This window comes from Leuresthes tenuis, unplaced genomic scaffold (genome assembly GCF_036924035.1).
Source record: "Leuresthes tenuis unplaced genomic scaffold, fLeuTen1.0.hap1 SCAF_6, whole genome shotgun sequence".
NCBI lineage: Eukaryota > Metazoa > Chordata > Actinopteri > Atheriniformes > Atherinopsidae > Leuresthes > Leuresthes tenuis.
Genome location: NW_027325360.1, coordinates 34,556,461 through 34,617,408, shown reverse-complemented (window position 1 = coordinate 34,617,408; position 60,948 = coordinate 34,556,461). Strand labels below are relative to the sequence as shown.

At 40.2% G+C, this 60,948-nt stretch overlaps 1 protein-coding gene across 2 annotated transcripts; it reads left to right on the top strand.

Moving 5' to 3' along the window:
* The first annotated feature begins 2,648 nt into the window (after nucleotides 1-2,648).
* Nucleotides 2,649-37,230, top strand: npdc1b (neural proliferation, differentiation and control, 1b). 2 transcript variants are annotated; one of them, XM_072388589.1, is made up of 9 exons: nucleotides 2,649-2,989; nucleotides 15,038-15,205; nucleotides 32,047-32,136; nucleotides 32,221-32,409; nucleotides 33,256-33,322; nucleotides 34,341-34,422; nucleotides 34,780-34,859; nucleotides 35,028-35,127; nucleotides 35,684-37,230. In XM_072388589.1, exons 1-9 carry the CDS (start codon nucleotides 2,920-2,922, stop codon nucleotides 35,753-35,755), a joined length of 918 nt encoding a protein of 305 aa, XP_072244690.1. In that variant the 5' UTR covers nucleotides 2,649-2,919; the 3' UTR covers nucleotides 35,756-37,230. The 2 variants fall into 2 exon arrangements, with proteins under 2 accessions (XP_072244690.1, XP_072244691.1); XM_072388590.1 differs by lacking the exon at nucleotides 34,341-34,422.
* Nucleotides 37,231-60,948: the final 23,718 nt, after the last annotated feature.

Genomic DNA, 60,948 nt, shown 5'->3' with positions numbered 1-60,948 from the left:
AACTTTTTTTTGTCTTCTCCCGTCCCACAGGAGAAAGCACCTAATTTTATAGGTTATTTATAAAGAGATTCATGGACGTTCCATCTCAAGGCTCATATTGAAGAGCCTATGATTGCTGCCACAGATGTGGAGATAGAGCTGTGCTCAGGATGCCTGGCTGTAGGTCCCGCCCTCGGTGGAATGAAAACAACGATGACAACTGTATGTGGGAACTCTGGGCACATAGAACACCTTAACGGTCAAGTTGCGGGGGTCAACCCTGTGTCCTGATCGTTTGATATTTACATGGATCAGTGACACAAAACAACCAGTGCTGATGTTATTACTAGTATATTAATGAAGTCTTACACACTACTCTGCAGCTTCCCACCTGCTGCTACCCTTCAAAAACCGTATGACTGTCTGCTCCCACACCACTTAAATTAAATAAATAAATAAACACAAGAGGAGCAAATCCAGAAAACCTAAAAAGAATTAACACAAAATGATCTCGTTTCGAAGTCGCTGTTAGTGAATGACTCGATTTGTGATCATGTTAGCATTGATGAATCAACTCCCTCTGACTATTTAAATGTTCACGTTCCTCCAACCACAGGTAGAGGAGGAGGAGTGGCAGCTATCTTCAGATCAGGGTTATTAATCAGTCCTAGACCCAAGATTAGTTTTAGCTCTTTTGAATCTATGATTCTCAGTTTTTCCCAAAGTGGAAATCATAAAAACCTCTTGTGTTTGTTGTTGTGTATCGTCCACCTGGCCCTTATTCTGAGTTTCTGTCTGAATCCCCCCCAGTTAGTGATGAGTACAGATAGTCATTGTAGTGGCTTTATGTAGTAGTTAGCCCATCTCTGATTGATTTATTAAAAAAAAAACAGGATGATACCCCCGCCTTTCCGCTTACCGCTCGTACTCCGGTCACGATCTGCTCGTATGGCTGTGAAGCCGGGTATGTCCACACATGAGTCTGGTGTGTTGTCCTTCAGCCAGGACTCAGACAGACAGATCAAACTGCTCTCCTTATACAGCAGTGGTTTCCGCACAAGCGCCTCTAGCTCATCACACTTGTTTGGTAGCTTGTTAGCACTTGCCATAATCACCGAGGGCAGAAAAGGCTTGTACCTCCACCTCTTGTTGTGCCTCTTTGCCTTTAGTTTTGCTCCAGCTCTACATCCACGGTACAGCTTTCTTAGCTCGGTTGGAATTGGATGTTTAATTCCGCGTCCAATCCTTGACAGTGCCAACAGTTCTTCTCTTGTGTACACTGCTCTACTGGTAGCAGTGCACATTGTCAAAACATAAAAATGAAATGAAACGTAAGTAAAAAGCAGATCATTAAAAATGTCTAGATTAATACTAGAATTACATATTATATAAAGAACGAACAAAATTGAGAGCTACACAGACTTGCTGCCAATAAGGCCGGCACATAGCAACTGAGAAAAGAAGGCAAGTTTACATTATCACAATTAAGTTAGCACAAGTGCATCCTGATCGTTTGATATTTACATGGCTCAGTGACACAAAACAACCAGTGCTGATGTTATTACTAGTATATTAATGGAGAAGTTATGTACATAAAAACAGTTTATTCAAAAACTCTTTGACAGACTACTGGAACTTTATTCCAGTGGTTTGTTCTGTATGGCATGTGTGTTTCATGCGGTAGGTGGGGGCCAACGTTCATGGACCAAAGGTATGAGAGTGAAGGCTTCAAACTGAATTTGCAGACATAAAAAGACAACTAGCAGTGCTTGAAAAGCACTTTGAGTCAAAGCGAGAGCTTTCCTATGATGAGGTTGTGCTATGAGTGAAGCTTTGACCCATCTGGCCTCCTGCATTCTGCACAGAAGTTTGTGAAGCTTTTGTCACATGTAAAAGCCTTACAAAACCTTATATTTTTGCAGCTAATCATGAAACAGCATTTGCAGAATGGTAAATCACATTCCCTACGTTTGGTAACCTGAAACTACCATTGTCTGTCCACAACTCCAACGCTTACAATGACAGTGCTGCACAGCTTATTGCGAGATGCGGTGGTCAAACAAGGTAGGAGAGAATCAAAAAAATAAAATGCTATTTGTTAAATTATACAACACAAACAAATCTCTTCAAGGGACAGTGCTTCATGTCCATATGTGAGAATGCAGCTTTTATTCAGTCCCCTGTGGCTGTGCTGCTCTGTCATTGTATGGAGGGTTTACATCGCTTTTAACAACACTAATTTCTTTTAATATGCAACAGAATACTAACTTTCTGATGGGTTTTTATGGACACATTGCTGCCACCTTACACATAATATTTATTCTACCTACTAGTTACATTCGTCAGTCTCATCTGGATATTTGAGTCTCCGGTTTTCTCTCAATATTGACAGATCTTTCATTTTTTAATCTGTTTTGGTTGTGCGATCTTTGACTTATGAAAAATAAAATATGTTTAAGTATCTCAACTAAAGCTGTTTCAAGTATGGTTTAAATGTTGTAATATATAGTTGCATATACTGTATGTGTGCCTGTCAAAAACCACATAAAAGCAGCTTAGTTGAGGACCACGCACTGTATTTTACAAAAATCTCCTTAACAGTAGGCTACCTTGTGTCAGAAAGGAAGAGTGCAGCGTTTTGACGTCACAATCTTACGTGCCTCCGCTCCAGCTCAGCAGAAGAAGAAAGAGTCGAGATGAGGCAGCGTACCATCTGTTCATCTCTGAGGCAGATCCGAATAAACTAGACACCCTGCAGCAGACACAGAGCAGCGTTCGGCTGATCGTCTCTCTTCTTCTTCTTCTTTTTTTTGTTGTTCTCTTTTGCTTGAGCACCAGGGAATGGGGGGATGATCAGGAGCGCTTCCCCTTCACTGCCGGCTTCTCCTTTATCTCCGCCCGCTCCTCCTTCGCTTGGTCTCTGCACCCCTGCCAGCCAGGATGCGGACTGCGCTGCTTGATCAGGCTGTGGTGTTTGCGGCCCTGTTGGCGCTTTGCACCTGTGTGCAAGGTAAGAAGCAGTTGCCCCTCACTTTCGGCGGAGCAATGAAGCGATGCGAGTCTTCCGGGAGCGAGCGGAGTATCCTACAGTCTTTTTTTATAGAGCGCAGTGCTGCCTCCTGAGATAGAGCAGACTCCAGATGTGTCCTGGTGTTCTGTGGGGGTACCTTAGCCTTGACTACTGATAACCCACTGATGACTAAAATTAGCGTAGATGTCAGTTACACTAGACCTCAAGATATTTTGTTAAAGCTCCAGTGGTTATGTAGTGGTAACTCAACTTTGTCCTTAGTTATTGTATGATTGTTTCTGTATTTGCATGTAAAAGGAAATGATCGCTAAGATAGAACAAACCTTAGTTCTCAGAATTGAGGTTAGAAAGTATTTAGCATATTTTTTGGACTTATTTGAAATCGTTTGTTGTGTGAAGGAAAGAAAATGTTGCATGGAGGATTAGATGTTATGGTACCTCACAGTCTTAAAGATAGCCGTAAAAAGACGCGTTGTTTAAACCAGGAGATGAAGTGATTCCAGCTTTGATGATTATGAACTTGAAGTAATGTGTCTGCTTGTAAACATTCGGTTTAATAGGCACGTGTTATTTTGTGTGCTTGCAGTCATAACCAATGACAGGCACAGCCACGGTGGCTCGTTCACCCAGTGACGTGCGTTGTTGCGTCTGGCAGGGTGACCACACAGCAGAAATCCTATCAGGCTACGGCTGTCGAAATGAATGAGCTATAGGACTGGATCACAGAAAATATTTTCAGGGTGTGTCAGTTGACCTGCTGGTGGATGTTGGGGCCTTGATTATAGACGAGGTGTTGCCTGACATCTGGCTGCTGTCAGGATCACATTCCTGCTGTCAGCTGAAGAGCTTTCTGTCACTGATATGGATGACAATGCATCATCACACACTTTCTTGCTGTCTCAACAACAAATTGAAATATTTATATCTCAGTACCGCTTTATGAATCCTCAATTCTTGTAAAACTTTCTAAAACATGAGCCCACTGTATTTTTAAACAAACTTTATGAAAGAAACATTGGGGGTTTTTGTGGCCTGTTTTCAAAGGTGGCTTAATCTTTGTTTGATTCTTTGGTGTATTTGTAGCAGCAGAATGGTGTATATGGAACTGAGTCACAACAAACTTTTTGTAATAAAGGTACATATGACTAATGTACAGTGTGCTTCGTTGATGTCTTTATATAACCTTCAGTCAACAGTGGAGTTTGGCAGCTGCATTTATTATAGAGAAAGTAGTTTTACATGCAGTTCTATTGATTGATTTGCACGTTTTTGTGTTCATGAATAGTTACACCTCTAGTTGACACCTTTTCATCTGAGGTATGACACTGAAGCCTGATCCTGAGGATGTCCTAAAATGTACACCGTACGTGCGTGAGGATTTCGCAGAGTGCGAGTGTTACAATTATTTATGTCGCAGAGTGCATGGGGGAGCCTGGAAACTAAACACTGCAGGGAGGTGATTAGTGATAGAGTGCAGCTGAGGGGGAAAGCACAGGTGAAGTGAGTGAACTTAATGACAGGGCAAGAGAAACCAAAGGAAAACATGATAAAACTGCTTTTAAATGATTAGGATTTTAAAAGTTTTGAATTATTAGAATTCAGCTAATGCATATTTAAGTCTTTTTTTCACTGCCCTGCAATATATTTAAATTTCGCTCTCTGCTTATTCTGGATTTCTGTGCAGTGAAGGAGAGGATATTTAGTCTCTCAGTCCACATTTGTCCTTCAGTTGCATTAGTTGAATTAAATCAATAGAAATCCTGCTAATTGTTTATTACATTTTTTTATTAAAAGAAACCAATCCATTTCTGCTAATTTACAAATGAATAATTACTGTTTAATACAGTCTGGCCTAGCATTGGCCTGTTATGAAATTAATTGCAGGCAAAAGCAACTCTGAATTAAATCAAATATGGCATCTGGAACTAGAAAAATAACCTCTTTCAGAATAAACAAGGTTTATTAGTGTCACGGTTCGATGGAGAGGTAGGACCCAGGTGCAGCTCTTTTAGTTCAACAAAAAGGTTTATTGCAAAAGCAGGGAGCAAAAGACAAGAACAAAAAGTGCGGCTGAGCCGGATTATCAAAAATACTAAACTATGAAATAACAAAGCAAGACTATGAAAAACAAAAGACTGTGAGAAACAAAGCAAAACAAGACTGAGAACGGCGACTTGACTTGACTTAACTGTGGCATGAAGGGTTAGTAAGGATTCTGCGATGACTGAAAGGAAACCAGGAGACTAAATACAGTGGAGGGAGTGATCAGTGAATGTGGTGCAGCTGTGAACAATGAAGCAGGTGACGTGAGTGAAACTAGGTGGCAGGGGAAAAACATGACCAGAACAGAACCTGAAAACGTGACTAATAAAACATAAACTGTGACTTGAACATAGACTGTGACAGAGCCCCCCCCCTCAAGGATGGCTCCCAGACATCCAACGAGGGACGGACGGCCAGACTTCCAGGGACCCGATCCCCAGCGCTGGAGACCGTCTGGCGGACGGCCTGATTTCCGGCGACCTGGCCGCCCCTTCAGGGCAACGAGCCGAGGTGGAGTCCGCCGCGGGGCAACCAGGGTCCCCACTGGCAACAAGCGGCGGTGAGTCCGCCCGGGCACCCACCGGCGACGGCGTGAGGTCACCCGAGCCTCCATGGGCCCGGACGGCGATGAGCCCACCCGGGCTTCCATAGGCGGAAAGGTCAAGGCTTTGCCCACCCTGCGCACCCCCGGCGACGCCCATAGCCCCCTCCTCAAGGAACGGCTGCCAGACGTTCCTAAAATGGGGTGGGTGGGCGAGGCAACAGGCTTGGCGTGGGCGAGGCAACAGGCTTGGGCGTGGACGAAACCGGCAGGATGGCCGGATCGGGCGTGGACGAAACCGGCAGGATGAGACGTGGTCGTGGCAACAGGAACGGCGGCAGCGGACGGCTGCGGCAGGACAGTCAGCAGAGACGTGGATGAAACTGGCAGGATGTCAGCGGGCTGTGCCGGGACGGCGATGTCAGCGGGCTGTGCCGCGACGGCGATGTCAGGAGACAGAGCTGGGGAGGCAAAGGGAGACATGAGAGTCCCGCGGAGAGCGTGCGACATTTGGGCCGAATCCGCGCCGAACACATCCACGAGTGCCTCATGGTGGATGGCTCTCACGCCCTCCCAGGCAGCCTGGATTGCGGATGTCCCCGGACCGAGTCCCCACCGGAACACCTCCAGGACCTGACATGTCACCGCCCTCTGTGAAGCAATTAGTTTAAAGACTTTTTTTATATGGCTGTCATACATGTGTGTGGGAAGTACAAATCCTCAAATTGAAACAACTGGCCCTGAAAAGCTCCCTGTGGATTCATTGAGCACTCTTTACAAAACAGATGCACTATAAAGTTTAACTATTAACATAAAACTCTCCTTTAACGGAGGCGACTATGAAAAGTTAAAACGAAAAATCTCACCTTGAAAAGGGAGGAACAAACAAGGCAATAAAAACTTACCGTATTAATAAATAAACTAAGGCTAAGAACAAGAATAATTTACAAAACAAGATAACACTGCAGGAGGACCGTTCACTGCAGTCTCGTGGAAGCTATGGCTCAAGGTAACTATGGCTAAAGACAAAAGGCCGGTAATGAAGCTCAAACTGAGACAACATACTGTCACAAGACAAGGGAAACGCAGACTATTTGAACACATGAGGGACCGAGGGGAACAGGTGGAACACAGGAGGAAGGGCAAGATACCTGAAACGAGAGGAGAAGGTCAGTGCTTTGAAAATAAAACAGGAAATGATGAGACAAGACATGAAACAGAACGTAAATAAACCTTAATAACCTCGTATATGTTAGCACCGCCTTCAAAAGAAGGAAAAGGACAGAATCTTAAGATTCTGGTATGTTAAAGTTAATCAGTCTCAAAGTGCTTCTTCATGAGTTCTCGCTTGAATTGACGGAAATTAAATAAAGAAGCATTCAACAACAACTTGTTGAATATATATAATTGAACTATTTACTGAAAGATGTAACCAAAATACGAACCTTAAAGGACAAACAGGAGAAATGTGTTGACTATGTATGGCTGTATAGGGAACACTTACTGAAAGGGGAAAAAGAATGGACAAATGTACCAGAATTGCTAAAATTGTCTTCATTTTAGTTACTATTTACGGTTAAAGGCTAAAAACCTTGGAGTCATTCATCATTTTAACAGTGAATTCTCTTGACACCACCGTACCGTCTGAAAAGGAGAAGAAGGCAGACCTTACACCTGTTCCCCTTGGTCCCTCATGTGTTCAAATAGTCTGCGTTTCCCTTGTCTTGTGCCAGTATGGTGTTTCTCCCCATGAGCATCATTACTAGCCATTTTGTCTTGTACCTCGATCCACAGTTCCACGAGCCTGCAGTGAGCGATCCTCCTGCAGTGCTTTCCCTCCTCTGCCATAGTTACTGAGGAGAGCGCTTAGGTTTTTCATAGCCCTTTTCTTTGCGCTGCTTGGAGATCGCCCTGCCTTGCTGTGCTCTGCGAGCTGTGTTTGAAAATAAAACCTCTTGGAATCCAAAACGACCCTGCGTCTGTGTCCTGAGTCCCCTGGTAACTGACAGTTAGTACGCTTTGAACACTCCAAGTTGATTGCCAGTGGTGCTTCTTTCTTCTCCTGACTTCCTAACTTCCTTCTGATAATCTTCTTTTTTTTTCTTTTTATATTGCGCCAAATTACAACAATTGTCATCTCAAGGCACTTAAATAATATAGTCCAATTCAAGCCAATTGGAATTCAATTCATTGTAATCATAATCCAATGAATTAAATAATTTCAAAATAATCCAATTTATTCATATAGAGCCAATTCAAAAAATAATATCCTTGCTAAGGAAACCAACAGATTGCACCGAAACTTGTCTTCAGTCCAATCTCCAGTCCTGAGTGTGCCTGAGGCGACTGTGGAAAGGAACGACTCCCTTTTAACAGGAAGAAACCTCTGACAGAACCAGACTCAGGAAGGGTGGCCATCCGCCTCGACCAGCTGGGGTTTGAGAAGACAGAAAAGAGGGAAAAGAGGGGGGAAAAACACCATAACACCATTCAAAGGATACCTGTTGGAACAGGGAAACACAAGTTAATAACCACAATAATGTCACATGTACATAATATCATTTGAGAAATTAAACAGGGGGAGAAAGAGAGCAAAGTGAGGAAAGGTGTGACAGATGAGGTCCCCCAGCAGTCTAAGCCTATAGCAGCTTAACTATGGGATGTTTCAGGATCACCTGAGCCATCACTAACTATAAGCTTTATCGAAAAGAAAAGTTTTAAGCCTAATCTTAAAAGTGGAAAGGGTGTCTGCTTCCCGGACATTTACTGGCAGCTTATTCCACAAGAGAGGGGCCTGATAACTGAAGGCTTTACCTCCCATTCTACTTTTAGAAACTCTGGGAACAACAAGTAAACCTGCAGTTTGGGAGCGAAGTGCTCTGTTAGGAAAATATCTTACAATGAGATCTTTAAGATATGATGGAGCTCGGTCATTAAGAGCTTTATATGTGAGGAGAAGAATTTTAAATTCTATTCTGAATTTAACAGGGAGCCAATGAAGAGAAGCTAAAACTGGAGAAACATGATCTCTCCTGTTAGTTCTCATCAGAACTCTGGCTGCAGCATTTTGGATCAGCTGGAGGCTTTTCAGAGAATATGTGGGACAGCCCAATAATAAGGAATTACAGTAGTCCAATCTTGCAAATGCATGAACTAGTTTCTCTGCATCACCCTGACACAGGATGTTCCTGATTTTAACAATATTACGAAGGTGAAAGAAGGCAGTCCTAGAAAGCAGTTTTATATGTGAGTCAAATGATAAATTCTGGTCAAAAATAACTCCAAGGTTCCTCACTGTAGAACTAGAAGCCAAGGAAATACCATCTAGAGTAACTATATAACTTGACAATTTCTCGCTGAAGCGCTCAGGTCCAAAGAGAACAACTTCAGTTTTGTCTGAATTTAGAAGCAGACAGTTCTGAGTCATCCAGGTATTTATGTCTTTAAGACAGGCTTCTAGTCTGACCAACCTATTGAAACTCTTCAAACAGATTATTTCTATGTAAATTATCTCAAAGTTGAGCTGCAACTATTTTTTCAAGAACTTTAGACAAAAAAGGGAGATTGGATAGAGTTTTTTAAGTAAAGGTTCAATTACAGAAACCTTAAAAGCCTGAGGTACATATCCTGTCAACAAAGACCGATTGATCAAATCCAATATGGAAGTGTCAATTAAGGGGAAAACCTCCTTGAACAGTCTGGTTGGGATTGGGTCTAAAATACAAGTTGATGGTTTAGAAGAGACTATTGCTGTTGTTAGCTCAGAAAGATCAACTGGGGGAGAAGCCATCTAAATACAAATCAGGTTCTAAAGATACTTCTAAAGCTGCTCTACTTGATGATACATCAGTGATAATAGTGGGAAGGATTCCATTAATCTTCTCTCTGATAGAAACAATTTTATTGATAAAGAATCTCATGAAATCATCACTGCTGAGAGTTAAAGGAATACATGGCTCAACAGAGCTCGGACTCTTTGTCAGCCTGGCAACAGTGCTGAAAAGAAACCTGGGATTATTCTTATTCTCTTCTATCAGTGATGAATAATAAGCAGTTCTAGCTTTACGAAGTGCTTTCTTATACGTTATTAAACTATCTTTCCAGACTAATTGAGACTCTTCCAAATTAGAGGAACGCCACTGTCTCACCAGCTTTCTTGCTCAGAGAGTTTGACTGGACAACAGACTAAATACAAATCAGTGTGGCGGAATCACTATGCGATTACGGGGAGGGAGGTTAACCGACAATGCCACCTGGGGCAATTTCACCCCCAGGAAATGAATGTAGAAAGTAACACACAATAACAGACACACAGGTTCAAAATACAACCCGTATAAATTAAAAAATGTATTAAAGGTCAAAAAAAAGAGGAAAATAAGATAACTAAATGACGTACCAAAACCTATAAGCAAACTCAGTTAAAAGTAGTACTAGGCAGCAAAACAAAATAAATGCAAACGGAGCTAGAGTTTACCGGGCGGCAGGGGAAAACGTAGGCTGTCATTTTCAACATCTACATGAATATTAAAGTCACCCACTACAATTGTACTCAGCACTAACTGGGATAAAACTCTGAGAATTCAGACAGAAACTCAGAATAAGGGCCAGGTGGACGATACACAACAATAAACACAAGAGGTTTTTGTGATTTCCACTTTGGGTGGGGAAAATTGAGAATCAGAGATTCAGAAGAGCTAAAACTAATCTTGGGTCTCGGACTGATTAGTAACCCTGATCTGAAGATAGCTTCTAATTATCTTAGGCCCCCTACTTCACATGGCCCGTTTAAAGATAACATTGTGTCCAGGTTTGCAGTTTGTGGAATAGAAAATTCTAAGTGCGGTAGCTTCTCTATCACACTTAACATTGTGTACAGTGGGGCAGAAAGCTGATAAAGTTTGATAAACCAGTGTTCATGGTAAGTAAATATTTATCATTGACAAAATCTCTACAAGTATTTCGAAGTCAACATCATGCATATAAAACACTCAACTTGTGTATCATGGATGAAGAATTTCATGTTTATGTTTATGCATCTGCTTTCATCCAAAGCGACTTACACTCACATCTCAGGTAGGCAGTTAGCGTAAGGGGGTCTTACCCAAGGACCCCTACTGGAGGTAGTACCTTTCTTGTGAGGGGGTCAGGATTCAAACTCTGCTCACCCACATGAAAGACAGCAACCTTAACACTACACATCCAGTCAGTTTCTTATTTTATTGATTTGCATGCAGTAACACAAGCTTAAAATAAACAACATGTGAGATTATATTGAATTCTCTGTCACGACATGTGACACTGTTAGTTTTTCAGTAAACACAAATGGATAGTTCCAACAGTTTTGTCTAATAGTATGATATATGTTATAATGTTTACTGAAAACAGCACAGGTGAGTGTAGACTTTTAAAGTCAAGCAATGATCTGTATGATTTGAGTTATGGAATACATGTTCCAGTACTGCATCTGCCAAACCTTTTCAAGAACTTTAATGAACGGGTTGGTAAGACTAATAGTCTTGATAAAGTTGCTCTGAAGCAAGTTATATTTGAATGTTGATGTATTCAAAGCAGTACAGTTAAGAGAGTAATATGAAGTGGGCAGTTTCTTTTGTTTGCCAAGTGCAGCAGGTGCAAAGAGAAGTTAGTTAGTTTATCCTTCACATTACACAGTGCTGTACTCTTATCTAGCTTTGGTACTCATAGTGTGGCTCTAAACTTTCAAAAAAATCAACTGATTGATGAGTATAATAAAGTGGAGTTTAATTGTCATCAGGTTTGCTTTTATTTACGCTACATAACTTATTTTCACTCCTGTCATATTGGTGTCTTTTCAGGTTGAAGATATTTGCAAATATCTGTGCTTATGTTCCTGCATTTAGCAGACACTTTTATCCAAAGCGACTTACAAATGAAGATATAACAAGCTATATAAAAAGCTAACAATAAACTACATAGAAGGAACCCAGGAGTACGACTCTGTCAGAGGTGACAGAGTAGAGATAGGGTGCAGGCATAGAAGGAAGTGCAGAAAGATAAAGTGCAGAGATAGAGGGGGTAGGTAAGTACAAGGTAAGTGCTAGGATAGCACAAGTCTGTAGTTACATCACACTGACTGAGATGACTCTAAGACTCTTAAAATCAATGTTCTGAATTAGAATTTGCTTTGAAAATGAAATAAACTGACAGAAGAGAGAAACTTCAGTTCAGACACACAGGATCTTTGTGGTTCACACTATGGCTATGAGAAATGGGAGTGGATTGTGCTTCATCATCCTGTTGTAAAGCTTTGCATAGATTAGCTAATTTTGTTGTAGTCTTGGGGGGGCTGCTGTGTTTATGGTTTAGAGTTTGATAGCTCTTCAGCTGATTTGTGTTAATCATAAATTTAGAAAACATCTGGCATATTATATATATATATATACACACACACGTATGGGTGTGTGTGTGTATATAAATAGATATCTAGATGAATGTCAATCACAATTCCAAATACGACAGAATCATAACGTAACATCTAAATTTCAACCATCCTTTCTTACATTCTTAGTCTCTGCCATCTACATGACATAGAACCTTGAGACAAGCCACCCTTAAGTGACTTGTATATGCGTGTGGTGACTCACACCCCTCCAATGATGTCACTCCCCCTCAGTTTCCATGGCAGTTGTCACGGCAACGTGTATGCCGGTTCTTGCAGAGATGAGGGTTATTCTAATAAGGAGGTTTAAGGGGTTAATACTGATAGCTCGGTTTAATTAAATCCCACTGTGGCATGGGGAGCTGTCCCAGAGTCTGTCCAAGATGAAGACTTCTGCCTTATAAGTCTCAAATAATTATGTCGACTAAAAAAAAAGCAATGCATGAGAAGTAAATGAAAGCACAGTCACACCAAAACAACAAATAAAATAAAACTATTAGAATTTTTTTGTTGTTAACGTATGCTTTTTTTTAAACTGCTCTTTTCCACATTGGATTCCCAGATAGCCCTGTATTAACAATCTCCTGTTAAGTCAAGGCGTATGTTTACATGGCATCATAGGAAGTGTGTGGGAACTTTAGGTAGCTGAAACAGTTGAAGCAAAGACAGGCATGTCTCATCTTTCTGTGTTCCCAAGTTTTTGCACTATAAAATGTTGTAATGCAAGATTAAAATAAGCTATTTTTCTTTTTTTTTTTAATAAAATTTTTGAGAATAAAAAAATGACATTTAAAATATAATATTTCTACTTTTATCTTAATTTTGAAATTTCATTTTTGGAAATTTTAGTTATTCTGTGTTTTTAAATTTGATCTTTTACACGTTTATTCAGTTCACTATGATGGGGCTTGCACATTGTCCTCATATACTGCAAATTGAGCTTTGCATGTTTAATTTTTTTTTGGGGGGGGGGGTATGCCTTTAATGGACAGGACAGTTGAAGAGAGACAGGAAGCAGGGGGCAGAGAGAGGGGGAATGACACGTAGCAAAGCGCCAGCTGCAGCGAGGACTGTAGCCTCTATACATGGGGCGTCTGCACAACCCACTATGCCACGACCACCCCCGAGCTTTGCATGTTTATGCGTTAGCTAAGAAAGTGTCCATTTTTGAAGATATCTCCCTTTCCTAGTTGTTTTCATCCCCTCCCACCCGTGTCATACATTGCTTACACCAGATGGACAATACTGGTCCCTTTCTGCAGAATCCCAGGCAAGAGCTTTAGGCTTCTATTTATTTAGGATTATAATTCTTCCTGGAAAAAAAATCTTGATCTAGAATAATTCAATTTTGACTGTTGTTGGCGCTCAAGCAGGACCTGGAATAGTTAATAGCATTTTAGCAATATTGATAATTGTCCAATGACAGTTAGTAATATTCAATAAAATGATTAAGTGAAGTTATTACCTACAGGGCACCACTGACAAAGGTTAGAAGCTAATACCTAAAACTCAGTATCTCAAAATATGTTGGTCTATTCAGTACGTGTTAATCTGGGACAGATATGTACAGAGCAGATGTGAAGGCTATGAAGAGTGAAACAGTGAAACATACACAATGACCACAACAAAGTTCTCCTTTCAAATAGAACAAGAGAATGTATTCAATTTCTTGTTGTATTATTAAGTCTCTCTCTCTTGCTCAGTGTCTTGTCATCTCACACTGCCAATAGAGCAATACTTACCATCCATGTGACATCATCACAGTAGCCACGTGTTTAGAAAGCCCCCGATAGCACAATAACAGGCAACTCTGAACGAAAAGTGCAATAGTACGCGTGCATGCGTTCATTCACTCGTCTTAAAGTATTGGTAAAATAAAGACTTTTGTCAAGGCCATTCACGCTATTATCCCGTTATATGGATAAAGGCGGAAGTAACGTCTGAAGGACGCCAACTTTCATCAAAATGTTATCGACAAGTAGATGAACTTATTTTATAGCAGAAATTCACAGCAGATTCAGGTGGTTTAAGACCACAAAAGCTAGAACAGTTAACACTACAAATACATAAAATTAACTAACCGAACTTGCCTTTAACTTAGTGATTTGGATGAAGTGGTCCCAGTAGAGCTGTGTGTAAAATTCCCTCCGTTAGCTCTCCTATAGCTGCAAGTAGCCACATAACAGCAGCTATGAGCTAACAGAGCTATAGTACACGTTCATTCATTCATTCTTCTTAAAGTATTGGTGAAATAAAGACAGATAATGCCTTATTTAGAGGCTGCATCGTCCCTGCCCTGTTCACTCCATTATATGGATATGCCGATCGCGAGTTTTCTAAATAGCTTTCCGATTTTCGCCAAACTGTTCTCGGTGAGTAGATTAACGTATTTCATGCCAGAAATAAGGTCTAGGTTTGAAAAAACCGGAGTTCCCCTTTAACAAAGACTTGAAATTTTAGTGTGTGACTTATGTTTAAGTCAGACACTAACTTTAGGTCCAAAGTTAAAGAAAAGGAGAATGGTTAGTCTGCATTCACAACTGACATTAACCTTGCTTAATAAACAATATCCCATTTCATGGAGAGAGGCATGGGGAAGGTGAAGGAGCTGCGTGACTTCTACACTCAGAGGTCTAGCAGAAAGAGAGAGATTGCAGTCTCCAGGGGGCTTTACTGACTGGAGCAAATGTTGTGGCTACCTGGAAAGGAAGCCATCGAGTTTCAGAATAAAGTCCAGTGTCCTCCACAGATGAATGGCTTCAATTGTTGATGTCCCCAATGCTGGTCATATTTTGCTTAATTTATTTGTGTTAAGTCATTAACACATGAAAAAATACAAGCAGGGTTTTTATTCCATCAATGAATTTTATTCATCTCATTCTTCTCATTTATTAAGAAAATATTTATTGAATTGAAATAGTTTTACAATTACTATTGTGTGGCCTTTTTTAACAATTAATTTATCCAAATATCACACACAAAAGGTTTTGAATTGCTAAAGCCTCTGCTGTGTTATACTCCACAGGATCTCATCTATGTCCAAGCAGTTTGGACTGTGCCCGCGCACGACGACACTTCTGCCTGCCAGGCGGCTCACATTGCGGCCCCTGTCTGAATCCTCTTGTGGAGAATTCACATGGCCGCTGTGTCATCAAGAGGAGACATACTCGTCACTCTAGTCAGTTCATTAAAGGTAGGTGGTTGGATACTCATTGTGGGTAGATATCTGGTTGCTTTCTGCTTTTACAGGACAGGGATAAAAAAATAAAAGATAATCAAAAAAACATTACCCGTGGATTTTTTGTATCTTTCACATTTCTCTAAAATCATTTCCCTGTTTTTGACAAGTAATCAAGTATTTACATTTTCAGATCATTTCTGGGACTTTTTTGTAGAGCGGCAAAAAGTAAAAAGCATTTTGCACCGTATGTATGACCACAAAAAGTTTTTTGATTAACTTTTTTCTGCTCAACAAACAGCGGTCAAAGACACCCAAAGGAGACTAAGAGCTCCAGCTTATATTGACTGGTCTTGGAAAATGATCTCTCACAGTAACTGAAACCATCACACTGTTGATTCTGATGTTTATTACAGTAATCCAGAAACTTTATATAAAATGTACTGTATGTACTGTATAAGTGGACATATCTGCTGCTGAATGCATGCACATGATATACACGATACTAACTGTAACCCTAATTATCATGCAATAATGCATGGAGATAAAGACAAATGTAAGTGATACAAAAGATCCACAGGTAACAATTTAAAAACAGTTACACAGACTGACATAGAGGTGAAACGTGTTGATGACTGTACGCCGTTGAGTTGGGGCAGCTTTACTAGTTGTCCTGCCTATGAAGTGTCTCGATTCAGGCTGCGTGTACCTCAACAGGCCGTCTAGTATTTTCCTGTCTAACTGGTCTGACATTTCATGCAGAGCTTAACCTCATGTTCAACATTGACACCAGACTGTGTGCGGTGTTTAAAATATCTGTGTCAGAGACGATGGTGTAGGAGAAGGGAGGGCCCAGATGCAGACTTTCAAAAACAAAAGGTTTATTCCAAACAAACGCACAAGGCAGAACAAAGGTCGCGGCTGAGCCGGATGTCAAAAAAATACTAAACTCTGAGAAATAATGAAACAGGACTATGACTATGAAGCAAGACTATGAATAACAAGACTGTGACTTAACAAGACTATAAACTGTGGCTATGAGGCAAAAACCTGACTTGACAAGACGTGGCGTGATCAGTGATAAGTGAGGATTTGGCAATGACTGATGGAAACCTGCAAACTATATACTGTGGGAGGTGATTGGTGACGAGGTGCAGCTGTGAAACAGAAAACAGGTGACTAGAGTGAAGCTAAGTGACAGGAGAAAAAACATGACAAGAAACCTAGAAACACAAGAACCTGAAAACAAGAATAATCAGAACATAGAACTTGACAATCTGCTAACTGTACCTAACAAACAAGCCAATAAAGTTACTTGCCTAACCAATAATATTTTGTGTTTTTTATATTTGTATAACTTGTGCCAATATACATTAACTGTTTAAAATGACCTGATTTTGGTCCGTGTCTGCAGATCTTTGTTAGTCAGTCACCTCTGCGAACCTGCAACTCTAAAGTTGAACGTTATATTTGTAAATTCTTGTAACTTTTTAGATTGTATTCTCACACACAAATATTGACTGCAAATTTTGTTAATGTAACAATGTAATTTTATTTATCGTATTTTCCGCACCATAAGGCGCACCTAAAAGCCTTAAATTTTCACCAAAAAACGGCCGTGCACCATATAATCCGGTGCGTTTTATGTGTACACGGGATTCCAAAATCTGTCACAGATACCGTCATTTTGAATTTACCGCGGGGAGAGCCGAGCATTCATCGGGGCATTAATCCCCCTCCGCATTACTCATCGCTCTCACTTCGCGCCATTCACCGCCACGTTCACTTTAGCCGCCTCTTCGCTCTGTACATTGGAAATGAACGGCAACTGGCCACTTCCATCGCTCGTTTTGCGTCGGTGTGAATCCAGGGTCGTATCGAGCTCGTACTTACCGATTGAATCGTGTCATCATTAATGCTTTTGCCCATGTCCCAGTGAGAGTCTGTTCTTCAGTCTGAGATGGGTAATGCAGGCCGATGTGCAGTTTATAAGGTTATAAGTGTAAAAACGACTGACAGTGTTGTCCTTGACCGTTGGACCATTTCCCACTGACACAGGGACGTAACACATACACTACGTGTGCTGGCAGCAATAAACCAATCAGAGAACAGTAGGTAATACGTACGCCTTATAATCAGGTGCACCTTATGTATGGGTTAAGTACAGAAATGGACCCCATAATTGAGGGTGAGCTTTATAATCAGGTGAGCTGTATAGTGCGCAAAATACGGTATTTACGAGATTTTTATTTTTACACAACTTTGAACTAATATGCACACACGATCCATTTCTGATTGTCCTATCCAAATGTTAAACATATCTGTCCTTTGCAAGTTAAAAAATGACATTTTTGATTCGATTAAAACACATCTTTCTTATTGGCATAGTGACTAATAACATCCACTACACTTGACTTCATATAATAAACACATTGCTAAACCTATTTGGAAGTATTTTAATTTGTCTACTTGAATTAGCGGAAAAAACGGGTGTCAGTGTTGGGTGTTGCTGGCTTATTAAATAGCAGATCTTGCTTTCAGCTGTATGATTCTATAACTCCTAGTCAGAGTAGTTTTCTTTCTCCATCTCATCTCCACTAGATTTGACTAATTTTGCCAAACAAAAGAAAATTTAATCAGACTAAATGGTATTATGTCTCTAACTATTAGGTCTCAATAAGTGTGAGAAACATTTTCCAAGTATGTTCACACATTCAAGGAATCCCACTTTAGTTTCCAGTGGATCTCAGGATTCTGCAGGCAACAACGATAGTCCACTTTGTTTTGGACCAAAAGTGCTGATTAGTGTGGGATTTCTTTCCTCAGCTATCTTTAAATGAATAAAAGAAGTAAGAAAACCAAGTATTGCATCAAATCTTTTCTCCGTCACTAATGTCACAATACAACACAAAACAAATAATAACCACTTGAGCAGTCAGCACAGTGCTTACTTTAAACATGTGTATGTTGAAAACAAAGTGAGATTGCAGGATGCCAACTAACTGATCAGTGTTCCTTGGCATGAGTGTGACCTCATTAATCCCAGTGGGTGTAATACCAGTGTCTCTCTGCATCAGCTGTGTGACATAACTTATGATCTTTGCAAGTTTCTGCTACCGTGTTCTGCCAGTGCTTTCAAGAAATGATAACAAGCCTGTACGCAAAATACAAGATGCTGTAAATATAACATTTTGCCTGGTAAGCTTCTTGTCTAGTAGATTTTGATAAAATATGTAAGACTGATTGTGTATTGCCAGAGCTATAGAGTATAGAGTTACGACACGCTTTGATGTCGCCGCTAGGGCTGTCACGTGGTTCATGTAATAAACGTTCCAACGGTTCCAACCAAACCGCAGGGTGTCATAGCTGTTATTGTCCCGTATGGTACAGCGTAAGCTATTGCGTGGTAAATATCAAAGTAAATGTACGTTGTATGAGATGTATTTTCGTGTCAATTATGCTTTTGAGCTGTGGGGTTGACAATTGAAAGTACTTTGATTACTTTTGAATAGTAATAATACATTTTAGCTTCACTAGGTTACTTACGTGAGTGATGCTAACTTTACAAGGTTGGTTGTTCTGCATTTGCAAATAGATCAACAAGTTACCATTCAATTTTTACCATTATTGGACTCTAAGCACTCTCAGCTCTTACCAGTTTTGTGAAATGTCAGCTTCTCCAAAGTACTTTTTTTATCTTTATTACCAAGTTTAGTTATTTTGAAAGGATATGTATCAGAACCATGGAGATTTTAAGACTGAGCGATGTACCAGATCTACGAAACAACCACTAATCATCAGGGCTGTACGGTGCGACATATATGTTGCACGTGCTACATCAAAACATACCTGTGCTAAGAATTGATCTGCCCTGTATTATGGGTGCTATGTGCAGATTTAGCCATAAAAAAAAAAAATCTTGTTTCGAATCTCAATTGAAAAAAAAAATCCTTCTGTATGTCTACTATGGTAACACGATTACCCTTCCTGGTAGTTGTAGTCAACTGTGGTCAGTGATTAACGTTATGTATTGTGTATTGAACACCAATTCCTCACGGTGGCAGCTTCGTGCTCTGTCCCATGCGGCTCTGTTGGCACAGGTACACAGTGGCTATCGTTACTCCCATGAGCCAACAAACACGAAGACATTTTTTCAACCTGTTTGCGTTGATAAACATGAAAGGAACGAAAGGCACCCCAGACACCCTGGACGACACAGACAACGTAAATTAAGTTAACGGGGGCCCACCAACACCGACCGAAAACGCGCCAAAGACAAAAGTGAAAGGTAAAACATAAAGCTACAACACCGAGTGGGAGCAGGAGTTCGCCTGGCTCAGGCCTGGAGTGGCAAATCGGGAGGGACCGGACAATACCCGGTGGGCAGGTCTGATGTTGGGGCCGCAAGGGCCGGTGTTCTCCTTTTTTTCTTTTGGGCTGGTGTTCAGTCATGGCAGTGGGTTGACTACGTGCTGCTACCGCTGTCCCTGGGCCGCCTCTGTTTGTTTGTTTTTTTGGTGGTGTTTGAAATATAGAAAGTAGAAAGCGCAGAAGGCAGGAATTAAAAAGAGGAAAGCTCTGAAAACAGACACAGCTAAATATGCAAATATTTGCAACTTTTTCATTATGACTTACTGTGTGAATGCTAGTTGTGCGTAACCGTCTGGAAATAAATAGATGCATGTTTCTATATTTGCAGACAATGTGCTTAAAATGAATTAATTTAACCGGTTATATGGAACCCTCAATCCATTCATTTTCTATACCTGCTTCATTCTATTCAGGGTCACTTGTGTTTTACTTACCATTTACTCTTGCCTATCCCAGGCAAGAGGCGGGTTACATCCTGGACAGGTCACCAGTCCATCACAGGGCCAACACAAAGACAAACAAGACAAACAACCATGCATTCTCACACTTGATAACCAGGAACATTCAAACTGTTGGGTGACCCTTAACGAACAATACATGCAACCTTTTTCTAAGTAACTGGAACTGAATGAAGCACCATTCAAGGACAGTAGTACTTGTATAATAGTCTTGACGACTGCCTAAAATTGATTTTCCCAAGATTGTTCTCTTGTGGAAACCCTGCACACTAAAGTTCTTCTGCATTAACTGTGGTAAGACGTTTTTTTTCTCTTAAGCACCTTTCATAGTTGAATTGTCAAACCCCCTTCCTTTTTGCTCTGTCAGCTGTTACAAAATCTAACACAGATTTCAGTTTGATAAACAAAAATTGAAAAAGTATATTTGCTGGAAGGTATTATTAACTGGCTTGCTTAGTCAGTATCTTCTTTTAAATCACTTTTATAGACTTATGTGTATCACAATGCATTTTTGCATGGTTTTCAGATTTATTTGACTCAACCTACTGTAATTAATAGAAAATGAAATTTTGTAACGTATGTAGCAGAATTCTGCATTGCTGTTACTTATGTTTTCACTCATGGTTTTTCAATCTTATTTTTGGATATTTAGCTGCACTGTATCTTAATGTTTTGCAAATACAACTAAAGTGGTTGAAAAGCTGCTTTTGAATTGTTTATAACAAATGGATAGTGATAACTGTTTGAAAATGTTTGTGTTTAATTGAACACATTCTGCTTAAACACCATATCAGTTTTATGCATTGTAATGTATTTGAGGGATCTACAGCATCCTGTTTTGTGGCAGAAGATTCTGCCAAAGTCTTTTTTATAAACAAAACTGCTTTTTTTCAAATATTATCATACAAACATGTCAGGTAAATAAACTGGCCCTTTCACATTTGATAATAATCCCTACCTTTGCTGTCCTGGTGTATACGAATGGGAAGTAAACACAAGTGGTCAGCGGAAGGTAAGGTGATATACAGAACTTATCAAAAGTTACCAAATATGTCTATGTATATTTATTATATGGTTTAATCTTAATTTCTAATATGTATGACTGCATCAATTTCCTTTAGATGACGACTATTTACTTTTTGTGCTCAATCGGGTCTACGGCTGTCATTATAATACTTTCAGAATGTAAAGATCAGTTGTTAAAGGTTGTTAAAGGCCAATAATGAGGAAATAGAAATACTTGTCATTATATAAAAACTGTACTGAATTTAGTGCGCCGAAATAAATCCAAGAGCGTTGGATTTACTGCAGTTTTTTTCTTGAATGGTAAGTGTAGTTGCTGAAACAATGGAACCCCTACACCACAGGAATAGCTTCAGAAGACATTGGAAAGAAAGTACAAAATGCATAAACCATGGTGATTGGTGGCTTGGCTTTGCGGTAAGACGTATCGCATCACCTCTTGTTGCCTTGTGTGTGTACTGTGACATTTCTTACTTCTCTTGAACCACTAACAATCACCTTATTTCTCCCTATAATTTACACATTTTGCATAGTTAACTCTATTGCATACTTGTTATATTCTAACACTCACTCTTACAGATCTTTAGTCTTTATTTTTCATTTTTTAGCCGTGTGTCTGGTTCTCTAGCTTAGCATGGCTACCAGTTCTCTTACTCCATCTCCTACTTTCTCCTGTGTGTCAGATGTTTAGTTACTCTGCCTCCTTTAGTGATAATGGTACCTGTAACAAATGTAGTCTTTTTGTAGTTTTGGAGGCAAGGTTATCTGAATTGGAAGCTCGCTCTGCACTGTTGAAAACCACCCGATAGCGAGCCAGGCCCCTTTAGCCAGTGCGGAGCCAACTAGCCTAGCAGATCCCGAGCAGCTGGGACTTAAGCTGGGTTGGGTGGCTGGGTGACTGTCAGGAAGAGGAGTCATAGTCCTAAAGTCAAGCCTGTGTCCACGTTTCAAATAGATTTTCCCCACTCAGCGACACACCCGCTGAGGACAAAACCCTGGTAATTGGCAGCTCTATAGTCAGAACCGTGGCATTAGCAACACCAGCGACCATAGTATTCCAGGGGCCAGAGCGGGCGACATAGAATCCTATTTAAAACTGCTGGCTAAGGATAAGTGTAAATACGGTAAAATAGTTATTCACGTCGGCGGTAATGACACCCGGTTACGCCAATTGGAGGTCAGTAAAATTAATGTTGCATCGGTGTGTAATTTTGCCAAAACAATGTCGGACTCCGTATTTTTCTCTGGACCCCTGCCAAATCTGACCAGTGATGACATGTTTAGTCGCATCTCCTCCTTCAACCGCTGGTTGTCTAGATGATGTCCAGCAAACAACGTGGGCTACATGGATAATTGGCAATCTTTCTGGAGAAAACCTGGTCTGATGAGGAGAGACGGCATCCATCCCACTATGGAAGGAGCGGCTCTCATTTCTAGAAATATGGACGAATTTATGAGTCATCCAAAAATATGACAACCCAGGGTTGAGACCAGGATGAAGAGTTGTAGTCTTACACGCTTCTCTGCGGCTTCCCACCTGATGCTGCCCCCCCCCCCCTCAATCAAAAAACACAAAAGGAGCAAATCCTCTTGTGCAAAAAAGATTTTAAACAAAAACTTTAACTGAACAAAAACATCAAACTATTAAATGTGGATTGCTGAATATTAGATCTCTCCTTTCGAAGTCTCTGTTCGTGAATTACTTGATCTGTGATCATCATATTGATATATTTTGTCTTACAGCAACCTGGCTGCAGCAGGAGGATCATGTTAGCATTAATGAATCAACTCCCTCTGACTATTTAAATGTTCACGTTCCTCGAACCACAGGTAGAGGAGGAGTGGCAGCTATCTTCAGATCAGGGTTACTAATCAGTCCTAGACCCAAGATTAGTTTTAGCTCTTTTGAATCTCTGATTCTCAGTTTTTCCCACCCAAAGTGGAAATCACAAAAACCTCTTGTGTTTGTTGTTGTGTATCGTCCACCTGGCCCTTATTCTGAGTTTCTTCCTGAATTCTCAGAGTTTTTATCCCAGTTAGTGCTGAGTACAGATAAAGTCATTGTAGTGGGTGACTTTAATATTCATGTAGATGTTGAAAATGACAGCCTAAATATCAACTTTAATTCTATATTAGACTCTATTGGATTTTCTCAAAGTGTTCACAGACCTACTCACTGCCTTAAACATACCCTTGACCTTGTGCTGACTTATGGCATTGAGAGTGAACAGTTAACAGTGTTCCCTCATAACCCCGTCTTGTCTGACAATTTTTTAATAACTTTTGGATTTACATTACTTGACTATACGGCTTCTGAGAAGAATTTTACATATAGAAGGTGTCTATCAGAGAATGCTGTAACCAGATTTAAAGAGTTGATTTCATCATCCTTTTCTTCACTGCTATGTGCAGATATGACAGAGGACGGCTACCTAAATTTTACTCCAGTAGAACTTTACTCTCTTGTTGACATCACTATAGTTTTCACCCTAACCCTAACCCCTCTGAAAAGGAAGGTAATCAGTCAGAATAGGTTGGCTCCTTGGTATAATTCACAGCTGTGTGCGTTAAAGCAGACTGCAAGAAAGCTGGAGAGACATAGTGGTGTTCCTCTAATTAATAAGAGTCTCAATTAGTCTGGAAAGATAGTTTAATAACGTATAAGAAAGCCCTTTGTAAAGCTAGAACTGCTTATTATTCATCATTGATAGCAGAGAATAAAAATAATCCCAGGTTTCTTTTCAGCACTGTAGCCAGGCTGACAAAGAGTCCGAGCTCTGTTGAGCCATGTTTTCCTTTACCTCTCAGCAGTGATGATTTCATGAGATTCTTTATCAATAAAATTGTTTCTATCGGAGAGAAGATTAATGGAGTCCTTCCCACTATTATCACTGATGTATCATCAAGTAGAGCAGCTTTAGAAGTATCTTTAGAACCTGATTTGTATTTAGATGGCTTCTGCCCAGTTGATCTCTCTGAGCTAACAACAGCAATAGTATCTTCTAAACCATCAACTTGTATTTCAGACCCAACTCTGACCAGACTGTTCAAGGAGGTTTTCCCCTTAATTGACACTTCCATATTGGATTTGATCAATCTGTCTTTGTTGACAGGATATGTACCTCAGACTTTTAAGGTTGCTGTAATTAAACCTTTACTTAAAAAACCTACTCTTGATTGAGAAGTGTTGGCTAATTATCGACCTATATCCAATCTCCCTTTTTTTGTTTAAGTCATATTTACCTGATAGATTCCAGTTTTTTCTTGTAAATGAAGAAGCTTCGTCACACACCAGAGTAAGTCATGGAGTAACCCAGGGTTCTGTGCTTGGAACAATTCTTTTTACTTTATACATGCTTCCATTAGGTAACATTATTAGACAGCATGGCATAAATTTCCATTGTTATGCTGATGATACTCAGCTGTACTTATCTATGAAACCAGATGAAACCAATAGGTTGGTCAGACTACAAGCCTGTCTTAAAGACATAAAGACCTGGATGACTCAGAACTGTCTGCTTCTAAATTCAGACAAAACTGAAGTTGTTCTCTTTGGACCTGAGCGCTTCAGGGAGAAATTGTCTAGTTATATAGTTACTCTAGATGGTATTTCCTCGGCTTCTAGTTCTACAGTGAGGAACCTTGGAGTTATTTTTGACCAGAATTTATCATTTGACTCACATATAAAACTGCTTTCTAGGACTGCCTTCTTTCACCTTCGTAATATTGCTAAAATCAGGAACATCCTGTCTCAGGGTGATGCAGAGAAACTAGTTCATGAATGTGTTACTTCAAGATTGGACTACTGTAATTCCTTATTATTGGGCTGTCCCACATATTCTCTGAAAAGCCTCCAGCTGATCCAAAATGCTGCAGCCAGAGTTCTGATGAGAACTAACAGGAGATATCATGTTTCTCCAGTTTTAGCTTCTCTTCATTGGCTCCTTGTTAAATTCAGAATAGAATTTAAGATTCTTCTCCTCACATATAAAGCTCTTTATGACTGAGCTCCATCATATCTTAAAGATCTCATTGTAAGATATTTTCCTAACAGAGCACTTCGCTCCCAAACAGCTGGTTTACTTGTTGTTCCCAGAGTTTCTAAAAGTAGAATGGGAGGCAGAGCCTTCAGTTATCAGGCCCCTCTCTTGTGGAATAAGCTGCCAGTAAATGTCCGGGAAGCAGACACCCTTTCCACTTTTAAGATTAGGCTTCAAACTTTCCTTTTTGATAAAGCTTATAGTTAGGGATGGCTCAGGTGATCCGGAAACATCCCATAGTTAAGCTGCTATAGGCTCTTTTCCCTCTTTTCTGTCTTCTCAAACCCCAGCTGGTCGAGGCGGATGGCCACCGGTCCTGAGTCTGGTTCTGCCAGAGGTTTCTTCCTGTTAAAAGGGAGTCGTTCCTTTCCACAGTCGCCTCAGGCTCAGGACGGGAGATTAGACTGAAGACAAGTTTTGGTGCAATCTGTTGGTTTCCTTAGCTAGGATATTGTTTTTGAATTGGCTCTACATGAATGAATTGGATTATTTTTAAATTAATTAATTGGATTTGACAGGATTATGATTACAGTGAATTGAATTCCAATTGGCTTGAATTGAACTATATTATTTAAGTGCCTTGAGATGATATCTATTGTAATTTGGCACAATATAAATAAAACTGAATTGAATTGAATAAACATTTCGACACAGTATTAACTTTTGTGTTTAGCTTTTCAGACTTTTGTAACATTTACAGTAGCTGTATCTCCTTTGGTGGGTCGCACAGATGCTAGATACGGATATGCTCATAATAACAGGGTGTCCCTATGTATTCTTGTTGGTATGTTTCAAAATGTCTTCAGTTTTCTCAACTAAATGATTGAAATTAGTAATCTTTTGGAAAACAAACAAAAATCTTTCATGGACAGAAAAAAAGCTTCTGGTTTAAAAGTTTTGAAAAAGTACATGCAATCTCTGCTGAATCAACATCAACTATTGTAAAAAATACTTTGGTAAAATAATTACTGATGCAACTTACTTACTCAAGTAAAACTGACAAGTCAAGGCTCTGAAATGTACTTTTAAGTATTAAAGTAACAAGTAACCCTTCAAAAGACAATTGCACCAGTAATGTAAAGGAAACCCATTTATGAAACATAAATACTCTATTTGTAAATAAGAGTACAGAAAACATAATAATTGGTATAGGGGCTGCACGGTGGTGTGGTGGTTAGCACCGTCGCCTCACAAAAAGAGGATTCCTGGTTTGACTCCCTGCTGGATTGATGACGATGTTCTCTGTCTCTTGCCCAATGACAGCTGGGCTCATGGATGGGCCCCAGCACCATTTCCACTAGACTCTCTCCGGTACTGACCGCAGATTAATCAGTCTTTGTTGTTCTTTTTACAGGAAATGCATATCTCACTAACACCAGTAACAATCAATAAAAACCCTTTCTTGAGAAATTTCTAACATTTTAATAAGAGACAATTTTGCAAACTACTTTAACTCACTGGAATTTACATACATAATGTGCAGCTGACTGGACTTAATCAACATTCCTACCATTGTTAAATTAATTCTATTTGTCACTGTTATCTTCTACTTGCTTGTTTATTTTCATAGAATAAATGTTAATATGACTTGTTTGTCTTTTTTTCATTGTGTCACAAAGAGAAAATTTGGTAGACAATAGACTGTGGCTGCATGGTTCCTGGTTTGAATCCCAGCTGGGCCCTTCTTGTGTGGACTTTGCAAGTTCTCTCTGTGCACTCATGGGGTGCAGCAGCTGCGTTTATGAGGGCCCACAGGTCTATCTCCTCTCTGCTGAGACAGATGTGTGTACCTCACCTCCTGGCATTAATGCCTGTGCATTAAAGCTGTACAGCCCCTGATTATGCCCACATCACATAAACAGAGAAAGTTGTCCAGAGAATGCATATCAGCTGGTTTTCAGAGAACTCATAAAAATGAGTAGTGGGATTTTGGATGAAATGGGATTTGCCTCCCGGAAAAGATTATGCCAGGTGTGTTTTGGCTTTCTGATATAAAGCGAAATCCTCATAAATGAATAAACTAAGAAAAATGTATGACTTTCATGTATTAATTTTACATGCAAGTAAAACACAAGTTAATGACAACATTAATGTCATATGTACAAGAAGAGTAAAGAGAGCAGAGGGAGGAGAGGTGCATCATGGGAGCTCCCCCGGCAGTGTAGGCCTATAGCAGCATAACTGTGGGATGTTTCTAGATCACCTGTGAAGACACAGTGCTTTGTACTTGCACTGGGACATCTGCACATTGTCATGCCATGTTCATTTTCATATTTCCCAAACAGCAACAGTTCATACATGAGGTCCCAGGTCCTGTTTCATGCCCTCCAGAAACAATGGCAGGAAGTCTTAGTCAGTCTGAGGGCAATGGCTTCTGGCTTATAAGGCTTTACCACCAAACCATCAGTAGTACAGCTACAGTAGTAGCTCCACTGTTTGTGGGTGGAGCTGAAACCAAAGGTCACCGCCAACTACTCTCATCACAAGACTCAACACTGAATGCAGTGTTATATGTATAGCCTTTGCTTCTGTTGCAAGAGGTTCTATCTGAAAACCACAGTTATGGATGTAAATTAGGTGTGCTCAGATAAAACATTTAATCTTGCTGTTTTGTAGTCTGACCAATTCTTTTTCATCTCTGCCAGGACCCGTTGCTCTACACTCACAGAAGCAATGAACTCTTAACTTTGTTTGTCACTACAGTATATTTCATTTAGCGGCCCACCTCTTGGTTGACTATTCGTTTCCCATCAATGAGTGATGCAGTGTTTTCATTTGAAATGAATAATTATCTAACCCAGGATTGCTTTCCTCCTTTTGCTTTGCTTTTAAATCTTTTCATTGGATTTGTTGTAATCATCATTTTAAAGGATACATATTATGCCCTTTCCCATAAGTATATGTACTTTTCCTGAGTCTTATTGAAATGTATATTACACTCTTTGATCAACTACCACAACTTAAAAACTATGATCTTACATCTTACAGTCATTCTAGGTGTGGAATAGGCTACTTGTATCTACTTCCGCCTCTCTTTCACTGTGTATGTCTTCATTTTTATTTGTCCTACAGCTTTAAAGTACCATGCAGTAATTTGTACAATTGCATTTAATAGCACTTGAAGCAGGGTACAGTATGCAAAGTATTGATAGAGCAGGACTGCATGGTGGTGTGGTGGTTTCCTGGCTGGGGCCCTCTGTGTAGAGTTTGCATGTTCTCCCTGTGCATGCGAGTTTTCTCTGGGTAGTATGGCTTCTTCCCACCATCCAAACACATACATGTTAGCTTTATTGGTCATTCTAAATGACCAATAAAGTGTTTGTATTTTTGTTGGCCTTGTGAATTTTTTCTTTTGTTATCCCATTCTAACACATTTCATCCATGATTCTAATGAAAACCTTGTCTACCATCCACATTTGCCCATTACTCCTCTGTCACTATTTATTTCTGTCTGTTGCCATCCAATGTGTGTACCTTTGTCTATACACAATTATTCTCCCACACTTACAAAGTGCAACTCACATTCAAGACACACACCCCGCATCTCTCTGCTCTCAGGCATGTGTGACTTCCTCTGACTTAGCTCCCACTGTTATTCGTAGTTATCAATCAGTGCGGTTACATGCGGGCCATCGGATCGGATTAATGACTAAATTACAATAAGATTGAGTTATTCAGTTCATGTAGACACCTTAATCTGACAAGAAATCGAATCGGATCGGGTTACTTGCGATCGTATTAAGACCCCGAGATAACTCAATCCAAATGCCCACTGAATGTGCATGTCGACGTTCTGAGCATGCTCGAGATGTTTTCCCGCGATCATCACCTGGAAGTCGAAGGAGACGATATTACTGTTGTCGTTGCCGCTGTCAGAAAGAAACAAACAACGCGATGGAGAATGCGCTGTTGTGCATCGTCTGTGCCATAACCAGCTCATCAAAGATGTAGAGGGACGCAGCTTCATCTCGCTCTTCGTTCGCCATCTTTCTCGAATACCTTAGTTGTGTTGTTGTTGGTGGTGAAGAAGTCAACCGGAAGTGGCTCTATTAGCGATAGTTGAAATGGGTACAGCGCCACCTATAGTACTGGGGTATGACATGCTTTGTGCCAGTGATTTGATTCATTCACCGCCATATATCCAAGGATAATTACCCTTGTTCAGATAAGGAGCATAACCCAACTATAGCTATAACCGAGTTAATCTCATCATGTAGACCCACTGACTGATCCCATAAAAACAATTACAGTAGATTTGCATTTATGATTCAATTCAGTTTTATTTATATTGTGACAAATTACAACAGATGTCATCTCAAGGCACTTAAATAATATAGTTCAATTCAAGCCAATTGGAATTCAATTCATTGTAATCATAATCCTGTCAAATCCAATTAATTAATTTAAAAATAATCCAATTCATTCATATGGAGCCAATTCAAAAACAATATCCTAGCTAAGGAAACCAACAGATTGCACCGAAACTTGTCTTCAGTCCAATCTCCCGTCCTGAGCGTGCCTGTGGCGACTGTGGAAAGGAACGACTCCCTTTTAACGGGAAGAAACCTCTGGCAGAACCAGACTAAGGAAGGGTGGCCATCCGCCTCGACCAGCTAGGGTTTGAGAAGACAGAAAAGAGGGAAAAGAGGGGGGAAAAACACCATAACACCATTCAAAGGAAACACAAGTTAAGAACCACAATAATGTCACATGTACATAATATCATTTGAGAAATTAAACAGGGGGAAAAAGAGAGCAAAGTGAGGAAAGTTGTGACAGATGAGGCCCCCCAGCAGTCTAAGCCTATAGCAGCTTAACTATGGGATGTTTCTAGATCACCTGAGCCATCCCTAACTATAAGCTTTATCAAAAAGGAAAGTTTGAAGCCTAATCTTAAAAGTGGAAAGGGTGTCTGCTTCATTTACTGGCAGCTTATGACTGAGCTCCACAAGAGAGGGGCCTGATATGCCTCCCATTCTACTTTTAGAAACTCTGGGAACAACAAGTAAAACAGCAGTTTGGGAGCGAAGTGCTCTGTTAGGAAAATACCTTACAATGAGATCTTTAAGATATGATGGAGCTCAGTCATTAAGAGCTTTATATGTGTAGCCCTCCCCCTACAATTCTGATTGTATCTTACCTTCAGCTTGAACCTTTATAGCAAAATAATTGGTAGGGGGTCTACCAACATCAGCATGTTTCAACACAATTAGCACACTGTATTGAACGTATGATTATTATAAAAGAATGTCCAAAGAAATATGACACATTAACAACAATGGTTTATTCACCACTCCAACAATTAGTGTATCATAAACTTTAACCCGGGATTTTATAATATTAGTCTGTCATGAGTACTTTAACACAGTACTTTAACTAATACATGAATTTGACCAAGGTGCTACATATGTGAGAAGAAGAATCTTAAATTCTATTCTGAATTTAACAGGGAGCCAATGAAGAGAAGCTAAAACTGGAGAAACATGATCTCTCCTGTTAGTTCTTATCAAAACTCTGGCTGCAGCATTTTGGATCAGCTGGAGGCTTTTCAGAGAATATGTGGGACAGCCCAATAATAAGGAATTACAGTAGTCCAATCTCGAAGTAACAAATGCATGAACTAGTTTCTCTGGATCACCCTGACACAGGATGTTCCTGATTTTAGCAATATTACGAAGGTGAAAGAAAGCAGTTCTAGAAACCAGTTTTATATGCGAGTCAAATGATAAATTCTGGTTGAAAATAACTCCAAGGTTCCTCACTGTAGAACTAGAAGCCAAGGAAATACCATCTAGAGTAACTATATAACTAGACAATTTCTCCCTGAAGCGCTCAGGTCCAAAGAGAACAACTTCAGTTTTGTCTGAATTTAGAAGCAGACAGTTCTGAGTCATCCAGGTCTTTATGTCTTTAAGACAGGCTTGTAGTCTGACCAACCTATTGGTTTAATATGGTTTCATAGATCAGTACAGCTGAGTATCATCAGCATAACAATGGAAATGTATGCCATGCTGTCTAATAATGTTACCTAAGGGAAGCATGTATAAAGTAAAAAGAATTGTTCCAAGCACAGAACCCTGGGTTACTCCATGACTTACTCTGGTGTGTGACGAAGCTTCTTCATTTACAAGAAAAAACTGGAATCTATCAGGTAAATATGACTTAAACAAAAAAAGGGAGATTGGATATAGGTCGATAATTAGCCAACACTTCTCAATCAAGAGTAGGTTTTTTAAGTAAAGGTTTAATTACAGCAACCTTAAAAGTCTGAGGTACATATCCTGTCAACAAAGACCGATTGATCAAATCCAATATGGAAGTGTCAATTAAGGGGAAAACCTCCTTGAACAGTCTGGTTAGAATTGGGTCTGAAATACAAGTTGATGATTTAGAAGAGACTATTGCTGTTGTTAGCTCAGAGAGATCAACTGGGCAGAAGCCATCTAAATACAAATCAGGTTCTAAAGATACTTCTAAAGCTGCTCTACTTGATGATACATCAGTCATAATAGTGGGAAGGATTCCATTAATCTTCTCTCTGATAGAAACAATTTTATTGATAAAGAATCTCATGAAATCATCACTGCTGAGAGTTAAAGGAATACATGGCTCAACAGAGCTCGGACTCTTTGTCAGCCTGGAAACGGTGCTGAAAAGAAACCGGGGATTATTCTTATTCTCTTCTACCAATGATGAATAATAAGCAGTTCTAGCTTTCTTATACATTATTAAACTATCTTTCCAGACTAATTCCCATGGTGCAGTCATTTCCAAGATTTATGTAATTAAAAGGACTTCTGGTAATATTTGGATGATAAAAGTCAGGATATGATGGCCCCTGCAACTTAACTTTCATTGTCCCTTCCATTGTCACTGGTGATCAGGCTATGCGCCTGATTGAGCTCATGTTGAAACAAGTGTTTTGTTAAAGGAGATGACAAATTCTATTGTGGTTTTATTTTAGGTAAGGTGAACACGTACCAGGAGCTAGATGAGGAAATTGATTTCCTCTCCACCATTATCAGTGAGCAAAGAATGGAATCTGTGGTGCCAGGTACTTCAACCCCCCCCCTTTTTTTTTTCACCATCAAATCACTGCTGACAGAATTACTAAAAAGTTTTTTGTTCTTTTTCTCAGCCCCCCCTTTCCAGGATGTCAAATCCAAGCAGCTTAGTAAGCCTAGCGGAGAGTCTCTGACAGAACAGCCCGCCAGCCAGAGTGTCTCATTCAGCAGTACACCTCCAAGCACCACCATAAACCACACCCCTGCTTTGCTCAGCAATCCCATCAACCTCCCCCACCCCTCTGCTGATCGTGTACTCATCAGTAAGTCTTTTCTGTTTTCAACAACCTCTTGCTTGTTGGAGAGCTGCCTGTAATTCTGACCTGAGTTATATGAAGAGCTGCACATAAAGTCAGGTACCTCCAGGCATATGAATGAGAGGGTTTTGAAGTGTCGGTTCTCATTTGATGATCTGAAATTAACTTAACAACTCTGGAGACTGATTAAGTTTAGTTTGGTTTACATCTTCATTCCATATTAGGCAGGCTTCTGAACTAGAGAAAAAACATCGTAAGAAAATCAGACTGTTAAACACAAAATACACAGTCTAGTAAGATATCCTTTGATAAAAGCAGACAATAACCAAAAAGTTCAGATTCAGTGTGCATTTGCTGATACCCTCACCCCCCATTACTTATTATCCCACTCCTGCAGGATTTTGGAGATCAGATTTGGTCAGAAAATGTAATGATCAAGAATTCTGACAGGGGAGTCTGATTTAACTGCCCCATTTATAAGAAAAGAAAAACTTTGAAAAACATCCATCTTGACGTAAACAGGCATTCTGAGAACTTTACAATGCAGAACATTTAGACCAGCTTAGTTAAATGATCTTCTTTGTGAGTTCTGAATCCACTGAAATCTCGGGACTGACCTTGATTGTACTACAGGATAGTACATAATAGAACTTGTATTTTACTGCCAATTAGTTCTGTCACACTCCATTACTGTTTTCAGTCTGGGTACTGTAGAGCCACAACTGACAAACTGACACTCAGATATTACACTCAGTTTAGTGAACTCTCAGACAGAGATAATTTCCTCTTCTGACACATGCAGACCTGAACTGCATTCGCTCCCCTTCACCGTCTGTTTCTGTGTTTTCTCAGTCATGAGCAGCGTCTTCGTCGTGGCAGGTTCACTCGCATTGATCATAGCAGGGTCCTGCTGGGTCAGGTAAGATATTTCTTTCTCCCTCAATATTTCAAAATGAGAGGTGGAACATTGCTCTTCCTTTTGAGATTTGAAAAAAATCGTCTGCAGACTTACTTCAGGATTTTCTGTCAGTTTTAAAGCTTGAGGTGTAAAAATGATCAAGTGCAAGTTGAATATTGACTAACTATGGACATTTTAAAGATAACACAAATACGTTCTATTCAGTCCAATAAGAATAATTCCAATTAAATCCAATTTAATGTTATGCAAATTCATTATAACTGTATTATTATTAGCCTTTTCATAAAAGGTTGCCTAGCTAAGGAATCAAACAGAAGCAGCTTCACTTGTAAGCATGCAAAAGGCAGCGAACAACAGTGGAGAGAAAAAAAAACGCTTTTACCAGGAGGAGACATCTACCAGAACCAGACAGCAAGACATCTGCCTTGATTGGTTGGGTGGTGAGAGGACAGAGCAGACACAGACAAGCAGCTATGGAAGACAAGAAAAAGAAACAAAAATTTGGTCAATGATAAAGATTATGGTGTTTACATACATGGCTTAAAACCTGTACAGTTCATAATCTGAGCTGTATCTCAGGAAGGAGAGCAGTCATGTGCAAACTGGAAGGTTGCTAGTTTACACCCAGCTTCCTCAGACCACATGTTGAAGTGTCCTTGGACACTGAACACTGAACTCCATGTTGCATACCGATGTGTCCATCAGGGTGTGAATATGTGTGATAATAAAGAGCACTGTGTAGCCTCTAACACTGCATGGAGTAGGACATGCTGTATGAGTGTGTGTGCAAATGGGTGAATGTTGCTGGGACTGTAAAAATGCTTTGAGTAGCTAGAAAAGGGCTATATAAATACAGTTAATTTACTATTAGGTTATATCAGAATAGGGTACTTTTGTATTACTCATATTTAATGTTATGAAACATCTTTTAGGCAAATTAAAAAAAAAGTTCAAATCAAAGCAATCATATCAGTCAGATTCAAATGCATCACTTAATTCTTTTTTTGGTTTGTTTCAGATTGCAGAAAGGTATGCACCTAACTCAAAAGGTGGACTACCCTGCACACGGAATGATGAGGCCTCACATCTTTTGTAATTCTGTAAGCAGAAAATCTCTGTATTACCACAAACAAAGTGAAGTACACAGTGTTTACTAAAAACATGCTAAAAGCTCTTTAAAGACCTCTCAATAGACCACGTATTTATGTTACACCTCCTTGGTACATTCATAGACATATATATTGTTCCAAACTCTCCAGAGTAGTAGTAGTTCAAGCCATGCTACACCAGTGAACACCAAAAAATTGCAAACATGCTTGTCCTTTGAACAGTTTGAGCATGCGTGGTAGAAACAAGATCTGAAAAGGGAATTTCAGCTGTTCAGAATTACAAAGTTACTGGTTGTGCTTGAATACCACTGATTTTCTCATGTCCACCTGTCCCTTGGTGTGTTCCAGCCTGGGGACAAGAATCTGGCCCACAGAGCCCAGATGTACCACTACCAGCACCAGAAGCAGCAGATGCTCTCCCTGGAGAAGTGAGTCACCTCATAGGCTCATGCTTATTTTTCCTGATCATGTGTGTCTGTTTGTGCCCCAGGACTCATATGCCTCCCTGCCCCTCTGCCCTCTTGCATTATCCTTCTTGAATACCTAATGTGTTTTCATATGTGTTGTGTGTGTATGTGTGTGTGTGTCCTCTACAGGCACAGGGATGAGCCAAAACTTCCTGACTCAGGAGCATCGACAGATGAGGAGAATGAGGATGGAGATTTCACTGTGTATGAGTGTCCTGGACTGGCACCAGTGAGAACATTTTTGATTATCACAGCTGATACTGTAAAACTGTTTGTTCATGTCAGAATAATAATAAGACCACACAAAAGAGACATAAAAAGTAGACCCAGTATGTTATATTTAGTGTTTTTGGCAGCTCAAATTGCAACCAACTTAATATCTTTCATGTTCTTCAAACCACAGTGGCCAAAAAATACGTGAAAGGCTCTGTGTTAATCTCATGTTTGTTTTTTTCCTTCTGAGGAACTTTGGATAGAATTGGCTTTTTATTTTATAATAGAAGTGCAATCAGTTATTTTACAATAATATGCTAATAGTTATTAACATTTAATACATTTTGGACAGTAGATAACCCTAAATGTTATACACTGGAAGTAGGACTTTAGGGCAGATAATACATATCACACACAACATTTGCTCATTTCATCTGGTGCAGTGGATCAAATTTGCCACACAACACTGTCCTTTCTTTATTGTAAATTTTTTATTTGTAGACTTTTCGAAACAACAGAGCCACTATTATTGTTTTATTTCTAATTATGAACTACACTCTGTTTATCTTCAGACGGGTGAAATGGAGGTGAAGAACCCTCTGTTTGACGATTCTACTCTTTACCTGCTGAGATTCCACAAGTAAACCTGGACAATTAGATGTTTCATACTTGTAATGTATGGATTACTGGTTGAATTTACATAAATGTACACACTGAACATACACTGCTGTTATTGGTCCAGCCTTTTTCAAGAACAGCATTGGGAAAGTAAGGCACAGCACATGGAGGAAGAGAAGGAGGGAGAGGATGAGGAGTGAGGCACAGATTAAATATAAAAAAACACAGCATTATTGGATTCACGTTTGAAGCACGACTTGCCATAATCTAAAAAAAAGCATCTCTCCCTCTATACCCACAGTCTCTTTTGTTTAGTTTTCTGTAAACCTGTATCAAAGAACTTTTGATCAGGAAGAAGACTGATACAGCAAATCTATTTGAGTCCATCTGTGTTACTGAAGCAGAATGCATTGCATAGTTTTCTGATGCCACTGGAATAGTTAAGTATTTGTATCAGTTCACTGTTAGCTGTCCATGAACATCTGTGTTTATTTATCAGTAAGTGCTCATGAAGTAATGAGTTCTAACGGTAGACTTTGGTTTTATTTCATTATTTTTTAAGACTAAATATAATTTTGACATTTAATGAGCATGCTCCATGCATCACCACAATCTGTAAGTATGTTATGAAGCAATTTTATTCTCAGTCTTTCTGTATGCATGGACTGATGATGCCATGTAAGAAAGAAGAAAGAGTTTTTCTTTATTTTATACGCACTAAAATACATGTGTGTGTGTGTGTATGTATACATGCATATGTATATATACACACACACACACACACATTGAGAGATATAGATATATGATTTCAAAATTATTTGAAATGTCTTTATCTGAACTCTGAAACAGAGAGTCTATCTTGTATATATGATAACAGACTAACATGGCTTGTCCCCATGGTTTTGTGATCTGTACATAAGGGGTAATGTAAATGTTCCCCTGGGTTCACGAGGAGTGTAAAATACTCTACTATAGTTTCCTTATTTGCGACTGTATTTTTCAGGGTCCCTACATGGAATGAAAGGTCTGTGCCAGACAAGTAGTAAGCACATTTCTTTTCATTGAAATTGCACCTTTTGACTGAAATCTAATAGTTTTGTAGATAAAGGGAAAAACAGAATATCGATTCAATGTTACTTTAATTACGAATATCAATTCAATCCATGATACTTTATTAATCCCAAAATGGGAAAATATATTCTGTTATATTCAGTTCTGTGTCTTGCCCAAGGATGCTTTGAAATGTGGGAGTGGAACCACCAACCTTCCGAACTACAGCCACCCCAACCCTGCTTTCCCTTCACCAATGCTGCAACCTAAGCAAAAGCCTTCGTTTTGGTCACTCTCTAAGGTTGAATTAGTCCATTAAAGGAACTCTAGAAGATGTATCTATCTTGGCTTGGTACTTTTGATACAAAGTGTTTTGAGACTATATATAATATGTTACCATCACATTTAGCTTGCATGTGGATATTATAAAGCTGAAATAAAATTAATTAAAATCTATATGACCTTAAGTGAAACATCTCTTTTTTCTCCCCACCAAAAAAAGTTATTGATTGTTGCTCAAGAGCTCCAGGAAACATTGTGTTGTGTTTTAAAATATTAATTCATTTTAATTAAATTTTTAGTCAGCAATTACTTTTTTATAGAGTAGAATATTTTATAGAATGTAGAACAGAGCATTTCCACATGAATCTCTAAAGTATTTCAGATTTATCACTTTAGGGACAGTTGGACAGCTTTCTTGCTGGTAACTGCGAACCGGTGGTGGTAGAGTGAAGATTGTAAATGTTAAATGGACTGTACTTGTATAGCGCTTTTCTAGTCAATCTGACCACTCGAAGCGCTTTCACACGACATGTCACTTTCACTCACACACTAATACAGCATGCTACACAATGCTTTGTTGTTCTAATCATTCACACACGGTCATACAGCATCGTAGTCAACGTGGGGTTCAGTGTCTTGGACAAGGACACTTCAACAAGCCTGACGTCGAACCAACGACTGGCAGGCGATTGGGCTTCCTCCAGAGCTACAGCCGCACCCACCCCCATCTCTCTCAACAATTCAGTAGCCTGGATCCTTGGATTGCCTGTGGTTCATTCATCAGTCAGCTCTTTGCAGACCTCTCAATGATGTGTGTCCCACTGTCCCACTGCAAGCTTCGGGCTGGTGTTGCGAGGCGGCATATCAAACGAAAGGTACCCACTAGAGCAACTTGAGAGCTTTGGTGTATGCATTATTAGTTGGTCAAAAAACAACTCGAGGTAAACAGATTCAAGTGACAAAAATGTTTGCTCAATCACAAAAATTCTGACTGGTTACTGGAAAAAAAACCCAATTTGGTGTGGAGCAGAGGATCATCTTGTTTACTTTGCAATATAAAGACCCAGCAGAGAGCAGCAAGAATAAAACAAAGCAAAAAACACAAACAGAAGGCTGGCGCCCCAAAAAATAAATGTTGTCATTCTTCGTTATGATTTCATTGCAGTTCTTCAGACCTGAACTCCGAGTGGTTTTAATGTTTGTGTTTATGTTTATGCATTTGGCAGATGCTTTTATCCAAAACAACTTACACAGGTAGGGTAAGGGAGTCTTGATAGAGTATCTAAACCAATGTAGAGGTGAACAGCACCACCCAGTGTATAGGAATGTGTTCAATGGCTCTGCATCAATCCATTATCTGGAATGGATTTGGCTTGACTTGATGTGCAGGGTAACCATTCAGGTGTTAGGAATCTGCCCACTGACTTTGATGGGCGAGTTTGACAGATAAAATAAATGACCATGAAGTAATCAATTAAATAGTGAAATAATTATGTTAATAATAATATTATAATAATAATAATATTAATAATAATAATAATAATGTTTTTTACATAAAATTAATTGGTATTTTAATGAATTAAAATACACATTAAAATAATTATTTAATGATTTATGTATTTAATTCCAATTTTAATTAATTAATGACACATTTAAGTATTTATTTAATTTTGGCAGAAACGACAAAGAATGAAAACTGCCTAAATAAGATGTAATGTTCCTTTAAATATGTCACAGAAGATGCAATGGAAAAGGTGGTGTTATAATTGGCTTTGATCTTAAGACATTATAAATTCATATTCTGTATTTTCCTAAATAACCTATGTTCCTAGCTGGTACTTTTCCACTTTGCTCATACTGCACAACAGATGACCTTAAATGGTCCAAGACCTTAGAAGGACATAAACAACTGGGTCAGACAAAACATCTCTATTAGGGCAGATAGGTCTGGTACATTAGATCCACGCCTAAAACAGCACTCACACATACACACACATTGTTTATCACATTCAAAGAACACAACAAGGACAGCAGCTGGCCTGATCACGCCACCCAAAACTGGCCAATTATACTCTGACAAGTGTTAGTACAACTTCTGTGAGATAAAGCTGAATATAAATATGACATGGTTCCGGATAACGGGACTCGGCCTGACGGATTTCCTGCGGGAGCTCTGGCACTCCCAGACCAGCGCTGCAATATACTTTACTTGTGACCACTAATAAATACTTTTTTAATAAACGATTTCTCCAGCTTGTTCTTGAGCTTCCAATGAAAAAAATCGGGCTAACAGTGGAGTAGGATCTTTAAAGTATAAAGTCCTTGGTCAAATTAAAGTCATTACAAGACAGAGCTCCTCTCGTAAGGAGGTATAATTACTCCGCATTTGGCAGGTTAAAGTTGCATTTATGACATTTTAAGGGTATCCTATCAGTCCTATGGACTAGGTGCGATATAGTTTTGAAAATATGAGACTCTTGAATTAAATCAAGCCATTTCAAGGCAGAGACTGGGAGGCAAGCAAAGAAACAGCTGTGATGACCCATAAAGCCCTTTTTAATGTATTGTAGTGGGTGGAAATAATTAGTTTACCTCTAATCTGTACAATATCACTCTTGATTTAAATAAAGCCATTTTAAGACAGGATCCTGTAACAAGATAGATTCTGCAATCATTTTAGCAGGCAAAAACAGCTGTGATGTCCCATAAGGCTCACTTAAACATTGTGGTGGATGGAAATAACTAGTTGGTCTCTAATATGTAGAGTATAACTCGCTTGAATTAAAAGCAATTTTTTGGCAGAATTATTCTTAAAGTCAGAAGCCAGCAGCCGTTGTCTTGTTTCAGGAAATGGAAAACTGTCTGACAAGGAATAAGCTGCATCTTTGATGACATCACAGTATTCATTTATAATGATCTATATGAGAGCAGTAAATAATCCACAAACGTATGTTTCTTGTCTGTTCCTGCTGACCTGCAATGATACAGATGAGACTAAATGCCGTACACCATGGCAATTTATTTTCAATTTGTGGAAGAAGAAGTTTATCAAAAGCTCTAGTGAAACATTTCAAAATGCATGTGCAACTCGGTTAAATAAAAGTCTGTTGGTCCAGTCATATATATATTGTCACAGTAGTTTTCTTAAAATCTCGTCTCGTGACCCAATATCGTGTCTCATCTCGTCTCGTGAGCTGAATGTATCGTCACACCCCTAGTTAAAACAGATAGTAGGAACAGTATTACATTATCTGTGGAGCCTTTCGTGGGCATACAAAATATTACATTTTACTTGAGAAATGTTGTAGCAATCAGTGCACTCTGCAGCCCCCCGCCCCCGTTTTAATTACTTAGACATTAGAAGATAACAGACGCGCGTGTGCACGCACGCACGTTTGCACGCACGCACGCACGCACACACGCACACACACACACGCACACACGCACACACACACACACACACACACTGGTCTTTGCTGTTCGGGGGGCCCTCTTGTTTTTTGATGCTTTATGGGATCCACCCTTTCCAGTAGTCCTACACTGCTGTAAAAAACAATGTTAGATTTAAAAAAAAAAATCTAAATCATTAATATCACTTGAGTTTAACAAATTTCTGAAGTTTTGTCCAAAAAGGTATTTGGCCACTTGTGAGTTCCCGTTTCTACCATTGCCGACTTGTGAGGTCCACTCACATACACATACATATCAACTATTTATATATTAATGGGGCCCAAGGTCACCATCTGCAGATGCTGATACCAGCTTTGATTATTAATCCCAGTTTCCACATTTTGGACCAAAATTGTTATTTTTGTAATGAGTGATGATGTAAAGTTATGTGAACTTTCCATCAGCCTTGAGAGTTTATCCCACAGCTGTCAAACTTTTTATGACATTTGAGTCCCTTTCCAAACATGCTCCTATCACTTTTAGTGTTCAGGCCCTAAATAAAAATAAATACAAAATTAAACAAAAATTATGAAATGTGTATATTTGTAGGCCACTGGACAGCCACAAATCCTGAGCTAATCCACACAACAACAAAGCAAAAAAAAAAGAAGGATGAAACATTTTAAGATCCTCCCCATAATGTTTTGGTTTTACCTCAGTTCCATTGGGCGCTTTCAAACTGAACTTTTCTTCTCAGGGCTGTAATGCGATTTTTAACATAGTATTTAACTGACATTCAGTCTCTGTTTCTGAGGGCTTGAGGTTCTGCAGTAATACAGCGCTGACACTCTTCTTTACCAGGAACTTGTTCCTTATGATAAATCTCCTCAAATGTGTGTCTACTGCAGAACACTCGTCTGGGGTCCAGCTTCTTTTAACAGCAGTTTGTTTTCCTATGTAGGCAAAAACACAAAATGTTGTAAGTTTTATTTTGTAAAGACATTTTAATCTTACAACGGCAACAATTGAATGGATAAAATATGTCATTCTACTAACATGCTACAGGGACTAAAAAATTCTCTATCACTGAGAGACCTGTATAGTTTTATTATCCGCAACAATTATGCAGTAACTGCAATGTTCTCTCACTTAAAGCAATTTTAATTTCTTGCATTTCACACAATAATAATAATACATTTTATTCATAAGGCACTTTTCAAAACTCAATTTATAAAGTCAGCTGTATGTGGAAGCTTCATGAGACTTGGACGAAGGAACACCAGCATTTTGGAGGTATTTCAAGGTGATTATAGGTTGTTTAAGTTTTTCAACTAGTCACTGTACACCTCCATTGTTGGAAGAAATGCAAACATTTTTTCCTGAGAAACTCCAGAAATTGTTTTAAATACTTCCCTAAACCAACAACCTGAGACAACACAGGCTCACAATGGCCGCGTTACCCATATTCGATCGTTCTTAAGGACTTAAGAAGGCTCTTAAGAAGGGTTTGGCTAAGAGGGAGCGCTAAGATACAGGTGTTTCCCAGATGTGTTCTTAACTGCCTTCTTAAGATCCCAACAAAGAAGCTTCTTAAGAAGCTCTTAGTGGAAGCTGTCCACTGTTGTGGTGCTAAAACTAAATCAATCGATGCCAGGCAAATCAATCACCCACCACTTTATCAGCGCATAAATCACACACGAACGCCACACACCGGTGTAATTAGACTACTTGCACGCGTGAGAATGGAAAAAGCAGCCAGCAAACGGAACAAGTTACAAGGTGGCGCACCTGGTGCTACAACCCTCACTCCCAACGAGGAAAAAGCACTTTCCATAATTGGAAAGACGGCCTCTGAAGGCATTAGTGGGGGCATCGATCTGCTGGGGGACGAGGGGCTCGCAGAAAACACAGAGGGCAAGGAGGACAAACCCGCACAATCGAGCCCTGTCCCTGTGCGCCAATGAGCAGGACCCCGTGACTGCATGCGGGGAGGCTTAACAGGGCGGCCCCCCCATTACGACCTGCACCTGCAGCGAGATGCTGGTGTGTCTCGAGAGGGAGAAACTGGCAGTGCTGCGGGGGATAGAGGGCCAACTGCAGAGGCAGACTGCCCTCCAGGAGGAGATGGTGCAGATCGAACGCCAGAAGTTGGAGCTGCACCGGAGACCTGGCACTTGCAGAGGCGCAGTTCAACTGTCCCTCCATCTCGGTCCCAATTCAAAGCACATTCATTAGCTGAGAGTTACTGTCTGTCACAATCTAAATCCTAGTTGGATATCAGTTTGTTACTCAGGTCTAAAGTTACTGATTTTTACACATCAATAATTTCTTTGAGCATCGGTTTGTGTCTTTACATTCAACTATTATACAGCGCGTTTATTCTCCCTCTCCTCTCCACGTAATGAAGTAGATTATAGCATACGTAATGACTGATTGCTATTAATCACCTACAATGTAATTAATATCACCTGCACTTTGAGATTTGCCAAGACAGATCTTTTGAAAGTATTTGCAATGGCTTCAGATGCTCTGCAAATTATCTTTTCCACTGCTGCAAATTTTCCCAGCAACACTGGAAAATGGTTATGTCTCATCTGGAATCTTTTGGTGTGAGCTGGGTTATACAGATGACTGACAGTTTAGAGAAATGTAATATTGTTACTGTACTTTTATAATACAGTGAATCCACAGACAGAGTAGATTTCTATCCCAGTCTTTCTGAACCAGAACTGCACTCCCAATAGTAGTGCATCACCTAGAGACAATGTAATATGGTTTGTGTCCTTGTCTCCACATAGTCAGGAGATAGTGAATCAGGGAAACTTGCAGACTTTCAGTGCAATCAAATACAAAGCGCATAAATATTCATGACAAACAACGGATCATTTAGACAGAATTTAAGATCATATAGACATACCTTCAATGTCCTTTTCCAAAGGTAACTCCATATCAATTGTCTCTAAAATGATAGTTGATAAAATATTGAGATTAGAAAGCTGAAACGATGGGCTATCAGTATACAACAGTATTATCATTCTCTCATCCAGTCACAATTACTCCCCTGTTTCACACGATAAATAGTTGTTTTCTGAACACTGATGATTAAATGTCATATATTGTGCCTTAAAAAAATACAATGTTAATTACCATTCACGTCGACTTGTATTTCATCAAGGCTCTTTCCTGTGTTTTTTTGTAATCTCCTCGGCGTCCTTGTTTCATTGCATCGGAAAGACCTTCTCAGTCTCCGTGAATCCCTCTCAGGCTTAAAAATGGAAGTCTCCTCTGCGCTGTCACTACTTGAATCATAGAGATTGTGGGTAAAATCTTGTACTCTATCCATTTGCAAAAAGGGAGACATGGAGATATTATTTTCCCTGCTTGTTGAATGAAGAAAAAAATGGCAGGGGAAAAGGCCCACCAACTAGTTACTCATTGTTAAAATACGTTTTTGGGGCTTACCAGAATACTTTTTGTGCGTCTCAGTGGTGGAATAAGTTCATCATCTGATTGCTTGTTGGAATGGTTGCTTGGAGAAGCCTCATCACAAGTTTCTTTCACAACAGTTTCATCTGAATCGTACAAATTATCTGAAACATCTGGCCCAGGATCATTCTGCCTTAGAACAACATCTCGGTGTGGAGTGGAAGGTTCGTTTTCCATACCATCCTCATCAGTTTCATCACTATCTGGATAATCAATCAGCGAAAATCCTTGGACAGTAAATACCTAAACATTAACAAAAATTTATTAAGTATGGCAATAGAAAAGTTAGCCAAAGCAACATGACATGAGCCGACTAAAAAGCTGCATCCACAAAATGTGAACATCAGCCCTTTTAGACAGTGTACAAATATAAATGTTAAAATCAAAACTAGAGTAAAACTATCCTATAGTTAGGGCTGTTCGATTTAGGGGAAAATTATTATCACTATAATTTGGTCAATATTGAAATCACGATAATTTTTTTTTATGAACACCTGACCTGTTGCCTGAAGTGACGTCACTTTCAAGGCTGCGCTCTTGCGAGTAATTAACGCCCCATTAACACCCCTCGGCACCCTCCAAAAGATACTTGAGGCCCAGTGGCATAGGCAGGCATTGGGAGCCGTGCCCGCCCTGGACTAAAAGCAACATTTTCTATTAGTTTTATTTGGGTTTTGTTTTTTCCGGTAGAGAAGTCATCTTCAATTAATCCCATCTATCTTTCCACGTCACTCAATCCAATCGATTGGAGGCAGTGTGTTAACCAATCACAGGTAAAGGGGGGCCAGCTGCTCACAGAGTCAAAGGTCACCGTTGGGCGGACTCGGTACATCGGAAAACGGAGTCGGCGGTCAAAAAGATGTATATAAGAGGTTTTTTTGTCCCCCAAAAACAGAATACAAGTAGCGCCGCACAGCCCCACATCCAGGAACCTGAGCACCGAAGCCAACAGCCACACCAGAGTAAACATTCATGCTAGTGGACTCCGCTAGCATAGAGCTGTGCATCGCTGCAGCTGCTCTCTGAACACCTCCATCCTCTGTGTAAATTCACTTCAATAAATTAACACAGCACAGCAGCCATTAATGTATTTGTTTGTTTTTACTATATTTAAAAATGAACTGCCTCTTGTTCGTGAGAGAATACTGTGGGAGTGGCCACAGAGCTTATGTTAAACCCGAAGCAGATAAAATGTAGCTTTAAATAAGTATGCCGCCCCCCTCTCATTTGTTTCTGCTGAGCAAGGTGCTGATCTGTGGTTTACCTTCGTACTCACAAGTACCGACCCAGTGCGGGACTATGTGGTGAAGGTGGAGACAACAGCGGTGGTATATTTGTGCCAATTAAAAAATATAAATAAACAGAAACAGCGGCGGCTAGGAGTTAGCAGTGTCGGACACAACACGAATACTCTTCAGCTGCACGAGCTCAGCAGGGCTCAATACTACTTTAAATAACTACTTTAAAGACACATGAGTATTGCCCCACTTTAGTAAAAAAACAACTTGTTAGCATACGGGTGATTCTCACGAAATTGCATTTTGACGTGTCTGTGAGGATTTGATAGACTAAACTACTAAAACAATCAAACTTTTGTATTATATATAAAACTATGGTATGTACTAATTGTAGGACTACTGTTGTCATTGCATTTGATGGATTACTCTATATTTTATGACAGCATTTCAACCTTAAAATTCATTACCGTAACGTGTCCGGGCTTTTATTTTTTATCTTAAACCCAAAATCACAATACATCCCCATAATTTAATATACACATAAATAGAAAAAAATGGTTGGGGTTATACCCTTTAACTAGCAGTGTTATCATTTTGGGCCAAGTATTTGTGAATAATTATTTTATATACATATATATATGTGTCCGGAGCATGAACAATTCATTTCCGTAACAATGATATTTGGCTCCATTAAAATCCCAGTGTTCCAATAAATAGTTTTTTTTTATCCCATGATGCCTTGTGTGGAAGAGAAGTTTCAAAATGGCTACTAGGTAAGATCATATCTCAAGTTCTTCTAGTAGATATTTTAAAAATTGTAATTATATACACCCTTTGGCACACTACTACTGTTCATTACCGTAACAGGGTATATTTAAAATAGGTTTGTAGATAATTATTTTATATTCTGTGGAAAAGTCACTTATATAGAGCCAAACTGTTAGTGAAAATATTTCTGCCCAGTCATGCTAGCTATGCTAATTAATGCTATCAACATGGAACTGCCATTCATTACCGTAACGCTCTGCATTCATTACCGTAACATATGCAAGGCTGTTACGGTAATGAATTATGTATGTATAATCAGGGCTACAAATTTTGTGGTTCGTTATCTAGGGGTTATACTGTACTGTAGCAGCATTCCTTCTCATATCTACTAACTACCTAGCTAGCTGTAGCCATTTTTCCTAATACATTTTTTTTCCTTTAAAAATTCATAAAAAATTACAGGGTCCCTTAATTAACATTAGTTAGTACATTATTAAGCATTAATTAACCGTTTACAGATATATTAGCAATTCCATCCATCCATCATCTACCACTGGTCGGGGGTCAGGTCGCGGGGGCAGCAGCTTTAACAGAGAAACCCAGACGTCTCTGTCCCCGGCCACTTCCTCCAGCTCTTCCGGGGGGATCCCGAGGTGTTCCCAGGCCAGCCGAGAGACATAGTCTCTCCAACGTGTCCTGGGTCTTCCCCGGGGTCTCCTCCCAGTGGGACGGGCCCAGAACACCTCACCAGGGAGGCGTCCAGGGGGCATCCTAACCAGATGCCCGAGCCACCTCATCTGGCTCCTCTCAATGCGGAGGAGCAGCAGTTCTACTCCGAGCCCCTCCCGGATGACTGAGCTTCTCACCCTATCTCTGAGGGAGAGCCTTCTGGCTCAGCTCCTTCTTCACAACGACGGGTCGGTGCAGAGCCCGCAACACTGCAGATGCCGCACCGATCCGCCCGTCAATGTCACGCTCCATTCGTCCCTCACTCGTGAACAAGACTCAATTAGATACTTGAACTCCTCCACTTGGGGAAGGATCTCATTCCCGACCTGGAGAGAGCATTCCACCCTTTTCCGGTTGAGAACCAGTCTTGGACTTGGAGGTGCTGATTCTCATCCCAGCCTCTTCACACTCGGCTGCGAATCACTCCAGTGAGAGCTGAAGGTCACGGCCCGATGACGCTAACAGAACCACATCATCCGCAAAAAGCAGAGACCCGATTCTGAGGTCGCCAAATCGGACACCCTCAACGCCCTGGCGTGCCTAGAAATTCTGTCCATAAAAGTTAGGAACAGAATCGGTGACAAAGGGCAGCCCTGACGGAGTCCAACCCTCACCAGAAACATATCCGACTTACTGCCAGCAATGCGGACCAAATTCTGACACCGGTCATACAGAGACCGAACGGCCCCTATCAAGGGGTCCGGCACTCCATATTCCCGGAGCACCCCCCACAGGACTCCCCGAGGGACATGGTCAAACACTTTCTCCAAGTCCACAAAACACATGTAGACCGGTTGGGGGAACTCCTATTAGCAATTACTAATACTAAATATTAGCAATTATTGTGTATTACTTATAAAAACACAAGGGACCCTTATTGTAACCGGGGGCTCACACCAAAAGCGGCGTGAGCGGCCAGCTGCCATTCATTTTCAATGTAAGCTGGCGTCGATGAGCGGCCGGCGTTGTGAGCGGCGCGTTGTGAGCTTCGTGAGCTTCAAAAGTTGAGAAAGGCTCAACTTTATGCAAATGAGCAGTGACGCAACGTGATGACAGCCAATTGGGACCGATCTGGATTCCGAAGGTGGAAAAAAAGCGGAAAACGGCAAAGCGCAAACACAAAGAAACACTAAGAAGGCTGCCCAGAGTACAATCCACGGTGAAAGAGGGAACCAATGTACGGATGGCTTATTATCTGCTAGTTGCTATACATATAAGCCCCGCCCCTTTGGCCGCTTCCGGCTTCTCTGACCGCTTCCGGCAGCAGAAGAAGCAGAAGCGGCGGGTTGTGAGCGTTCTGAGCGACTACAGCCGCTCACGGCGCTTTTGGTGTGAGCCCCCGGTAAAGTGTTACCATATTAGAAATATACTTGTGTCAAGACCAGCGGTATTCTATAATGTTGTATAAGGGTTAGGGTTAGAGATTTGGGCAAAACATGTATAAAGGAATGTTGAAAAGTTATTGATTGTTTGATTATTGTATTTGATTATTGTATTGTATTGATTCTTATTCGTATCGATTGTGGTTACACTAAACCTTATGAATTGCTCTTGATTCATTGTTTTATTGTAAAGTCGAGCTTAATTTCTCATTACCTAAGACAACCTAATCATTCAGTAATTCTAATGTAGCCTTGCATGATAAACAGTGAAAAAGATTGGACCATATAGCCTACTTTGTGAATACTAAAAACATGGCTTCTATGTATGAATGCCATTTGAGTTCATTACCGTAACAAAACTTTTCATTACTGTAACAGCTTTTCATTACTGTAACACTTGCTGTATATGTAAATATTTGGATGGGAATGAGTGAAACCTTCAAATTTTATTTTTGTACAGAAACTATTTGTCAAGTCTTTTCAGATTACTGAATTGACATTTAATTACTTGTGAAATTTACACTACAGGAAAGATTTAGTGTAAAAAAATGCAATTTTGTTATGGTAATAAACATAATAACTAAAACTACTGTATCAATAAAAACATTTCTGAATGTTTACACTATGTGACTATTCTGAACTATTAATAGAACATGCATGAAAAAAATAAAAGGTCTACCTTTCACACATATTCAGTCATCATCAATTGAAAATGTGTTACGGTAATGAATTTATTTGGTCAACGACGAAAATGTATTAAAGAACGTGTATTGATCACTAATTTTAATTGAGCCAGTTAATTGAGACCCTGCTTAATACTAATAAGAGAAAAAAATAGCAAAATTGACCTAAATTTGTTTTTGCAAAGGTTAGGACAGTTTCGTGAGAATCACCCATACGTGAATGTGTCTGAACGTACTTTTACCTGTGCGCAGGTCTCATCTGGGTTTGGCCCATCATTAAGCATCTGAAGAACAGGGCTGGTCTCATCCTCTACTGCAGCAGCAGGAGTCTGAAAGCTTTTCACCTGAAATATAGATAATAGACAAGAAGACACTTAGAACTGTATGTAGAGACATTCACAGGCAAATAAGGTGATCCAATGGTGCAACAGTTTCTCAAACAGCACAGAACTTCAACCAAGCACAGCATGGTGTTCTGGTCCCAGCAGCTCTCATGACCATTACAAGGGTTTGCAGTGGATCAAGTCAAAATATCACTTTCAAACATGTAACAGCCCAGAGAGTGTCCAAGTATGAATGTTAAAATCACAGTTGAGGTCTCTCCATAGTGCCTTAAAAACTACTCCTGTAACAACTGGACGGAAGGGCCCCACATGGGTCAGAGTAGAGACATACAAGTGTGTAAAGGAGAGACTATGAAAAGAATATGTTTGGAAAGAATATGTTTGGAAGATAGAAGGACCACATAAGGACATGACTGGAAACATGCCGGTGTGTGTCACATTACCTGGCCTTTACCACCCAATAAGTTCACCAGACTACTTTAAAGACACATGAGCATTGCCCCACTTTAGTAAAAGAACGACTTCACATACATGTTAGCATACGTGAATGTGTCTGAACGTACTTTTACCTGTGCGCGGGTCTCATCTGGGTTTGGTCCATCATTAAGCATCTGAAGAACAGGGCTGGTCTCATCCTCTACTGCAGCAGCAGGAGTCTGAAAGCTTTTCACCTGGAATATAGATAATAGAGAAGAAGACACTTAGAACTGTATGTAGAGACATTCACAGGCAAATAAGGTGATCCAATGGTGCAACAGTTTCTCAAACAGCACAGAACTTCAACCAAGCACAGCATGGTGTTCTGGTCCCAGCAGCTCTCATGACCATTACAAGGGTTTGCAGTGGATCAAGTCAAAATATCACTTTCAAACATGTAACAGCCCAGAGAGTGTCCAAGTATGAATGTTAAAATCACAGTTGAGGTCTTGCCATAGTGCCTTAAAAACTACTACTGTAACAACTGGACGGAAGGGCCCCACATGGGTCAGACTAGAGACATACAAGTGTGTAAAGGAGAGACTATGAAAAGAATATGTTCGGAAAGAATATGTTTGGAAGATAGAAAGACCCCATAAGGACATGACTGGAAACATGCCGGTGTGTGTCACATTACCTGGCCGTTAAAACCATATAAGTTTTCTTCTGCTGATGCAGGAGCTTGGGTTTTTTTCACCTTGCAGACAAAAAAAAAAACAAAAACTAATTTTAAATGACATCACAGATCAAAGACAAAATGCATTTCTATAGTCATAGTTAAGAGTAATATTGTAAAAATGGTTAATATTGGAGAAATACAAAATTAGCTATTTGTATAAAAAAAAAAAATCTATACTTAATCCATCCAACTTACCTTACTGCGCCAGGGCCATTTTGCATCACCATCGTTGTAATCAATTTCAGCCACAATTTCTATTTTCTTCAGAGAAAAAAGGCACAAATGTGGCTTGTTGTCAACTATGATTTTTTTCATGAGGCAATTTGGATTTTTTTGGTTGTCATTGACCAATCTTCCAAGATCATCTTCAGATGCATCCAGGCTGAAAAGTATAAGAAGTGTTTTTTTCTTTTTAACAGTTTTATTGAAAGAGTTATTTTAAAAAGAATTTCCCAAGACTAGTTGTGCTTTAATTCATTCATCAAGTATTAAACCCATGTTCCAGGGTTAACTCTGAATTTCTCTTATCTATACAAGACATCCATCTTTCCATGCTTACCATAAGCGATGGTTCTGCCACTGAAAGTCAAAGAGAAATGTGCTTTCAATCTCTGAGTATTGTCTTGACTGGCATTCTTCCTGTTTGAGGAGTTTACCCCTGTACTCCAAGACGAAGTCCCCTGGTTCAATGGGGTGTGTGGCAAACACTCCTCTTCCTACAATTATACATAATTAAATATTTCATTCTGGGAACACAAAAAGAGATGCTACAGTATTTTTTAAAGTAAGGTTGAGGTTCTCACGTGTCGTCAGTGTATTACCTGCAAACAATGCTCAGCACTCTCCCAGTTGTGATTCACTGTGGATGGGTAAACTGCTTTTTTGATTAGACTTTTTTTTTTTTTTATGTGTCCAAAAAATGTTTTTGATGCCAACCCGTCCACATCAATGTATCACTGAGGTCCTGTCTATGCTCTGTTGCCTTAAACTGAGAGTGCTGTGTATCATTTAGTGCAGGTAACACACCAGTGAAGCGTAAGAACATCATGCAACTCTCACTGACCGACGTACTTTATTGATTCCAAACTGGAAAATTACAGTGGAGCAGCAGCATGGCATGAAAGACTTATTAAATAGCAATATAATAAACAGAAAGTATTCCTATTTACAATATAAATATACAACACAGATGAGCAATATAACAAATGTATATTCCCGCACACTCACTTCCATCTCTCTGTTTGCCTCTGACAAAAGCAGACAAAAAAAGGAATATATAACCTGAAACACACAAAAACTCTACCCTCCCATTATACCCACAATACTGTTTTGCTTTTGAAATGAAAAAGTTGTGTCAAGGAATCTTCTGCCACTTACCTTTGTAACTGTCAATGAATCTCGACATAAACCCATCCTTGTCAGTGCAAGACAGAATGTATGTCTTTGCATCATCTATTGGCTTTTTCCTTCTCCTTCTTGTGGACATAATGGCTCTATTAAAAAAATTAATAATTACTTAGTCAGGGCAAATCTAACAAAACATTTTTTGAAAAATAGCAAGTCACAAAAAAAACACTAATATGTTAAATAAATAAATGAATAGACAGAGGGCCATACAAACACATAAACGCTTCAACAGCTATGTACTGAGCTTTGCTATTGCAGGATTCACATTGTTTAACACCAAACACGGGCTAATTAAATATGTTAATTCTGAAATGTGCCCACACTGAAAGCTGACGGAGCATGTTGAAGCCGAGAAGTTCAGTTGTTCGATGCTAACCACGTTGTGCTGCACAGACACTCGGTAAACCATTTAAACTAGGGCCATTTGAACATGACTTCTGTTAAGTTAGCACGTTCATTTTGACAGCCCTAACGTAAACTAAGAGCAGCCACAGCGATGTCCTCTTTGATTTGGACCAGCCGACTCACAGTAAACATTTAGTATATATCCAGTTCACTTCAGTGGCCACCACGCACGTCAATAAACTTTAAGTGAGCTGCCGGTAGGCCGTGCGAGTCCAAGACAGTACCATGGCTTCAGGCCAGCTAGCGACAGGCCTGCGTTGGCCTCTGGCTGAACTTCATCTGCGAGTCCTGTCCTGTCTTGCTCACAACACTAACGACTCCACTTTTAACGGCACGACTTCACCGCTTCCCTCTTTGCCCCGCTCTCATGTCCATGGTGGCATGTTATTAGGCTACGCCATCTAATCAGTAATATTATGTTGCTAATATTGGCCGCTAACCGCGGCTAACGGTGGCAGTCAACGTTTAATGTAATACATTAAGTAACAAACATATCGATATAACGCCAAAATATAAACTGACCATGCCTACCTGCTGCGTCGGAATGATGCAACAGTAACGATGTATCATCGAACGTAACTGTAAAATACTTACCGTTTTTTAATCACTCCGTCTTCTTCTGTCTTTAATCTTCTTTCCTTGTTGTCTCTAATCTTCTTTCCTTGTTGTCTCTCACTTTCGCGGCAAACTGTACACGATAGTAATTTGATTGGCCAAAAGTTTCAGATTCCCGCGGTGTGTATCATGACTTCCGGAAAGTGTGTACCCCTTACTTTCGGTACGGACTGGCTGAAGGATACACACCTTCACACACATACCCACTTTTTGCTACCGTAGGGGTCAATTTTAAGAAATGAAAAAAAAAAAGCAATGGTAGCATCAGCAGGAGCTGCTGAATGCATTTTAATTGAAATCTGATTTTGGACCTCCCGCGGTTGGTGGACTCCCACCGATGGGATCCTCCAAAGATAGAAATGTAAGTACACACGCACGCACGCACGCACACACGCACACACGCACGGTCTTGGGGGGTGGTAGCACTGAGTATCTGGTGTCTGGTCGGTGGGGCTCTTTGGGTATGTAGGCTGCCAGAGGCTCCCAATTCTGCAAGGTTGCCTGCCCCTCAATTTTAATCGCTCACTATTAGAAAATATTGAAGAGCCAGAGGGGCGAGGGGAGGGGTCTTCCCACACCGGGCCGGGAGGAGGATCTTTACCTGTAAGGTAAAGATGAGAAAATAATTAAATGTGGGAGGTATTGTTTTATCTGTGGGTTTGAGGGCCAATGAGTGGACAGGGGAGGGGTTTTGAGTAAGGATAAAACCCTGAGACAGTCCGTGTGTAGAGAACGACTTCGGCGTGAAAGATAGCTGATTCAAGATGGCCAGGACAAGAAGCAGAATGAGAGTAGAAGAGAAATCTACGCAGGCACCGGAGAGGATGTGTACTCGGCGGTCTCTCATTTGTGAGACTCCAGTATCGATATATCAAGATCAGCCCTTGATACCAAATGCTCCCAAGAAAAGTATGGTGTTTCTGTGCAGAACACAGCAACCACCGCCTGAGTCTCTACAGGCGGTGGTTGCTGTGTTCTGCACACGCCTGAGGAAGAATGGTCATTGGAGCCTTATGGACTGCGGGGAAGATGGGGCTATGTGTTCAAGTATGAAACAGTTGACCTCTGTCTGTATCAGCTCAACGAGGAAGGTGAGAAGCTGGGACCTCTGACCACTGTGGGTATGCTAACTTCCAACGACTGAGGAGTGTTGAAACTAGCGATACCGCATTATTTAGGAGGAGGTAAGGGCTCGGCTGAGGATGTGTTAACAGTGAAAGAAGAACTCGAAGAAATCCTGGCAGCGTCTGCAGCCAAACGTCTAAGACTGGAGTGTCCTTTGGATGACGTTGAGCTAGCCAAAACAAGGATGGTTTTCACTGCTGTGTGGCAATTGAAAACAGGCGTTACTGGCTGCTGGTTCTTCCGTGCAAGCTACCGGAAATCTAATGAGAATGAAGACGGGGATCTTTTTGTTCTTGAGTGTTTTAACTCTGACTGTGGTGTGTTTAGGACACTGTTAGCAATACCTCATGTAGCCTGGGTGGAGAAGATGAATGAAATATCAGATCGGGTTTCCATGCTCTTCCGCAGCTGCCAGAACTGGGGTGAGATTCTAGCAGTCAAGAAAACCCTGGCTCTGTAGACCTGCCTCCACTGAGCTCCCTCCTCCTCAAACCACCCCCCCATTAACCAGGACACACTCCAGCACAGGTCATACACCAATCAACACAAGGCACAGGATGGGAACTAGCGTCCAGAAGACGTCGTGCAAAGAGATCACCGACGGTCTGGAGAATGCTTCTCCATTGATCTTGATGCTTACAGGGAGCCCTTCTGCGTCATCCACATTGCCACAGTGGCCACGCAGTGGTCATCCACCGTGGCCGTAACAGCGGAGGAAGCTGAGTCTAACGAGATGGAGGACTCCCAGCTTCCACCAGGGCAGGGGCCCCCGGCAGACACTCAGGATGACGGAGGAGAGGAGGACGAGGATGTCAGAGGAGAGGGCGAGGACGAATTTGATGGATGGGTCCCCTCAGGTTTTATCAAAGTTGTAAAAACTGCAGTGATACACCTCTTGAATAAGACCATCAAAAAAATTATGATTGAATGTTGCTATGAGTGTAGTGTGGACCACCCCAGTTTACGGCAACATCGGTGCAAGGATGTGCTCGATGATGACTTTTTTCATGACCATTACTATGGTCTGATGCGGAAACTTTATAATCAACGATTCATTGCTTCTATTCAGCATCTTCTAACTGTGCGTAACATTTGTGAGGATGATGGCAGAGTCAGGGCTGTGGCAGTAGCTTACTTGTACAAACTAACTCTGGTGAAACAAATCAACACTTGTATACAAGATATGTATGAGCAGTTGATTGGAGAAGATGTAAAGAAATTGCAACAGCTTCAAACCATGACAAAGTTTTGGGAGGGTTAAAAGAAGGGTGTAACATTCTTTCTTTACATCAGTTGGATGTGTTTAGACTAATATTGTAATCATGTGATGTTGTTATAACATTTAACTTTTTTAAAATCCTATATTACTAGCATTCCCGCTTATCATGATCACGTGTATGTGTATGTATAATAATACATTGGAGAAAAAATAAAAGTTTGAAATATACTTGCGTTTTGTGTTTTCTGTCATTACAAGCCAGAGTTTGAAAGGTAAGATGGCTGAAACGACATTAATGAAAAAGGTTTTCTACGATCCTATCCACCCTGGTAGTTTTGGGGGGGTAGAAAGGTTGCTTAAAGCTGTACAGGATGAAACGGGTAAGAAAGTTACGTGCAAAAAAGTGCAAGACTTCTTATTAGAGCAAGATGCATATACTCTACATAAACCTGCAAGAACACATTTTCCGAGAAACAGAGTTTTTGTCACCAGCCCCTTAAAACAATTCCAAGCAGACCTCTGTGACATGCAGGCCCTGGCTGAGTACAATGAAGGCTATAATTATCTATTAACCGTCATTGACGAGTTTTCAAAAAAAGGCCTACATTCATGCTATGAAGAGAAAAACAGCCGCAGAGGTGGTAGGGGCTTTTGAATCTGTTTTTATAGAAAGCGAGAGTCCTAAAAAACATCAAACTGATGCGGGGAAAGAATTTTTCTACAAAATTTTATTAGAGACCCACGGAGTTGTGCATTTTGCTACGCTGAGCGAGGTAAAGGCGTCTGTGATTGAGAAGTTTCACCGCACATTAAAAACCAGGATGTGGAAATATTTTACTGCTAATATCACGCATTGATACCTCGACGTCCTGCAGGATCTCATGGGAAGTTACAACCACAGTTACCATACAAGCATCAAAATGATGCCTATGGAAGTGACTCTAGAAAACACCTTTCAAGTGTTTCAAAACCTGTACGGCTCTGCTCCCGGTTGATGCTGCAAATACTCAAGGATAAAGTTTAAAAAAGGAGATCTTGTAAGAATATCTAAACTGCAAGGTGTGTTTGACAAAAAATATGAACAGTTTTACAGATGAAGTGTTTACAGTGACCGAGCAGATAGCATGATCTCCCCCTGTATCCAAACTCAAATATTTTGATGGAGAACCTATCGAAGGTTCCTTTTATGTGGAGGAGCTTCAGAAAGTTAAACTGAATGAGGACAAGATGTATCAAGAGGAGAAGATATTAAAACGAGCACCTGTAATGTACGGTCGTGGAATAGGCTCTATATTTTAAAAATTATTTCGCTTCGTAGCCCCCCTAGTTAAAAAAGGTTTTGCTATAGCTCAGCCTCATCTGAAAACAGCAGCTACGAACATTGCTTCAGATGTCATAGGCAAAGTCATGAGAAGGATCTCGGGTCCTGCAGAGATGGGAGGACAAGAAGGATCGGGTATTATGGTTCTGTCACGAAGTTCAAGGAAGTGGCCGCCCAGTGAACGCGTGAGGGGGTCACAAATACAGAGGGCGCTTAAAAGGAAGAAGTCAGTTAGAAGGATCAAGCCTATAGAGAGGAAGTCTGCATGGAGCAGGGATATATTTCACTGAATCATAAATAGAGAGACAAAGAGAATAAAACATGGCTCTTTTGCATCACAAATCCGCTGAGTGCACCCTGGCAGAACTGGCCTTATTTTCAGTCCCTATGACCCAGCTTTCTATCGAGGAGAAGGTCTACACGGAAATTATGCCTCAATCCGCCATTACTGAGAATGGTCCGATTAAGTTTTTTATACTGGGAAATGGTGAAAAGTATCTGGATCTCAACGATACCTTTTTACATCGTGAACATGGTCCGTCTCACTGGAATCTGATTCAGGTATTGGATCATTAAGACTGTTTCGCTGTAGAGTCAAAGTCACCCGTGGCTCCTCCATCTGACCTTGCTTGATTAGGGTGAGGTACCTTTGCAGTAGGGCGTCGTATTTCTTGATTTTTTCATAAGAGGTCATTCCTGACTGGTTGAGTATCCCTCTCATTTTATTATCCAAATCATCCTCCGCCGTTTGTTTGATAGAAGTCTCTGACATAGTCAAGCGTTTGAACTGATTAGGTGAGATGAGAGACATCTTTTGCGCTGTCCTGAGCGACATGGTTCTTATCTTCCAACGATTCCAGCCACTAGATCCCCAATTATGGGTGCAAGAGCTGTTAGGATGGGAAGAATAAACCCACCTCCTTGACTTTTGAGAGCCAACTGCTTACGTTTTAAACCGGTTCTCTTATCAGCCAGCAGTCTGATAACTTTCTTTTGCTTTTTCAAACTCCGATATTGAGAAGGGGATAGCTAAATGTTACCCTTTAGAATATTCAGAGCAATCTCACACAAAGCTTTAAGGAAGTTGGGTGAACAATGGCTGAGAATGTCCTTACGTTTCTGAGGTGTGGCGTGGTACAGAGCTCTGAGTAACAGAGCATTCCTTTTTATACGGGCTGACATGATAAATTACTATGCTTTCGGAACATAGACAACTGGCCACTGACTAGGAAGTAAACCCGTTCTCAGTCTGTATTGTTCTGGGCATGAGTGGGTCAGGTTGACGATTAAATACCCATGCAGCTCTCTGGTAGCGTCTTCAAAACTTCCCAGGAAGAGAGCTTTCTCTGAGGGGAAGATTTGACGGGCTAGTATATTCACCTGCAATCTGTCTCTGGGATTCTTAAACAGCACCAGGTAATTACTGTTCAGACTGATGGTGCGACTGTATTTCCCTTGATGAAATACATTTTGAGTCAACATCATGACACTCATATTTCTGTGATGTCTGTACTGTGTGAAAATTTTTACCACTTCAGGATGGTCTGAAGCCTGAAAAATAACACCATCCAAAATAACCAAATGGTTACAATCAGGAGGAAATATATATATATATATATATATATAAGAAACTGTTTTTCATGTCTGGTTGTGGGGCCCAGCGGATGTGGGAAATCGTTTTTTGTTAAGTGTTTTAAAAAAGTGTAACCATGTGATGGATGTTGTACCTGAAAATATTTTATTATATTATTATTTTATATTATAAATATATATATATATTTTATATTATAAATATATATATATACATCCGCTGGGCCCCACAACCAGACATGAAAAAGGAGTCTTTAGTCTGGGGTCAAAATCAATCTCCTTCCCCTCTTAATCACCTTAATAAACAAAAGGCAGAGTTCTTCCGTGAGGAAAAAGACGTCTCTTGACATACACCACCCGGAACTTATTCGGGAATGTCACATTCTTTAACAGAAACCCCTTTTTATCTCTTCTGATGGTACGCTGAGGGGTCTCGATCACCGTTTCTCTGGAGTCAGCTAAGGATCCCTCCACTAACTCTGTGACGCTGTCAAAGTTGACCTTCTCGCTGCATTCATGCGTCTGAGTGATGCCTTTAACGTGCATCGATACTTTTTTCTGATTTCTAGTCTGGTAGGCGTAACTCTTGGGTCCTGCTGCAACAAATTCCTGAATTGTGTCACTGATGCAGGTCATTCCTTTGCGCAAATTTCCCCCAGAAACTGTTCAGACACAGTTTAGCCACCTGTCTTTTAGCAGGGTTCACCTCTATTTTGCTGGTATCCAACTGAATACCTTGATGGAGTTTGTAATCTCTTACATACCTTAACTTACTCTCCTCATGAAGTGCATCCGCGGGGTATCATGAAGCCTCTTGTTTACCCTTAAGAAATGTGTGTATGTAATCGAGCAAGACGATAACTAAGCTTTAATTCCTTGCTAAACTCCACACTCACTGTTAGTGCTCTCTCCTCATCACTGTGGCTGCAAGGACCTGCCTGGTTATTCATTTCAGCACAGGTGCGACAGAGAGTGAATACAAGTTTACCGTGAGATGACTTGTAAGGTAAAACAGAGAAAAACAGCCCGTGCGGAGGGTAAACAACAGCTCTTATGAAACCAAAGTAGCTGTCAGGGTCATCAAAATCTTTGCAGATAATCTTGGGATGGCCGAGGGGGTAAGGAAAGCTGCAATTTACATAGGGGTAAAGAGATGGAAAGTCAGCATAGTGCACAGTTTCATGTACCCCTGCAGTGTACCTCAACCTGAGTGCGCAGGTCCGACCACCATACAGTGCAGGAAAATACTCTATATGCTAGCGCCGCAGCCGCCGCTGCTTTCAGTGCGGAGAAACTGACTTAAGTAGGTGAGCCAACAGGAACGTACAAAGTTTGTTTCACTTAAAACTTACGTTCATGGTTCCATATTCAGATTCTTCCCCGTCTCAGTCAACAAAATCCGCCAATCTAGTTGAAATGTGGACCATGGACTTATACTACGTGTCCGACGAAAGACCACTCAAATGTGGGAGGGGCATTGACGTCATGCTCCGAATTACAAACAATCATCAAGTAATGCACTACTTGAAAAAAAGTCTAATAACAGTTTTCAAATGTCATATCACTCTGTCTTCACAGTGACTAACCATGAGCCATTGACTGTTGAATAAGTTTAATTATTGAGTTGAGTCATAGTTTATTTCTATAGCACATTTACAAAAGAACCCAACTACAGCTGACCAATGCGCTGTATACGCTGAACACATATAGATATGATTAATAGTCTTGAAAACAACAATACATTTGAGTTAAAAATAAAACAGTGGGGCATCAAATAGATGAATGAAATACAAACAGTTCTTGCATGACAAAAGTCTAGATATACCACTCAGCTCTAAAAGCTAGTGAGAAGAAATAGGTTTTAGGCAAAGTTCTAAAATGATCTGACGTGAAAAGGTAGGCTGTTTCAAAGATTAGGAGCCACAACTGAAAAAGCTCCATCACCTCTATTTTTTAGCCTGGATCTGATTACTTTCAAAAGCAATTGATTCATAGACCTCAAAGCTCTGGATGGAGATTGGGGCTGTAAAAATACAGACAGGTAAGGTGGTGCCATGCCTTTGATACTCTTGAAAACAAGCAATAAGATTCTAAACTGGATCCTGTAATAGACTGGAGGCCAGTGTAGAGAGGCCAAAACAGGTGTGATGTGATCATACTGTTTCTTTACACTTAGAAGATGGGGGAAAACATGAACTACTCTCTCAAAGAAATGTAAAGGAATGTAGGTCCTCACCTTAATGAGGATTCTTAAATGAAAAAGGCTCATCTTGATCACTGAACTAATCTGTTTGTCAAATTTAAAGGCAGTCAAAGATCATGCCAAGGTTCCTTGCTACTGGGTGACAGTAAAAAGGTGGTGGGCCAATGACACTGTCAAAACCATGTGAAAGGTTGGATTGCCCAACTACAATTATTTTTGTTCTGTCTTTGCTCAAATTGCAAAAAAAATTTAAAAAATCAGCTCCATCCATGATCGTACATCTCCTAGGCAGTTTAGCTGAGCCTGGGTGGAAATATGGCTTCTAGTTTGAATTTGAAGATAAATCTGTAAATTTGCACGGTGGTGTTGTGGTCAGCACCATTGCCTCTCAGCCTCACGCTGGTTCAAATGTTGGCTGGAGCCTTTCTGTGTGAAGTTTGCATGTTCTTCCTCCCACTGCCCAAAAACATGCATGCCAGGTTATTTGGTGACTCTAAATTGTCCCTAGGACTGAGTGTGAGTGTGGATGGTTGTTTGTCTCATTTGTCTCTGTGTGGCCCTCTGATGGACTGGCAACCTGTCCAGGATATACCCTGCCTCTCTCCCAGTGACAGCTGGGATAGGCTTCAATGCTGCAGCGATCCCGAGTTGGATTAAGCAGGTCTAGAAAATGGATGGATATATGTATCTGTAATGCATCTGCAAATCAATTAAAAGAGATGTTATGCTTTTAAAAAATTGATCCCAGGGGAAGCATAAACAGTAACGGCCCAAAGTGCCTTGAGGTATCCCACAAGTAAGTTGGTACAAAGTTGAGGAATTCTTA

What these genes read in the sequence shown, in the direction of transcription:
- npdc1b (XM_072388589.1), top strand. Translation starts at nt 2,920, where the DNA reads ATGCGGACTGCGCTGCTTGATCAGGCTGTGGTGTTTGCGGCCCTGTTG. An exon ending in CTCACATCTTTTGTAATTCT is followed by an intron (nt 34,423 to 34,779) that starts GTAAGCAGAAAA and finishes GGTGTGTTCCAG; the next exon opens with CCTGGGGACAAGAATCTGGC. An exon ending in AGTGTCCTGGACTGGCACCA is followed by an intron (nt 35,128 to 35,683) that starts GTGAGAACATTT and finishes GTTTATCTTCAG; the next exon opens with ACGGGTGAAATGGAGGTGAA.